Source organism: Sceloporus occidentalis, unplaced genomic scaffold (assembly GCF_023333645.1).
Source record: "Sceloporus occidentalis isolate IW3139 unplaced genomic scaffold, rSceOcc1.0.p SCAF_23, whole genome shotgun sequence".
NCBI lineage: Eukaryota > Metazoa > Chordata > Lepidosauria > Squamata > Phrynosomatidae > Sceloporus > Sceloporus occidentalis.
Window position 1 is genome coordinate 7,442,329 of NW_028317003.1, and position 72,089 is coordinate 7,514,417.

At 39.2% G+C, this 72,089-nt stretch overlaps 2 protein-coding genes across 2 annotated transcripts in view; one reads left to right on the forward strand and one right to left on the reverse strand.

Annotated features, from left to right (window-relative positions):
* LOC149300755 (5-azacytidine-induced protein 2-like) overlaps positions 1–12,116 on the forward strand; it is a 14,811-nt gene extending 2,695 nt beyond the window's left edge. Inside the window, exons 3-8 of the mRNA XM_089484790.1 lie at positions 484–583; positions 2,012–2,154; positions 3,962–4,023; positions 8,404–8,528; positions 9,777–10,063; positions 12,102–12,116. Coding sequence (XP_089340916.1) covers positions 484–583; positions 2,012–2,154; positions 3,962–4,023; positions 8,404–8,528; positions 9,777–10,063; positions 12,102–12,116 — 732 coding nt within the window. The remainder of the gene's footprint in view (positions 1–483; positions 584–2,011; positions 2,155–3,961; positions 4,024–8,403; positions 8,529–9,776; positions 10,064–12,101) is intronic.
* A 2,792-nt stretch (positions 12,117–14,908) lies between these two features.
* Positions 14,909–33,413, reverse strand: LOC149300756 (COX assembly mitochondrial protein homolog). Its single transcript, XM_089484940.1, has 4 exons — positions 33,395–33,413; positions 31,936–32,028; positions 15,614–15,704; positions 14,909–15,029 (listed from the first exon to the last, which is right to left on the reverse strand). The coding sequence occupies exons 1-4, from the start codon at positions 33,411–33,413 to the stop codon at positions 14,909–14,911; spliced, it is 324 nt and encodes a 107-aa protein (XP_089341066.1).
* Positions 33,414–72,089: the final 38,676 nt, after the last annotated feature.

The following is a 72,089-nucleotide window of genomic DNA, read 5'->3' on the forward strand; positions in this document are numbered from 1 at the left end:
CCATCTGCTTCAAGGCTCGATGTGTTGTGCGTTCAGAGATGGTATTCTGCATACCTTGGTTGTACCGAGTGGTTATTTGAGTTACTGTTGCCTTTCTGTCATCTCAAACCAGTCTGCCCATTCTCCTCTGACCTCAACAAGGCATTTTCATCCACACAACTTTCTCTTTTTCGGATCGTTCTCTGTAAACCCTAGAGATGGTTCTACGTGAAAATCCCAGTAGATCAGCAGTTTCTGAAAGACCAGCCTGTCTGTCATCAACAACAATGCCACATTCACTGTCACTTAAATCCCCTTTCTTCCCTATTCTGATGCTCGGTTTGAACTTCAGCAAGTTGTCTTGGCCTAAATGCATTAAGTTGCTGCCATGTGGCTGATTAGCTATTTGTGTTAAGCAATTGAACAGGTGTACCTAATAAAGTGGCCAGTTAGTGTATATCTGCATAAGTTGATTTGTTAATAATCAATGATTTTATTGTGCAGGAGAAGGAGAAACTTAAATCTACTAAAGCTCTGAATGACCAGCTGCAATCCAAAGAAGTAGAGTTGCTACAAGTGAAAACGGAGCTGGAAACCCATCAAGGTAAGTCTAGTCTCGGTCCCTTCTGGAAATCGGTAATTGGAAGCCATGACCTACATTTCAGATTCATGATGTTGTCCGACACTTGCTAAAGGAGGAAGCTGCATTATACATGAGATGTCCGGATTTAGGTTTCTGTTCAAGCTGTTATTATATTTATAGTTGGTGGCTGTGTCCTCTTGCTGTGCTGAAGCCTTAGTGGCCAACTGCATTATTGAATGGTCACACTGAAATATAAACAATTCAGGCTACCCTTTGCTTTCAGCAAGGACACAGGTTAATAGATGCTGTGGTGCTTTCTGTATTAAATCTGGACCCCCGCAACAGTGCTTTAACTCCACTGTAAGTACCAAAAAAAGGTTTTGAAGTATCTGTATAATAATCCGTGCCCCTGACAACCAGACAAGGAGTCATTTTTAAATGGTGGATTGTTTGCCGTTTCCAATGTGGTATCTACCATTACGAAAAAAAATTTGCAATGTCTTTTGGAGTAGCTAATAGACACTGGGCCACAGTTACAAAAGCTGATATGCTGTTATCATAGAAGTAATATGCGTATATATTTAAAAAACATGTAAAACAAATAAAATAAATGTAATATCCATAGTGCAGTGTTCCTTCTAAATCTTTCAAATGATATATAATTATATATACAATTTTATTCCCACCATGGATGTAAAAAAGTTTATTATTTGAGTATTTGAATTAAATGTTTTAATTTGGAAGCGCTTTTTTAAATGTATATTCCAGCAATATAATATTGGTGTTTTGCCGATGTGTACATTTATGATTAAGTGTGCTTGGTGTCATCATTCTGTACTTATTTACGTAAAATAAACTGATGACTCGTTTCGGCATTGGTTAATTTGATATCACCTTCTTGATGAGGGAGGTGGCAGCACATTTTATATGATGCCGCTATTGATGATGATGGGACGGCACTAATGAGCTTATCCTGCAAGAGTTGCTGAGCGGACCCTTCATAATTAAAGTTGACGAGATAACATTCAAGAAAACCCCACCTTAGCTGTGCATGATGCAGGGCCAGTTCAGCTGTTCTTCAAAGATAAGGGTTGTCCTTTTGATAATACATAGTGGAATCGGAGTTGAAAGTTTCCACACTTCTGCAAACTCATCGTGTATTGACCATAATCCTGTGGTTTTGATGAGGTGTGTCTGTAACACCTTCAGATCTCTCCACCGTAATGACAGTAAAGCTATAGTTTCGCTTAAGATTATGTTTTGTAAAGGGTTGATCTCTTCTGCAATGTCACGAGTATGAATACATTTAGTTTTACAGCTTAGGTATTTTTTTGGCTAGCAAATAAATTAAAAACCTGTTGTTTTTTTTTTAATTGTTCACTTCTGTTTGTTACACCAAAAGTAAAGTGTTGAATTGACTTTTTATTTTTTATTTTTTTTTTTTTACAGTGATGAAAAGCTTAAGCAAAACTCCTAGTGACTGGGAGATAGAAAAACTGAACAGCGAGTTGAAAATGCGGTCGCTGGAGCAAAAAGTCAAATTGCTCCAGGAAGAATCCAGGAACCTTAAAGCAGAACTTCAAAGGACAAAGGTAATTGTGCATGTTTGAGAAATGTGCAGTAAAAGCTCGATGTGCATAAAACCGTTTACGGTCCTCTCTGATTCAAGCAGATGCTCTTCATGGATGAATTCATTTTCAGTTGTGCAATTAGTCTCAGCAAACCCCTTTTATTGGCTGAGTTATACATATTATACTGCGATGGCAGTAGGTAAATGTAACAACTAGAGGAAGTGGTAGAGGCTAATAATGTAATACTAAACATGCATGGTATGGGCATGCGGCTGTCCTGGGTATAAGACAGAAGTGGGCCAACTAGGCTTTTGGTTTCTCTCTGTTGCCAAGATATATGCTTTTGTATTTACATACGGGTCTGATGGGAGAGTAATGTGACCCAGGGATGCTTGATTAAACAATAGCAGATTAGTTCCACTACTGACCATATTGTGGTGTTATGCATTAATCTATCATAAAAGCAGTCCAGTTGTAGCACAACTAACATCTCTCTGTATGACATGTTACCCCTAAAGAGTTTTGCATCGGTTGCACCACTATAGAAAAAAAAAAAGGTTAGTTTTCTGCCTTCTTAGCTGCTCTGTGTAGTCAGATCAAGCTTTGAAAATGAAAGGTCTCAACACTGCTATGGAATCTGCGGGTGCCATATAAATAAAATGTACTTATTACACTTATCTTTTATTTATATAGCGCCAACAATTTACGCAGCGCTTAATACAATACATAAATTCAAGGGGCCTGACAAGACGAGAATTGACAGACTAAGGCAAACCGATACATTAGGTGGAGAGAGCCCGGCTCGCAAGCTTACAATCTTGAGGGAATTGGGTGACAAACATAAGGCAGAGAGAAAGGCTGAGAGGTAGTGAGGTGGTTGTATCAGTGACAAGGAAGTTCTAGCAGCGAAGACGGTGCAGCTTCTCTGAAGAATTGGGTTTTGAGATGTTTCTCGAATGTCGGGAGGGAGGGTGAATGCTGAAGGTTCAGGGGAAGTAGATTCCAGAGATATGGGGCAGCCACATATTTATTATTATTATTATTGTTGTTTTATATAGCGCCATCAAATTCCGTAGCGCTGTACAATGGGTAGACAGGACATAACAAGTAGTATGTAACATAACAAATTGACTTACAGAGACAACAGGTGAGGAGGGCCCTGCTCAAACAAGCTTACAATCTCTAAATAGTGCAGATACCTCATACTCTAAATTGACAGAGAAGGGTTTTCACTATATTAATGTAAATGGTTTGTCATATTATTATAGGTGTCATTCATTTGCAGGGTTTCACAAACGAATTGTCTTTAGAGTCATGCGACCTTTTATTAAATGCAGAAGTGCGTGTATCACCTTTGACCACTAGATGGTGCCAAAGACAATCATATAACATGCTGCTTTAGCATACTCACGTAATATCCTAAAATAATCGTGCAACACGAGAACTGTGGTGTGTATAGTTTACCCTCAGCCTTTAAAGATATAATGGGCAATGAAAAGTTTATCAACTTTTTATAGTAGAAAAAAACCCTGTTATCTCTGCGCATAAATCACACAGGTTCCAGTTTATTGGTATAGAGATGGGCAGCGTTCGGTACTTAAGCTTCAGCAGCTGAATATGTTCCCATATATTCCCAATTCCTATATTCTCTTCCAGCTTTTTCTAACCATGCAGTAGCTTGAGTGCCAAAAAACGTATCTGGTATCTGTGTGCATATCTGCGCATGCACTCGAAAAAGATGTACGATTTCTCACTTGCTTATTTTGTGCAAGAAAAAAAAAATGGCACTTTTGGCTTATAAAATGTAAGTTTGCTTGTTATTTTGTAGGATGCAAATCTAGAGAAAACTCTGACTACCTATGGATGCAGCCAAGGCAATGAAACTGAAAGGTAAGTACAATTCTGATTTGCTAATCAGAGACAAATACATAGTTTGGGATCTTTTTTCTTAGTAAAGTGAGGGCATTAGCACAGATTCCCACCCTAGCTGATTCAGAGCTTGGAATGTTATGGGGAAAACATCCTTCTCTACTTTACCTGTCTGTTTTATATAATAATTGAACGTTTGCAAAATAAACAGCAACATAGATGCAAGCTGGCCATACATGTTTAAATTCCTTCTTCTTCAGAAAAAACAATCATTTCATTATGAATTATATGGGGCAAGCCAAGCTCTTCCTATGGCAGAGGGCCATTCTTAATGCGTGGTCAATTTGACAAACCCCAGAGACAGCATTTTAAATGCCAAAATGTATGTTTGAGCATTCTGTTTTTCCAGTGTCGATGCTGACCCTGCAGGAACCATAAGATAGTGTTGTACAAACCCTGCTGGGGTCTCTGATTATCCTCCTGTCATTGATCACACAAGGTGTGAAAAGGATAGATAAAATATAACTGGAAAATATCATAAAATTAAAATATAAATTATTTTCATAAAATTAACATCATAATTAAAACCTGTTAGGGGGACATCAAGTCATAATGATCAGATGGTCATTTGTACGGCTTCCTTTATTGAACGGTGTAAACTCTCAGTAAAGTACTATTATACCATTAACCAGTATTTTTCCTCTACGTGCATTTTAGCAGTTAAGCAATGACAATAACTCCACTGCACTTTTCCCTTGTATATAAGCCCCCTTTTCCCCCCCCTGAATCTGTATGGGTATATGAGTACCGCTTAGCAAACATTTCATTTAAGCTAGTATTTCCATAGAGAGAAGAGAGAATGTGTGGTTTTTGCTAAACAGACTGGAACCTTTTTTTTTTTTTTTTTTTTTTTTATAATGTGATTTGACATCAATAGATTACACGCTGTTTAAATTATCTAAGCCAGAACCTTACATGAACTCATGCAGCGCTCCTGGTTTTCTTATTTTTTTTAAAAGTTAAAGATTTGTAATGCGAGTAGAGCTGCTTTAGCACAGATATTCTTACTTCTTTTTTAATACACTGTGTGCTTTGTTGTTCATTTCCATATTCCATAAATTCCCGTATTACCCTGACAATATGGCAGCCTTTACTTTCAAATGCCCCTGTTGAGCTGTGTGTGTATTGCATTAAGGAAATAAACACAAAGTACTATCTGGATGGTACATAAATCCCATATATACCCATATAAATCAGGAGTCGCCATGTGTGGTGTGACCTGTTTGGTGGAGAGCAATACCCAGGCTTCCTTCCAACACATAAATCCATATTCAACTAGACTTAGTGAGTACAAATGTGATTAAGAAGTCCACAACACTTGACTCCTTCATCATAACAAGATCCGGCATAACCTGTAAAGGCATTCAATATAACCTACATAATATATTATGGCTATGGCGTAATAAGAAAGAAAACAAAAAAACTATATTTCACAAAACTGATTTCTCAGATTCACAAAACAGATTCAACCTCCCTGTCTTTTTTTTTTTTACTCTTCCTATTGGATATTATTGCATATATTACGTGTGCTGATTTTGTTGCTTATAGTATATATTAAAAAAAAACCAAACATATTTTTGCGATAAACAAAATGTACTTGCATAGCGTGCGTACGACAAACTATAGATCCACAATATCGTAAGCTCACAGAGGAGCCTTTTCTGAAGCATGCAATTTAACAAAAATTACAAAATATATATATATTTTTTTGAATTCATATTCTCGCTTCGTTAGTAAAACTATGTTGCACTCTTTTTTTCATCGGTTGCCCTTTTCTATTTGTTCTTTTAACATTGTGCTTACCAACTTAGGATAAATGATGTCCACTAGAGGGAGAACAAGGACTTCAAATTGTTCTTTTTTTTTTTTGTGAAGGTAGAAATAAATTAAGGGAGTCGATTAGACTGGCAAGAACTTTTATCCTTTGTATTTGACTGCAGTCTGCTTTAAAAATTAAATAAAATTGCTGAAACATTTGCTCACATCTCAACGCACGGGTGTAACCTACATAATTACACTCATGTAGGGCTATGCAGTAATCTAAAAAAGAAAATATAAAAAGTAAATGTTTACTTGTCCGTTTGGTATTTTTTGCTAATTTTCGGGAATGCCAGTTGCAATTTAAACGTATCGATTGGTTACATTTTTTTAAAGTGTTAATTCAACACGTTTTTTTTCTGCTATTTTATAGTTAGACAATATGCACCTGACCCAGTCTATTCTTATTGTCTGTTTGCCATCCTATTACAAATGTGTCACTTTTTAGTATTAACTTGTATATATAGGAGTGATGTAGTGTTATTATCTTTCATGTCGTAGTCCGTGCCTGAAGCTAAATCTCTTAATAGTCATCCCTAAGCGCCTAAGGCTTGCTAGGATTACTGGGAATTGTAACGTAACACGACCTGGATGTTGAAACCTGAATTAAATGATATAACTTGCAGTACAACACACTGGCTACTAGCTCCCTCCAGGTATTGCCTGTATGGATAATATACTATATAAATATACCGTATATTATATATTCGTTTCTCTGTGTGATCTGGGACTTCACTCAGATGTCTTATGCATTATGGCATCAGGATCACACTACTAAAATGTGTGTGTTAATTTTTCTGTTATCATTGTAGCATCAGGACAATACTTCTGAAATGTATTTTTTTCTTCTTTTTTTTTTTTTTTTTTTTTTTTTTAACAATTGTAGAATCATGATGACATTTCTCAATTCCCCCCCCCCCAATCGGTAACTTTGTTTTACTCAAATCTGAAATTTTGCATTCATTTTTTTGTTATTAATTGCCCAGTTTACCAATACTGTGATTTATATATAACAGTATGGAAGTGTTTTTACATTTTTTTATTTTTTTTTTGCCCATTTTAAGTTATATCCTGAATTTGTACATCCATTCCTGGATGATCTTTTTGAATGGAGGAAGTGTACTAATCAAAACATTTTTTTTTTTTTTTTAATTATATATATAATATATGTGTGTGTGTGTGTGTGTGTGTAAATATATATATATATATGTGTGTGTGTGTACTAACCCAGTGTTACTTAACCTGGTGTTAATATATAATTCATATGTCATAACCAATAAAAATATCAACAATACATCATATTTATATAGTCTGCAGTATAGCATTTCAAAGCTACAATCGACTTACAGGATCGAATAAGCAAATACGTATTTGAAAACACAAGATTATAATTTGATAGGGCAAACACTATAGAATACTTTTTATGATATATATATATATATATATATATATATATATATATATATATATATATATATATATAATATCTTGCTTGGAGTCTGTATGGTCCACTAATATTCATTCCATTTAGGGCTAATTTTTAGGTAAGCATTTCATGGTGATTTGTAACAAGTGCACTTGCATGCAGGGTTGAAGTTTTTTAAAACATAGCCGAGTTTTTAGGTTTCTGTTTTGTAGACATTTCTTACGCTGCATATAACAAAAGAAAACGAACGGTGATACCCGTGTACTTGCCGCAATCAGGCAAACAAATGCCTGGGCATTCCCTTTTACTAATTAGGCAAGTGTTTTATAGCTGTAGTTATCGCGTATTACGAGCAAGCATGAATACAACTAGTTTTTGTTTTTTTTTTATCCTTAAATGCGTCATCTTACAGTATGGAATATACTATTACAGATGTATTTAAACTAAGGCTCCTCTTATTTCAAAAGATGAATATTTCTAAGCATTTAGCAAGCTCAGATACCTAGGGACAGTCTACGTTTGCTAAGCGCGATAGCCCGTTGTACAGCAGAGTAGCGTGTCGGCGCACTAATGAAGGTAGTATTCGTTTTCCCTACAATTTATATAGTAACAAATTTGTATAATACTATTTTTATGAACAATTTGGTGATTGTTGTTCCCCTTATCTCTTCAACAGGCTGATACTTTTGTAGATATATATATATATATATATATATATATATATATATATATAAATAAAAAAAAAAATATATATAAATGCTACAATTTTAAAAATTCTGTTCTCTGATTTATTTGATCTGTGTATTGATGTTTCAGCAACTCACGGGTTTACATGCTGTGTCCTTAAATTGCTTAGGAGTATGTTGGGGCTTTTTAGTTAATTTATGTTAAAATCTAGCAAAAAGTATCAGTTCATTTTTACGTATCGACAAAAAATGAAACAAGGAAGTCTAATTGCTTTCTAAAACATGAAGCACAGGGTTGTTTTTTTTCTGTTTCTGCATTCCCTAAATTTGGAAAGAAAAAAAAAATCCGATGCCACTGGGCAGCACATTAAACCCTTTTTTTTTTGTCGTCTTGCTGTTCTTTATTTTCAGCGAGAGCAATGCACAGCAAGCATACTGGGAGCTGAAGAAGGAAATGTCTAATTTACATGTAGTGACTGAAGTACAAGCCGAGGTGCTAAGGAAGCTGAAAGGAACCATCGCAGCGGCCAGGAAAGGCAAGTCACGGTGGCTGCCGTAAAAAAGACTGCTCTAAACCTCAGATCCAAGCAAAAAGCCATTTAAAGAGCAAGCAGCTATCATATCTCATCAGAATCTCGCTGCTTGAAGCTGATACGCCTGAGTATATTAGAGCAGCAGCCTACACGCTTTCTGGTTTGGCTTCTGTCTCATACTGGTCAACTTCACACATAAAGGTGTTGCTGATGTGTATTTTCTGTATTGCTGTATTCTCTTCCCCTTGTGGCTTTTATTTTTCTCAGCCTGCTTAAGTGTACAAGGCAGAGGTGTTAACAGTTTATTTGTATTTGACCTTTTACCGTATATCTGCCTTGTATAGAAAAGAAAAAGAAAAAAACAAAAAACAATGCAATGCAGTCATTTCACTTACAAAAGGCTTACTTTCGTTATGGTCTTTTTCAAAATTATTTGTACCCTGGATAATCAGAGTCTCGTTTTCTTTTTAGATTTTCTCACAGCCAAAAAAGTTGCTCTTGCTATAACAAGGGCAGGATTTTTTTCTGTTAGGTTTTCTACTAAGTAGGTCATAATTTCCTTAGTAATAAATCTAAAAAAAACAAATCTAAGAAATATTTGCTTTAATTAAATTCACAGTACTTGGTTCACACAAGTGAAGATATATTTTATTAATCAAAATAATGACCTATTGGGTCGGTGTCTTAGCACAAAATGCTGTCCTGAGCTGTTTTGCTCTAGATAAATATTTTATATGATGACATATAGCTAATATATTTAATATGTTTATATCTAAACAAGAGTGACCATATAACATTCTAGACATTTCTAGTTTATTTCATATCTTAATAGTTTTACTTAATTGAAGTTGAATACCAACTGGGATCGGCCCAAGGTATTTTGCCTTATATTTTATGGTACTTGGTTTATGTAAAATACAATTCTATCATTGTTTCTTTTATTTGCTTTATTGACACTGAAGGTAGAAATTGATTTTAACTTTAAGAGACATACTCGTGTCTCCATTGAAAAATCAAAGTATTGTGTGTGTGTCATTTGATATCAAAGCAGTAATTCCAATTGACGATTATCAAGCATATCTGAGCACTAGTGATATCAATGACACATATTTTATGTTCAGCAAAAAATGATCTTAATCTTTAGAACAAAATGATTTGACCTTCCATGTTGGCTTTGTGTTAATGTATATACAAGAACATTCTGATGGCTTTCCCAATAAGACTCGTAGTAATTCCTTTTTATTTTTGCAGCTTCTGAAAGTGCACCTGTGCAGTGTCAGGAGGACTTGGTGAAAAACTGCAGTAAACTACATTTATCTGCCACTAATGTAAATTCAGAAAAAGTGCCTTTGGTTTTACCAAACAAACAGAGGCTTAGCAGTGTCCCCGCCATGCTTTATCCACCTGAAGACACGGACATTCGGCATGGAAAGACTGATGGCGCACAATGGGCCGATGAAAGATTGTTTGCTGTAGACGGAACAGACTGTGAAGACGACGATTTTTTCCCAAAGTCATCTCTCGAAGAGAACTCCTGGGTAATACCTAGCCCCCCAAAGCCCAGTGAAACATTGTTTTGGGAATCTAAAGGCTATTCCTCTACAAGCAATGTAGCGCATTATTATAATCACAACTATTCCTTTAATAGCTAAGAAAAATCACAAGTGAATTATCTAGACAAAATATTCAGGTGTAAATTATTGTCTGGTTACTATTTTTGGCTATGGTGACTACTTCAAAGATAAATACAACATATTTCCCATAACAATATGATATTACATCCTTATTATATATATATATATATATATATATATATATATATATATATATATATATATACTTTGCATTTTACAGATGTTAAATTGTTGAGGTTGGATGCCTAGTTTTGTTAATGTTGATTTGATTTTAGGAGCTTTTTCATTTCTGCATAGGAAATCGAGAAGGCTGGTTACAAAGTGTCTCATTTGATGGAATGAATCAAATTCTTTGTAAAGTCATTTTCAGATAGTAAGGGCTGAGTTGACTGTAGTTTCACCTGCCTTCATTCACTGTGCAGTATAGAAGGTCAAGTCTGCCCTACTTGGTGGAGATTCTGATAAGGTCTCTTATACCATCGTACTGTGGCAATTCTAAACAAAGCTCTGTTAGCTTCCTCCAGTGCTCGATGTGAGAATCTAATGAAGCCCTTTATACTTTGTAGTTATTGCTATAAGGTTATTTTTGGTGGTCATTTAATCTGTATTTTTCCTTTTGCATTATTAGTCATTGGGTCATTCTGAAACAAGTAACGGCTACCTTCAAGCAGAAAGAGGATTTTTGTGATTTGTTTTTCCTCTTACCATGCCATTCAGCTACCATGAACACATTTTAGACCAATGGTTGGATTGGATAGAACATTTCACAGTACATAATCTTTTTTTCTGTATAGCCAGCACGAATACAGGGGAGTATGAGCCACCGCATTCAAGCTTGCGCTATATACCTATTGGCTTGTACACCTACTGATCAGCAGTTCTGTAATGTGGAGAACATTTTGAGTATTATACTCAACATCTCACAACAGTTGTGGAGTTTAGTTTTCCAAAATTACCTGTAGAAAAGTCATAACTCAAAAGGGGGGCCACAGTGTGTGTAGCTAAGGACCACCTGAGATACTTTATGGTGCTGATAGTCATGGTTTCTTAAAAAGGCAACTATTATGACCCTTATAATAAATGTGCATTTACAATTTCTTTACTTCACGTGTCAATGTTTTAAAACGGGTTTAAAATGCAATGTTGCACCTGGGATGACTGATGATTTTAGGCGAAGACTGTTATGCAAAGTGATCGAATTAAGTATGAACAACCAGTGTGTGTTATGTTAATGTAGTACACACTGTTGTTTCTTTTAATGTTAGATGGAATTGCTAAAAAGTATTACTCTCTCAGGTTTTACTGGGAGAATATTTAAAGGGACTCTATCATGCGTATACGACTTTTATCACCATACCATCAAACCTGTCTGTATGCTGTGTAATTTTTTTCCACTCATCGAATGGCATTTATTAAATATGATTTCCACTTGCCTACTGTGGGGCACTCAACACATTCTTCTGTCTTTCTGCACCACCAATAATTTTAATGATGTAAAATCTGCTATTCCTATACCTCTGATTTGTGTTTTCACCATGGACTGTGACAAATGCCTTTTTTTTTTTTTTTTGGTTTGTTTTCTTTTCTGAAAATAGCTCCTTAAGCTTGAGGCACCTTTAATACTATACCCACTGACCAATCAGTGGAAAGTATGTCCCTTACATTGAGTGTATGTAAGCCTTCAACGTTCAAGCTCTCCTGAACATTTCCTATAGAACCTCAACTTTTAATATCCATAAAAAAACAAGGTTATTCGTGGCTGCAATTGTTCGCCTTTCCCCTGACAAAGCTTATGGCCAGTTATGGAAACACATGCAGCTTTCCCCCCCCCCCCCCCCCCCCCTTTTTTTGCAGATCTTAACGGGATTATAATCTACTTTTTTTTTTAGTCGCCCCTCCGCTCTCTTTGATCTTTTTTCTTGTTCTCTCTCTTGTGTTTTAGCTCAGCTTTTACTAGTAATGTCCAGGGTTGATTCTGTGTAACATCTTAGATGCTAAAATATTACCACTGAGCAGGGATTGGCAACAACATTAAACTGAAAGCAAATCTGTATTTTTAACCTTTTTTTAGTTGCCATTCAGGCATTTACACTGTTCTACCTAAAACATTTAGAATACTCTTATGGCATATCAATAAAGGTTACGTTTAAATTTAAAAAAATCTTGGGTTGTTAGCAATTGTTTGCCCTCCGCCTGTCCTATTTGTATATGCTGGTGTTAGTGTGACCACAGTATACTTTTTGGTATTGTCAATGTGAATCATCAAGCTAGACTTGAAATACTATCCCTGCTAATAATTTGGTGAATACCGATGACAATAAAAGTTTAACCATCACAAGCCGTGTTCCCAGTGGTAAAACATATGTAATGGTGGTTTAGTTCTGTTCAAACTTGATTGATGTGAAACATTAAGATTTATGTTGCAATCTAGGTGTTGCCTTACAATGTCTTTCACAAATGTGACAATATGTCAGGTGTTGCTAGGCTGAAATAGCTCATCTGCAAATCCTCAGTTACTCAGATGTGTGTTAAAATGGAGAAGACACGCTCTTGCGTTAGCCAACCCTTTGAAAGTCACCAGCACTGCTTCTTTTAACAATCCTTTGTCGCTCATTCAAATGGACCTTTCAAAATGTTACCACCTGTGCTTGTTAAGGGATCTGGAAAAGCCAAGCTTGTGTCCACTAAAGCAAAATTAAAATCTCCTGTAGCTGTGTGCCTTGCAGCAGAACACCTGGCACACTGTATTTGGGGGCATATACAAGTTTCCTCCAAGCACATATAGCTAAGTCTGCTACAGATAACATAAGGGTAGCACTAAAGGTTTCAAGTTTAATTTGACTATCACCCTCACAGCTTTTTACCATAACTATTAAAGCTACCTCTATTGTATTCTTCACGTGTGCCCATCATCGTAATTATTTTGGAGATTTTTAGTTTTAGTCCACCTTATGGAAGCTGTGATTAGAGGACCCTGCCACAGGTTTCCACTGATCAATTTACTATCCTATAGTTCTCTCCCTTCCTCTCATTCACTCGCCCTTACAAAGGCTGCCCAGCTCTAATAAAAACAGAAACCCAATAATAGGAAACAGATACGTTAAATAGGGTTTGTTTAATACATGCATATTACTTTTTCTAATCTGTAGGACTATAAAATGAATGGAGAAAAAATGCTTTAAGTGCAACATTTTTACTGGTTTTTAATGTTGATACCACGCATTGATCCCATTAAAGCACAATAAAATCTGTCCTGTTCCTACAAACCTATCCTTCTCTATTGATGAAACGTATTCACAAAGCACAGGATACAGTTATATTTACCCTTTATATTTTCATTGTCTCGCATCTACAGTCTGTAAATAATGGAATTGGTATCAGATGCTGAAGCTTATTGTGACCAATGAACACGGCAGACTCAAGGGAGAACAATTTCCAGCAAAAATAATAGAACAAAGCTGATATGAATAAAACAAATCCTACTCACTAGGCGTTAGCTGATAGAATCAACTACCTGTGTAATAACAAAGCAGGAGGAAGTATTTCTCTTGTGACTGCAAAAGATTCCTGTCCCTGTGATCGCAAATGTAGCATGCTTTATATTTCTTGTAATTAGTGAGCAAACCACAATAATAATAAAATCAGGAAATTCTGATATATGCACAATGTCTAATTCTCACAATATAATTACACAGGAACAAAAGGACAACTTGGCATATGTAATGATAGGTATATAGTGATGTATGTAGATTCCACCAGAACATTCTAAACTAACTATGTAGAATACTCCTTTAAACAGTTATTCTGAGTTCTTCATTTAAACCTACCTTCAATGAAGCTCATCTGGGCTGATTTATAAAGATTGTGGTATAATAAATCAAAACAGAATTAAGTTAGAAATACTGATTGATGAGATACATCATTACATCATTATTATGTACCTTTCAATCTACAGATCTACTTTTTGGGGCAAAAAAAGTCAGAAAACCGCTTTATCTATTGGTTTGCGTAAAGTCCTGTAAGGTTTTGAGGCTTTTCCTGGTTTTGTGCACACAACATATTTATAAATAACTCATTTTGTGCTACACATCTACATTTCATAATATCCCCTTGATTCTTTATAATATGTTATAATAACTATATAAAACTATATAGAAATGTATACATTGTAAGAGTCATCACATCTGAGATAAAGCCATAATGGAATCTAGCACCAGAAACTGAATTACTTGTTTTATTATTTGAAGCAAGTTCTATTTTTCAAGTTATTCGGATTTGTATCTTTCAGCTCTGACATCATAGAGAATCAACGTAGCCAGGAAATTTCATGCAAAATGTACTCAATTACCCATATAATCTACCTATGCAAAATAAGCAGATTTTATTTTCCTACAGTTGAGGAGATGACAGTCACAATTTTGTGCTTAAAGCAAATTAAGCCCGCATAAATTGTTAACCCCTTTGCACCCATAGTGATATTCTCTTTGATCTTTGCATCACAATTTATGTGATCAGATGAGGCAGTTCTTCAAGAATCACAGAAGTGCCATCGCGGGTCACCTGATTAGCTCCAATTAGCCAATCACAGTACTCATAATCACTCTATCTTTATGCTATGTTTTTTATACACAGTGTTACACTTTAACTGCAAGACAAATAAGGAAAGTGAATGCCAAACTGAAAAATACTCATTTTTATTCAAGATACTGTAAAGTCTCACAAACATATTACATATAATTTATCACAACACTACATGCTGGTTGGTACTTTCTGTTCCCGTTTCTTTGAAGGAATTCCTGTTTTTCTGAACTCTTCTCTCTCTTTTAAATATTCTTGTTTACATTCTTCATATAAAGCAGGATCGCTGTATCTTGGGGAAAAGGAAACAGGCAAAATATGAAACTGCAGAAATATATTCTTGACTCCTAGATTGGAAAGACCTAATCAACAGTTTTTAACCCTCTAGATTGTAATGTTGAAAGCAAGACCCCTTTCACATAATGTAACTGTCTTAATCTGTCAAATCTAGTCATACCCCTTGAATATATGTGTTCTAAGAAGCTCTTTGTAAATTGTTGGCGCTATATAAATAAAACAATTATAATAACCCTCCCAGTTTTAAAGTGTCTAAAGTAGAACCAAAAGCATTCTACATATTATACTAATGTAACATAACATATATGTGCTAATACAATTTCAAGGAAGTATTGTTTGCACTTTCACTAGTATCACCATCCAGTACTATATGCAGAGAAAGAAAAAAAAAAAGTGCATGGCCATATGAAACCATGAGAAATTGGACTTCTAATCATTCAATATTGTGCATAAACCATTGATTACAACTAGTTGGAAAACATCACTTTGTATTACATCTAATCACAGGTATGTGACATTGATTTGAACTTAATACACACACTTCATTGTATCAAGATCTTACACTGTATTAACACTTACTGTTTTGTAAGACATTCCTTCAATGCTCTATTTTCATCTCGACATTTCACCACCATCAGAAAACCAGCTTCTTGGCAACATTTTGTGAAAGCTGCAATAATAAAAGTCATATATAAAAGATTGTAAACAATATGGCAAAATCACATATAGGTGCTTACTGCACTGAAGAACAAAAACAAGGTTGACTCTTTCTGCCCCCTTAGTTAAGCCAGATTAAGTGGTTAACATATTTTATGTTCTTGATACCACCTTTATTATTTAATATGACAGGCCGGTTTAACCCTTTAGTGCTACAGGGTTGTGTACTTGCGTGTTGCTAAGTGTTCCAATATCTTGTATTCACACTATACGATCTTATTCCTGATATTTATAGTACATTTAATAAAATGCAGCATTCTTTAGTAAAGGTGGAAGATACATTTAAAGGTTTAATCCCCACCAAAAAAATGTATTAATAGTGTCTTGAAAATGTTAGTTTTCATAAGGTAATGTTTTTACATAACTACTTGTCACCTGTGTGCTCTAGCTCTGTTATCTCAGCCCAATCTACGGAACCCCCCCCCCCGAGCCAAGTTGGCCTATGTCAGAATACATCACTGCCTACCATAGCTCCCTACATGTGAAGATAAAGACTGTTTATTGTAACAATAGAAGACTCCGCGTTAAACTAATGTACGCAACACTGTATTCAATACAGATTTTTTTTTTGGGGGGGGGACTTTAATATACTCCATTCTACATGGAAGAACATGTTGATTTTATAGAATGTGAAATTGGTTTGCACATGACTAATGCTTCTAATACAATGTAATAGTTTTGTGATTAACAAATTAATCTTTGTTGTAAGCATTTTCTCGCTTACTGACCAAATCTGATCTTCAAGCTTTCAATTTCAATGGCCTCAAGCCACACTCTGTTTGTAAGGTCATTGTCACTTGTTTAGCACAAGGATTTAATTAGAATCTCTCTTTTCTTATCATATTACCATACTGTTATTGAGACCGACGTCATTAGTACATAAGACCAATTTTTTGGTTTGTATAATGAAAGAATTAAGTGGGTTGATGTTACCAGCATAGTATTTCAAAGAACAGATAGCAATGAGTTCAAGGCTAGGAGAATAGATATACAGGATCTGTAACACTAAAAACGTGGGCTGGTGCAATAAGAGTGAAAACAGGAAGCAATATTAACAGCAGGTCTGCAACAACGAATCGATAAAATCGATAATCGATTATGAAAATCGTTGTCAACGATTTTCATAATCGATTAGTTGAATCGATTTTTATCGATTTATAAAATTATGTTTTTCAGAGCAAACGCTCTGAAAAACTCCCGTCCTTCTATAATCCGATCTCAAACAGAGATCGGATTATAACTGTAGAATCCAGACCCCCCGCAAAGCTGCAGGAGACCTGGATCCTCTCTGCCACCCGGTGAGGGTCTGTGCAAAACGCGCAGACATCCTCCGCTTCTCCCCTTCCGCTTCTCCCCTCCACTTCCGCCGGGGCTTCTATTACTGAACCCGGCGTCATGTGACCTTCCGGTGCGGCTTCCATCATGGAAGCCCCAACGGAAGCGGAGGGGAGAAGCGGAGGGGAGAAGCGGCTGTCTGCGCGCATCACACAGACCCCTACCGGCTGCCGGAGAGGATCCAGGTCCCGCTGCAGCGCCTGCAGGGGATTTGGATTTAAGTGGGCGATGTGCGCAACCTCCGGTACTTCATCTCGCTGCCACTTCCACCTGCCCCACCAGGGGTTAATATATCAACAGAAGAAAAACAGGACAAGTAAGCAGCACTGGGTAAGTATTATCTTTATTTTTATGCTCATTTGCCCTGTGTTTCTTCTGTTGATATATTAACCCCTGGTGGGGCAGGTAGAATTTTTGCGGGATCTATTAATTATGTGCATTTGTGTTTTTTTTTTATGTCTATAATATTTGATTTATTGTCCATATATTTATATATATTTATATTGTATTGTGTATTTTTTTTGTCTATATTTAATAAATATAAATATAAAAAACAATTTTAGTGATGTCAGTTTTTCTTATATCGGGGGGGGCATAAGACATATCAGGGGGCACAGTGGCATAAAGGGGCTATAAGGCATATCAGGGGGGACAGTGGCATAAAGGGGCTATAAGGTGTATCAGGGGGGACAGTGGCATAAAGGGGCTATAAGGTGTATCAGGGGGGACAGTGGCATGAAGGCGCTATAAGGTGTATCGGGGGGACAGTGGCATGAAGGCGCTATAAGGTGTATCAGGGGGGACAGTGGCATGAAGGCGCTATAAGGTGTATCAGGGGGGACAGTGGCATAAAGGGGCTATAAGGCATATCAGGGGGGACAGTGGCATAAAGGGGCTATAAGGCATATCAGGGGGGACAGTGGCATAAAGGGGCTATAAGGCATATCAGGGGGGACAGTGGCATAAAGGGGCTATAAGGTGTATCAGGGGGGACAGTGGCATGAAGGCGCTATAAGGTGTATCAGGGGGGACAGTGGCATGAAGGCACTATAAGGCATATCAGGGGGCACAGTGGCATCTCAGTGGCATATAGGGGTAAAAGGCATATCGGGGCATGGTGGCATATCAAGGGTAAAGGTATATAGGGGGCTATAAGGCATATCAGGAGGGCACAGTGGCATATCGGGGCACTGTGGCATATATGGGGCTATAAGGCATATCAGGGGGCACAGTGGCATATTAGGGGACAAAGTGGCATATCAGTGGCATATAGGGGGCTATAAGGCATATCAGGAGGGGTATAATACATATCAGGGGACAGAGTGGCATATAGGAGGTATCCCCTTATACCTCCTATATGCCACTCTGTCCCCTGATATGCCTTATACCCCTCCTGATATGCATTTCTGGGACAGAGAGGCAAGCTGGGGGTGAGATGTGCATAACTGGGCAAAAATAGTTTACATGAATATTTACTAGTAAAGCTTTTTTTGGTATTTTTTGAGTTCTTGTTAAAATATAGCTTTAATTATTATGTCAGTAAAATAAGAAGGCGAATCGTGAAATGCCATTGTAAATTATACGTTTTTATTTAAAATAAACGAAAAATTTGCATTTTTTTTTTTACCCGATTAATCGATTAATCGAAAAAATTATCGGCCAACTAATCGATTATGAAAATAATCGTTAGTTGCAGCCCTAATTAACAGTGAAAAAAAAACAGAAGAAAGAGGGTGAACAGATCATAGAGAAGGAGAAAGTTGGAAACTGAAACAGGAGATTAGAGTAAGGATACATTAAAAGGTGAATATGAAGGAGGTTTTAGAGGTGAAGTAGATTTTTTTTGGAAAGGGGCAAGTGGAAGTAAAGAAAAGATGGAGCAGGGGTTGACAAATTTGGTTTAGATCTAGGAGCAAGCCAAAAAATGTAGAAGCCAACTTTTTTTTCTTCCGCATTAATTATTTTTATTTTCATTTATTACCCCCTGGTCTGCAGTTAAAGGATGTTTGTTAGGGCTATATGGCATAACACACACCATTCTTCAGTGCTGCACCACTTTGTACAGTACTACAGTTAACCCCTTCATGACAAGGGGTATTTTACACTACTCAACTTGTATGTTCAACCATTAATTTTACACACACTAACACCATGCACTAATGCACATTATATGCTCATATACACAGTCATGCTACTGCCATACAACACTTACACAACACCATACATGCTAACACCACATCCACACACTTGCTAACACTATGCACACATACACGCTAAATCTGGCACTACAATACAGTAGACACACTATCATATACACACACACACACTTCGACACAACGGTATATATACACATTTACATTCACTTGCCCCCCACCAATGGTGGAGACCTGCCACGCCGCTGCCTATCTTCAGCCATCATGAATGTGTCACTCTATGCTTTCCTGCAGGGCCGCGGGAATGTGCACTGCGTGACCCCGCTGGGCACCTCATTCCCCACAATAAAGTGTAAGGTGCTGGATAAACGATGGCAGCCCTGGTAAGAAAACTAAAGGAAAGGGATGTTGACTTAAAATACTAAAAGAGTGGAGGGGACAGATGTATAGTCTAAGGTTGAGATCTGGATGACCAATGCAACTGAATGTGTTTTATGAAATACAAATTAATTTCCATTCACGGATATGAAGACCAAAGCTTCTGTGTGCTTTTTGTCCTTCTCTTTAACACAAGGCTTTCATAATAATAAAAAAAAAATCTATTACAGCTCTGTAATTAGGATTTTTTTTTACCATCAAGCACTGATGGAGTTATGTGAATGGATCTACAGACTTCTTGTGATTATCAATTAATATTCAGCTACATTTGTCACACAGTCAGCAATGAACTCATCTATATTACTATAATGCTCAAATGGGTAATCAGCTCCTTGAGGTGTATCTCACAATTGTTACTAATTAGAAAAAAAACATATCTCACAGTATTCAGAATACCTTATGTTTGCTGATTTCAAAAGAAACATGAGCCTGGTTTTTGAAAAAATTATTGTTTGTCAGTGAGTACAACAAGCTGATGTTGGACTGTCCAAATCTAATTCTCGATCACATCTCAAAGCCCAAGTAATTCGCAAAAGTATTTTTTGCGTAGTCACCAATGTTCTAGTAGTCAGGACTGAAATACGCTTCCTAAAGCACACTTTCACATAAGCACACACCTTCCATCTGACACACAGAAGAACCCGCTCTTTCAATGCAAACATTCTGTAGTCCCTGAAACCTTAGGAAATCCAAGGCATTAATATTATAGTGCTTCATACTTGAGTGGGTTGAACATCACCCCACCTTGCTCTACTGATGTTCCAGCCCAGATACCTGAATATATGATTTGTGTTTCCTCAACATCTCTCCAGGGCACTAAAATATTTATGAGACCAGCCTTTTCTATAATATTATATCAGTTATCTTCCTTTACTTGGAATGCATTTGAGAACACTAAACTATAACAAATACACTTAAAGGGTCAACAATTAAAAGCCTCTGAAGTAATTGATATGAATCATAAAATCTTAAGAATCACAAGAAACAATAAAAGTCATTACATATCTCGCATTTATGCACACATGCCATGTTCTAGAGATATATATAGAGAGGCTCATGTTTTAGGCTAAGATAGTTGTGATATAAAGTTCCCCCTGATAAATGACTGCTGAGAAGACCTCAGAAAAAAAATAAAAAATAATTGCTTGTGAAGCCTGTGAATGCTGCTTTTATTTAGCAGAAGACATCAGGAGGTCCTTTTCACTTGTTAAGTCACCTGTGTGTGTGTGTGTGTATACACAGAGAAGAAAAATCATAGTCAGGTGATATAGGAGCTCTGAGGTGTATACATCAGGAATTACTGTGGTGAAATAAGTCCAGATTCCATCACAGATTATATATGATATATATATACACACACTGTACATACACATACATACGCTGATCAGCCATACCATTATGACCACTGAAAGGTGAAGTGAATAACACTATAATCTTGTTATCATGGCCCCTGTCAGTGGGTGAGATATATTAGGCAGCAAGTGAACATTTCGTCCGCAAAGTTGATGTGTTAGAAGCAGGAAAAATTTATCTCTAAAACTGAAGTAATTGTGGGGTGTTCCCAGTCTGCAGTGGTCATGGGTTACCAAGGTTCATTGATGCACTTGAAGGGCGAAGACTGTCCCGTGTGGTCAAATCCAACAAACAAGCTACTGTAGCTTAAATTGCTGAAAAAGTTAATGCTGGCCCTGATAGAAAGGTGTCGGAACACACAGTGCGTAGTTAGTTGCTTATGGGGCTGCCTAGCCACAGACCAGAGTGCCCATGCTGACCCCTGTCTACTGCCGAAAGCACCAATAGGCACATGAGCATAAGAACTGGACCAAGGAGCAATGGAAGAAGGTGGCCTGGTCTGATGAATGATGTTTTCTTTTACATCACGTGGGTGTGTGTGTGTGTCACTTACCTGGAGAACACATTGCACCAGGATGAACTATGGGAGAAGTCAAGTGGGTGGAGGTAGTATGATGCTTTGGGCAATATTCTGGTGGGAAATCTTGGGTCCTGCCATTCATGTGGATTACTTTGACATGTACCATCTACCTAAGTATTGTTGCAGACCATGTACACCATTTTATGGACGTTGTATTCCCTGATGGCATTGGCCTCTTTTAGCAGGATAATGCATCCTGCCACAAACAAAAATTAATCAGGAATGGTTTGAGGCACATAAATAAAGGTTAAAGGTGTTGACTTGGCATCCAAATTCCCCAGATCTCAATCTACTCGAGCCTCCGTGGGATGTGCTGGGCCAACAAGTCCGAACAAGGCCCCACCTCTCAATTTACAGGACTTAAAGGATCTGCTGCTAACATCTTCGTGCCAGATACCACAGCATACGTTCAGAGGTGTAGTGGAATCTACGCTTTGACGAGTCAGGTGGCAACAGGGGGACCTACACAAGATTAGGTGGTCATAATGTTATGGCTGACTGGTACATATACATACATACATACAGAGTTTGGAATCCTCAGCATTTATTTATAAATATCTAGGTTACAAAAATGAACAAAGAATCTTTTTTTTAATACCACACACATTATGTTGTCCATGTCCATATTGAATACATAATTCGAACATTCACAGTGTGGGTTGGAAAAAGTATGTGAACCGTTAATCACTTCAACAAAAGCTAATTGGAGTCAGACATTAGCAAACTTGGAATCCAATCAAATAAACAGGACGTGAACCATGCCTCACAAAAATAAATATTGTTTTTAAATGGATGTATGGCATAAAAAGGGCATGGCATACAACATGGAAACATCATCCTAAGTATGTTAGAGGGAGCATCATGATTTGGGGATGGTTTTTCTGCCTCTGGGCCTGGACAACATCCCATCACCGAGGGGACAATGAATTCCCAAGTTTATCAAGGTACCAAACAGGATGACATCAGGGTGACTGTCCACCAGCTAAAGCTCAGCAGAAGTTGAAGACTTCTTGTTGATGACAACGACCCTATACATTGAAGTAAATCTTCTATAGAATGGCGTAGAAAAAAAAGAAAATCCGCCTTTTGGAGTAACCCAGTAAGAGCCCAGACATTAACCGATTATAGAGATACTGTGGAATAACCTCAAGAGAGTCAATGACACCAGACATCCTAAGAATGCTATAAAATTATACAAATCTGCTGCTACTGGAAGCACTTTGAATGTTTAATAGTTGTGTTCAATAAAAACATGAACGATTATCCAAAGGGTTCATCTACATGTTCTTGCCACTGTATCTATAATTCTGTGTTACAATACATATAGTTAAAGAGAAACCTTTCAGAGGCGCAATCAGGCTTTTGTGAATAACTCAATTGTATATGTATTTGAAAACCAGTAAAATTGCTGGAGAAAGCTGCAATCAGGGCTGCCATCAGAGGGGTACAACTGTTACGATTTTAGGGGGGCTGGCTTTCCTGAGGGGCCTGTTCAGGTAGACAAAGTCTCCCTCTGTTTAAAAATACAAATGAAAAAACTCTGCATTGGGCCAATAATTAGAGTGGGCTGGAGGAGGAGTCCCACTAAGCTGAATGAGTCTCATTTCAACTCTCCTGATTGGTTGAGCGTTCAGAAGCCTTTCCTAATTGGCTGAGTTACTCTACACGAACTGTGTGCGTGATACGTGACTGTATGTGTAATATCTTGTGAATAACTGGTAAAGCTCAAACTGCTCATGCCTGGCAATGGAGACCGTTAATTGTTTGAGACAACTCATGTCAGGTAATGACTATTTGTATATCATAAATATATTATTAAATCAAAAGAACCTCTATGGGTAAGATCTTAAATCACAAGGCTGTATCAAAAAGTCCACCATATGCCAAGTCTCAGAATACTGGGTTGTGTTCGTCTATCTGAAGAATTTCACAAGCTGGACTTACAGCCCATTGTTTCCTCCTATGATTTCCTATGAGCTGCCTTTACTGTGTTTTTGTTGTTGCATTTAAGAAGGCATGGGAATAGTTATAACATCTTATTATAGCTGCCAGCAGGGACCCTGTGCCAATCACCCTTTACTTTTTATTTTTTATTGTATCACGAAGTGCTGCCGTATCACATAAACCACAAGTGTAGAATCTGTGCAGGATAATGACCCACACTTCCAGGTCACTGTGACACCAGGAGATGTGAGTGAAGTGAGAACGAGGAACATGGGTGAGAAAAAGCAGAATGAATAATTACTTTGCAGGTTATATGGTTAGTGTAATTGTACAAGGTCATCTAAGGGTTTATCCTAGTAGGGAGGTAAAAGTAACTCATAGTAAATCATTGTGATGCTCTTGTCCCTCTCAAAGTTAAAGAGCAATGCCCCTTGCTATTTTTTTTAACTACATTTAAAAAAGTTAACCGTGTCCCATGCTGTCTTGGAGTCTCAGACAACAAAATGATCTCTGTTACATGCTGTTACGCTCGGCAATCCTGAAACATCACCAGGGCTCCGACTTGTTAAAAACATATCTATAGACGCTGGCGCAACTTTGACGGCACTGCCCTGGCAGAAGCTTCAGAGCCTTTACAATTTTTCTACTTAAGAGCTGGCCCTACTGAGGTGTCATCTCACCATGTATATTATCACAACACTTAAGATATTGTGATCACACTCTTCAGATAAATGAAACTGTTTGCAATGAATAGGGAGGGCTAGTTTTATTTATTTATTTCTCTTTATGTTCGACACCTTGCAGTGATATGATTTGCAGGCGTTAAAACAAAGCTGGCTAAAGCGGGGAGCTGTGCCGAGCGCAATGCTTAATGCTGTATTGCTGCCGTGTACTATTCGAAGCAACACAAGTGTTAGGTTGGGAGATCGAGGTGTCTTAAATTCTGAATACTGCTTACTAGGGCTGGAGATTTAGGTTTTAGTCTGGTAACCACACCTGAAAAGATACTTCTGTAACACACATAACTAAGGCTACATGTATGTTGAATTTGAACAATAATGTAGAACATTTTACATCAAAAATTATGTTAGATATAGCAAAAAATAAAATTTCAGACATAAACTTAGAGAACGTCCTTTCACATAATGAGAGTCCCTCTCTGGTCTTCTGTCTTTTATATTGAGTACACACAACAAAGCAGGAAATCAGCGCACACCCATCAAATACTTTTTAAAAGCATATATCTAAGGCATAAATATTGGGGATTCCGTCACACTGCATAGCTATATATAGCCCGCCACTATGTCAAAGTACCCCAATTTTGGCAAGTCCTATCTAATTTAGCATGGCTCTATAGCTTATGAACGAAGCTGAATCAGTGGGACTGCACTGCCCTTTTACCCACTGAGACTCTCATGCCACATTATTAATGCCTCAGATAGGTGCTTTTAAATAGTATGTGCTGGGGGGGGGGCTTTATTAATGGTGTCCATTTAAATAACATGAGTCCCAATGGCAGTGCAGTCCCACTGATCCAGTTCCTTGGTAAGCAATATAGTATTTGCTGGGTGTGCTCTGATTTCTTGCATGTACATGTTGGTCACTTCAACAGCACACGGAATGGGAATGTGTAATATGTGCTCTCTTTTCTGTATATATTTTTTTCTTTTATAGTGCGTAACAAAACACTGGGTGATAAGTTATATTACAGCTTGGGTCTAGGTCTTTAGATATAATGTTTAGGAGTATCTTAGATGGCATCCTTGTGTATAATCAACTCAACTGTACCTAGAGTTCATAGAACCATTCAGTGGGAAGGGAATTAACCAATTTGGAACTGAGCCAGTCCCAGGCCTATCTCATTGAACAATGCATGGGATATATGCTGCATTTGCATTCTTTATATGAAAAGGTCAGCTCTGCCATGGGTCGCATTCCTATCCTTCCTGGGGAGCTGTGCCAAGCTCTTCCTGTATCTAAATATACCAAATATTTTCATGACATTGCTAACCTCTCTGTTTAGAATGATAACACAATCTGTAGGTGCACCCTGAGATCTTCAGTCAGGGTTAACAAATCAACGTATGCCTACAAGTCTTATGAAAGAGTATTGAGACGGGTCTCAGAAGCCTACTTCATGAGAAAGCTTGCATGCCTTTAATTTTGTGCTAGGTCAAGGTTCATTAGTTTTGTTGTGTCAGAACCTTGCCATGTGCAAGTGCTCAGAGAATCATTAGAGAGTGCATTTAATGAGCCACAAACATAAGAGGATGAGCATGAAAAATATCATTCCATGTTGGAATGTGTTGCTTAGAAGTGAAGTGCAGAAGCTACTTGGTATTTGAAGCGCAATGCAGAAGACAGTCAGGTCTAGATTGAGCATGGTTCAGTTGACATCACTGAATATCTAAAACCACCAACTCAATTAATTCTCACCTGATTAAGATCAGACTGATATTCAAACTAAATCAAGTCTCCAGTCAAGGAGAAATCAGTATTTCTGATTTTACTTTTAAATAAGCTATAAACAATGAAAAGCCCGCTACCTCAATATTCCACAAAGAGTGCTGTTTAAAAAAAAAATAAAAAAAATCTACATTTATAGTATACACAACACAGCTGATTAAAGAATTATTCTAATTTGAGCACCAGCATATAGGAGAATGGGATTAATTTAAATATTGAGAGTAAGAACAAAGTAATTAAATTCATGTTAAGCACAGAAAATAATAAATAGCTGCATAATTTTGTGGGTTTTCTAAAATATTACTCCTATAAACCAATAGTACTTCGGTACAGCATTTCCATGTCTCTAATTCAAGGTGTTTTTGACCCAATACTGCTCAGAACAAGTATTTTCTGAAAAATACTAAGTATTACTAAGTATCCTATGTTTCAAATTACTAGCTATTTTTTAGTAGCATAATAACTACGGCTATCTAAGTATTAAACTCAATCTTTTCTACCAGAGCATTTTGTCATCTCCTTTTATGTTGAAGACAGAAAGAAATGAACAGGGCCAGGAGGAGCGAGATTAAAAGACAAATGCACATTATTTTGAGTGGAATGATGTGGAAAAAAAGGGAATGCTACTTTCTCCCACCTACAAATAAAAGAACTGCTCCTGAGGCTGCAGAAATTTGTTGCCCTACCTCAAGCCACTGGGGAGGACTCATAGGTAAGTCAGAAAACTACCGATCCATTGATTCAATCCATGGATTTTATTAAGTAGATGAGTATCTTAAAATTGGGAGCTTCGCTTCATTTGTGGGCTTTATGTGGTTCAGAAAGAGTCAATACTTGACGTACCCTGGTAAGCGATAAGGGCTTTAGCTATACACAGGTGCCTTATTAACAATAATTAAAAGAAAACTTTGTAGTTTCCCAAAAGCAGTTTATGGGTGCCATTTTTCTGATTTTGGGGCATTTCGCAGTCAGCATCTCAGCTAAGGTCTTATTTGTATATTTTCTACTACTTCTATTGACACCAACGCACCAACTGATAGGACATATCTTTTTGCCAACGGAAGTCTTATTTAACTTTCTAGTATTCTACAGTAAGTGTCAGTATTGAGTCTGCATATATCATGATGATTAGAGTTCTCAGGGGGCTGTAGGTTGAAGTGAAATAATTATTGTGTAAAACATCAGACTGAGTAATTGTACTTTAACGAGGATTGCTTTTATGTCACTACTGGCTAGATGAGGTGGAAAATATACTGTTGAAACAGCAGGGGTCAAGTGTTAAAGGGCCCATGCTGTGACACTTAGATTTGCCAATACATGAAGTGGACACCATGGAATGCCATAACAGGTCAATGTGGAGTGGACATGTCCAATGATTTTCACAAGGATTTTTTTCAACCTGAACATTTAAACAATTATTGTTTGCTTTTGCGATTTACTAAAATTATAGTGGTATCCTTCAGAAATAATGATTACCTTAGTTTGTTAATACTTCAACATAAAAAAAAAGGAACTGGCTTTTTAATTTACCAAATATTTTATGGTTTATAGTTTGCATCCATATGCAATGAGACATTTAGAACTAACATTTTAGATTTGTATATACGCGTGTACAAAGAATTTCTACTATGTAGGCGTTTGCAAAAAAGTAAACCAAAATGCGAATTTTGAGATTTTTCAGTAGATATAAACACTGACGGTAGTGATATATTTTCAAGACTGGCTTTTTATCAAGAAGTCAGAATGCATGTTATATAGAGGGGGAAAAAAAAGATGTCAGCTTGCTGCAATTGATATTCATTAGGGTATTTTTTTACCTGAATAGGGAACATTTGGGCATTATGGTCTTTATCATAGCCCCAGCTGGTTATGGTTGAAGGTTAATGCTTTACTACATTCTGTTCAATTCTCCATCCTAATTAGTCCTCTAGATCTATAGCTGTGAACACCAAGTGTCCTTGCTCAAAAGAAACTAATTAATGCTAGCAAATTAGATCAACTCCAAAGATCCAACAGCCAAACGCTTAGTTAAATGCTCCTTGTTAATAGGAAGTCTCGCTGTCAATAACTGCTGTTGGTGGCTCTAATGAGGCTCGTTTCTTTCATTGAAAATGATTTTACTTCTTTTTGTCCACGTAAAAGCTGTTCTATTCCTAAAAAAAAAAAAAATACACACAACCAAAAGTAATGGTTGAGCTAGCTCTCTCTCTCTCTCTTAATTCTTCTGATAAACTGGGTTGAGATGACATTAGAATCAAACAGAATAAGAATTCACTCCCAAATTACATTTTACATGCTGTGATGTACATGTTCGTCCTAGCTGTGAGAGCACGATACACTTTTTCATGCATGTTCTTTGGCCTATTTTCCTTTAAAAAATTAATAGCATTACATAACACTTAACTGAAAGCATAATTGATTGCACTCTAATTTAATTTACATATAGGTGCAAGAAATTCCCTTGGTGCAAGAAGAGAGTTCTGCTTTAATGCAGTGCACATAAGGAGGAGGGCTCAGTGGATAAGATACGTCTACACAACAACATCAATGTCAGGCAATGTATAAAATCAGAATCCTTTCAACACAAGACAGGGGTTCTTGTGCCGAAAGGATCTTATAAAAGGTCAACAACTTAAAGGGACACTCCAGCCATCATATAAACTTTAATGCATATGATAGTTGCGTGGCCCCAGCTAAATGGCATGCTGGAGATATATCCAGCAAAAGACATCTCCCTGCACTGGATACACCCACCTCCACTGCTGGCTCGGTAAACGCTGTGTGCAGAAGTCAGACCCATGCGCGTGTGTGGAAAGTCCAACTAATTTCAATAGGAGCACTTTCCCATCACTGAAACCAGTGGCAAGAAACATCAGATTATGTAGGAGAAAAGCAGTTACTGCAACGGGACTGTAACTTCTAGGTAACAGCTTTATTTTATTTCTGTTAAGTACTTTAATATGCATTCTTCTGCAGCAGAAGTGTGAGATTATATGAAAGGGAAATAAAGAGTATGTACCAAGAACCCATGATCCTCCATTGTACCGATGCTTCCAATTCTATAAGGGTTGTTTTTTCCAGAGGAAGTTCAATGCAAGCCATCTGGTGCCTTCAGCGTTAGAATGCCAAGTATCTTACACTCTTACAAGGCAACAATGGCATGCTGAATGTCTTCTGAAGCAGTAAAATGAATACAGCCACACTGGTCCAAATGAAAGTTCAGTAGAAGATGCAAACTTACATTGGGCCAACACGGAAAAAGATGTAGAGTCACATTGGGACCCAAGATGTAGCTTCTTCATGTGAAGGAGAGGCAAAACGTATTAACTAGGTTTTTTTCTGAAATTGTAAATAGTCTTCAAACATTCCCAGCCAAAGTGCAGAGAACAAGCTTATAGACTGATCGGACATGGTATAGAATAGGCAGAGATCATAACCAGGGCAGTTTTAATAGGTCAATTAAGCATTCAGATTTAATGGACATGTAAGAAGTCCCACACAAAACAAGCACAAAATCGTGTAGGAGCTAAGATTGATAATAATGCATATGATAAGATAGTGACAAATATTTTACATCTTAAAAGATGCTAATTTGCAAACACTGGGGCCAAAGTAGACATTATGCTAAAGTCATTCTTATGTAGCCTCTTCAGTGTCTTTATTCTAATACTTCTGCAATAACACTAACCACTTATTGTAAACTTCCTTGCATAGGTGTTATGTCCCAATATTTAAGTTGTAATACTGCCATCTGCCACTACGGATGACTGACACTTGAGTAAATGGTACTTTTATTTTAAGTACTTGAATATGCATTCTTCTATAGAGGAGGTGTCAGTGACAGAAACCGTAACGTAATGGGGGAAAATATTTATCCAAATCCTGGGAACAGGAAATCTCCGGTTAACCTGCTATATTATTACCGGTCTTCAACTTTAAAAATTATTTATAGATTACAAATGCCTAAATACGTGTTGACATTGAAGAAAAACTACATGATTTTGAGTAACGTTACAATTATGGAAATGCATCTAATTCCCTGAACTCTCAAGCTACATACAAAACAAACACTACTTTATAATGATTACGGTAAGATGGCAATTTAAGTAACATTTATATCAAATATATATATGTACTGTGACAAAGTATAAAAAAGAAAAACAAAGAGCAGGTACTAAGGACCCATGATCCTCCATTGTACTAATGCCCCCAATTCTATGAGGGGTGTTTTTCCAGACCGATTAAGTTCAATGCAAGCCATCTGGTGCCTTCAGCGTTAGAATGCCAAGTATCTTACACTCCTACAAGGTAACAATGGCATGTCTAGTAATAGGCCATAACTATTCCTCCACCTTGATTAAATTATGTGTCATTTTGCTTTACCCTCAAGCAGTCAAAATGCTCCATGTAGAGTTTGCAAAAAGTGTCGTGCACCTTCGATTTGAGCTGTAACATGCCACTTTAAAATGTCCTACACTTCACTCACAGCCTCCCTAGAGGGACACCTAGGACCCCATTTGTGAAGAATTTCTGAAGAAGTCCATGTTACTGAAACCATGGTTGACACTGGCCAAGCTTTGCAGAAGTGAGGCCTGAAGTTATGTCATGATCCATCATTTCCACTAAATATCATTACATGCCCATGGGTGAAAAGGTAAGTGTAGAAACTATGTAGTTTAAAACAAATATGTCCAGCAGTGTATATGTCCATTTTCAAGGTAATCTGTTTTTATCTAGGTCTATATCCTATGTCCTCATTCTAACTGAGCTCTGAAGCGCAGTTACTGAGTATATCCTGTATTTAAAAAAGGGACATTAAACTTTGTTATCTAAAGCTTTTAAGACAAAAACATAATTACTTCCCGTATCAGTACGGTTGCAACAAGTGTCCATACACACTGTCGGATCCTCGCTTCTGACAGCATGCATGGTAAGTAAAACGGTTTTTTTTATTCAAATACTTATGCAAATCTAGCTTTTCATATAAGCATTTCTTTGCGCCATCCATATTTATGTGATTATGTCAAATGCTACATTGCGTGTGATGTACCGTATTTCCCCATGTATAAGACACACCTTTTTTTAGAAAAAATTGGGGTCTAAAAATTGGGTGCGTCTTATACAGTGGTGGTGTATTTTTTTTTTTAAACTAACTGCTGCTGCTTACCTTCATCCGCCGCGGCTGCACAGGAACCCGCGGGAACTGCTGCTTATCTTCATCCGCCGCGGCTGCACAGGAACCCGGTGGAGTCACGTCAATGCACATCGCATCCACATGACTCCGCTCAGCTCCTGTGCAGCCGCGTCAAGCAAGGCAGAGGGGAAACAGCGGCCCCCACGGAAGTCGGCGAGCGGCAGCAGAAGATCAGCAGTTCAGGTAAGGTTGGGGAGTAAATTGTATGTATGTATGTATGTTAGCATGGATCCGTGTCACAGGGAGGCTGAAAGTGATGTGCATGTACTGGCTGCCTGAGCATGATAGGAGTGTGATTGCTAACAGTTGCTAGCAGCCAACATCAATCACACTCATATCATGCCCAGGCAGCCAGTACAATAACTATGTAATATTTTATTTTTTTTTGGCCCCCAAAAATGGGGGTGCATCTTATACAAGGGAGCATCCTATACTTGGGGAAATACGGTAACCACTGCAGTCTTCCAGGCTCCATGAGGCTTCCATGTTGCAAGGGAAAGTCTCAAGAGCACCGGAGGTTCGCAGACAGGTCGGCATGCATTTAAAACGCAAAGATAATCAAATAATTATGGAGGGGGTAAGTTAAATATTTTCAAATATTGTCAAGGATGGTGATAGTTCCCCTAATGTTTTGAAAGACATCGTACACTATAACTGCCGCAGGTTATATATAACATAGATATCTTCAATTGCACAGGTATAGAACCAGCTACATCCTCACCATCTACTTTTTCAGAGCACAGTACTCGGGCCTTCTCCCGCATAATCTTGGGAATCAGCACATCTTTTTCAACATGCCGCAGAGAGGGTTCTTCTATTGGAAAGAAGATATTTTTAGTTAGCGCTTGACTGTACTGTATGAAGAAGCAAGACTATGTATTAAACATGTATGTCAATGCTAAAATAATCAACGAAAACAACAAAGGAGGAAAATAACCAATACTTATGGCTTTTTCATTACTAGCTCATTGTGCAAGAATCAATTCTCACCTTTTTTCACTGGTTGAAGTTATTAGGCACTATTATGGCTTTACGATGTTCTCATAATGTGCTAAAGCAGCAAGATACAAAATGCATGTTCTATAAACATCCAGTGGTTAATAAATACGGAGAAAATGGTATTCACAATTAAAGGGGGAAATATCATTCACAAATTAATAATAAAACCAAGATTGAAGCTTTCTTAATAATGGTCACTGTCGCATTTGTAGCGCAAAGAAAATAAAGAACTAATTTTACCGAAAGGCAATGAATTAATTAACCAACATTGAACAGTACCATTCTGACCACAGCAGCACATTACACGTGTATATGGTACAATGTGATTAAGACACAAAATTGCATATAAAGATTCACAAAACATCTAACCATTTTACAATTCAAACGTTCCAATATTCATATAGGATAACAAATGCACACTTAGATGATCACAACCAGGGAAGTTTTAACAGGTCAATCAGCATTCAGATTTAATCTACATGCAAGAAGTCCTACAAAAAAAAAAAAAAAAACAAGTACAAAACCATGTAGAAACTGAGACTGATAACAATGTCATCCTTATGTAGCTTCTTCAGCGTCTTTATTCTAATACTTCTGCAATAACACAAACCACTTAAACTTCCCTGCTTAGGGGTTATCTCTGAGTCCTTCCAATATTTAATTTGAGATGCTGCCATCTGCTGCCATGGAGGACTGGCACTTCAGTCAAGAGGAGCCAAGTTCCCTTTTGAAATTAGGAGTGATGGCAGCCAATCGCCTGTATGTTAGCTGTATGTCAATGAGGCTGTACATTGAATTGTGGATTTATTTTGAACATCTTCTGGGAAAGGAGGATGCCATCTTCCGAATATGTGAGAGTGGAATTGTCAATTCAATTTTTTTTTATTTGGATGCTGTTGTCTTGGTTGATGCTCTTGTGTTCCTTTGTTTTATTTCCATTAACTCCTTATGGCACCTTTATAATTTGAAGGAGCAACCACAAGATCAAGTATACGCTCCAGAAACAGTGCTTGAGCCAAATCTACATTTTCTCTTGTGCACTTTTACTGAAATCCTACACTATATAGCTTTACCAGTTTTTCTTTTTTTATATGAACCTACATTGGGAGTTGATTACTACGAAGACCACATAAGAAGCGTTGAGTACACTGCCCATCTAACATTGTTTTTTCCGCGCTTACCTGCTTTGCCAGAATCCATGGGAAAGAACGTAAACTAATCGCTATAATTATTGTGGTTAGGTGTCATCAGACACTACAGCCTGATCACTGTACCAGGAAACCGCCGGTATAAAGCATGCCTGTAACCTTCCTAGGGTCAGGACGCCCCTCCCCGGTACACGGACATGTACTTCCGGGGGAAGGCTATGTTTCGGGCGCCTCAGTCACACAGAGCAGATGTTGTCCGTGTGTTCTCTGGGTGGCGCTGTCCATAAAACCCTTTCAGGCACGGGCTGCGGGAGTCTTCCGTCATAGTGTGTGTGATGTTTTGGAATTTCCTAACGTTCCTGAATGAAAGGGAAACTATTTCGGTCTCTTTATTGTTATTATTATGTAAAGAGGGCGTGGCATGTTAGATAAACACGGCGAGGCTATGCAGTTATACAGAATAAGTAGTAAAATCATTGCTGATATTTCAGACGTGAGTTGTACTAAATCCACTGCCGGGAACATGTGCCTGTCATGTTATGTAGTCCTTTCACAACACTATCTGTCAGTCTGTCGACTCTGTCCCTCCAAACTGCCTACCTCTCAGCACAGGAGTGTGTCTGGTACCAAGGGGTGATCCTAGGGTTAGTAACCACCCCTGTAACAGAGGTCAGCGGTAGCTACATAAATACACACGCTTTTTTTTTTCCACCATACACTAACACGCACACTCATGCTAACACCATGTACTAACATAAACAAACGCTCAAACACTATATTCTAAAACACACTTATGCTAGCAACATACATTTACACTCGCACTGTTAACTCCATACACATACCCATGCACTAGTACTTACTCTAACACCATACAGGAATATATACGCATGCTAATCCCATAGAGTAACACAGAAACTCTAACAACATATACTCACACATGCCAATAACATACACTAATACCACCATATCCCTATACATACATATACACATATTCTCCAACACCATACAGCATTCATGCAGTGACTAATACTATACACACACATCTCCCTCAACTCCTTTTCCTTGGTGCAGTTGTCCAGCCACTCATTCCCAAACTCCTACCCCGACACACACTTATTCACTCTCCAGCTGAACTCCTTTCGAGGTTGGGTGGGCCTTCCTGTTACCAGCATCAAACAGAGCCGGCACTGATTACTTGGTGACAGCTAATGGCTCTCTCACAGCATGAGTTGTGCTGTGGAGAGAGCAATAAACACATATAACGCTACGTCTGTTACCAAAGCTGTTCCTGGATATACTAAGCTGAGTTTAATGCAAACCACAACATTGGACGTTTGACTTAGGCCCCACCCAGCGTGAGCAACAATTCCCACCGTGACAGGGCTGTTGTAAATATTAGCTGAAAATTTTTTGTACATCTTCTGTAGATCTTTAACCACTTAACGTCCATTGACGGGTCACTGATCTACGATCACTTTCTACACTTAAACAGTGTTGCTGTAATGCCTTGATGTCGAGGCATTCAGCAACACCGAGATCAGCATCCCCTCCTTCTGGGCATCAACATCCGCCATGAAGAAAACTATGACATAGTGGGTATAACAGAGACATGGTTGGATGATAGCTATGACTGGGCGGTTAACATACAGGGTTATAGTCTATTCAGGAAGGATAAAAAAAAAACGAAAAGGGGGAGGAGTTTGCCTTTATGTAAAGTCCAGCCTAAAGGCCACACTGCGGGAGAATATATGTGAGGGAAATGATAATGTGGAGTCATTATGGGTAGAAATATATGGAAAGAAAAATAATAAAATACTGATCGGGGTTTGCTATAAGCCACCAAATATAATGGAAGCAGCAGAAGATCAATTATTAAAGCAAATAAACAAGGCAGCAAATCACAATGAGGTGGTTATTATGGGGGACTTTAACTATCCCGACATAAACTGGGAAACAGAGACCTGTGAATCTCATAAAGGAAACCGGTTTCTGACTATAAGTAAGGATAATTATCTGTCCCAAATGGTACAGGACCCGACCAGAGGGGGCGCCCTACTGGACTTAATATTGACCAACAGACCTGACAGAGTAGCTAATGTGCAGGTCAGGGGGCATCTAGGAAATAGTGATCACAATATGATACATTATAACTTGTCCTTCAATATGGGAACTCTTAGAGGAGCCACAAGAACCATGAACTTTAGGAAGGCAAAGTTTGATCAACTAAGAGAAGCCCTTAACACTGTAAATTGGGAAAATGTCCTCAAAAACAAGAGTACAGACACTCAATGGGAGATTTTTAAGGATATCTTAAATTCTCAATGTGAAAGGTACATACCGTATGGGAATAAAAGAGTCAGGAACAAGAGAAAACCAATGTGGATAAATAAAAATGTAAAGGGGGTAATAAATGGCAAAAAAAGGCATTTAAGCTACTAAAACAGGAAGGCAGTGAGGAAGCACTAAAAAGCTATCGGGAAAAAAATAAAATATGTAAAAATCAGATAAAAGCAGCAAAAGTGGAGACAGAAAGACTCATTGCCAAAGAGAGTAAGACAAACCCCAAAATGTTCTTTAACTATATAAATAGTAAAAAGGTTAAAAATGAAAGCGTTGGCCCCTTAAAAAGTAATGAGGGAGAAGTTATAGACGGGGATCAGGAAAAAGCTAATCTATTAAATATATTCTTCTCTGCTGTATTCACAGAGGAAAATGAAATGCCAGGTAATATACAGCAGGATGAGATAACTGCCCCAGTACATGTCGCCTGTCTAACCCAGGAAGAAGTGCAGTGCCGCCTAAAAAAAATCAAAATAGACAAATCACCAGGTCCAGATGGCATTCACCCCCGCGTTCTAAGGGAGTTAAGTAATGTAATAGACAGACCCCTATTTCTAATATTCAAGGACTCTATAGTGACAGGGTCTGTTCCCCAGGACTGGCGCATAGCAAATGTTGTGCCAATATTCAAAAAGGGGACAAAAAGTGACCCGGGGAATTATAGGCCTGTTAGTTTACCTTCTGTTGTGTGTAAACTGTTTGAGGGTTTCCTAAGAGATGCTATTTTGGAGTATCTCAATGAAAATAAGTGTATGACTCCATATCAGCATGGGTTTACAAGGGATCGGTCCTGTCAAACTAACCTGATCAGCTTTTATGAGGAGGTGAGCTCAAGACTGGATCGGGGTGAATCGCTGGATGTCGTATATCTTGATTTTTCCAAAGCATTTGATACGGTGCCACATAAAAGGCTGGTACATAAAATGAGAATGCTTGGGCTGGGGGAGAATGTGTGTATGTGGGTAAGTAACTGGCTCAGTGATAGGAAACAGAGGGTGGTTATTAATGGTACATACTCTGAGTGGGTGACTGTTGCTAGTGGGGTACCACAGGGGTCAGTTTTGGGCCCTATTCTTTTTAATATATTTATTAATGACCTTGTAGAGGGATTGTATAGTAAAGTATCAATCTTTGCAGACGATACTAAGCTCTGTAACGTGGTTAACACAATAGAGGACAGTGCACGATTACAAATGGATCTGCATAGGTTGGAGGCTTGGGCTGGGATGTGGCAGATGAGGTTCAACACAGATAAATGTAAGGTTATGTACATGGGGAAGAAAAATCCAGGCTGGGAATATGTATTAAATGGGAAAACACTGGGGACGACTGACATGGAAAAGGACTTAGGAGTTTTAGTTAACAGTAAATTTATCTGTAGCAACCAGTGTCAGGTAGCTGCTGCTAAGGCAAATAAAATCATGGGGTGCATCAAAAGGGGCATAGATGCCCACGACAAGGAAATAATTCTACCACTGTACAAGTCACTAGTCAGACCACACATGGAATACTGTGTACAGTACTGGGCACCAGTGTACAAGAAAGATATAGTGGAGCTGGAGAGGGTTCAAAGACGGGCAACCAGAGTAATAAGGGGAATGGGAGGACTACAGTACCCAGAAAGATTATCAGAATTAGGGTTATTTAGTTTGGAAAAAAGACGGCTTAGGGGGGATTTAATAACTATGTATAAATATATAAGGGGACAGTACAGAGATCACTCCCAGGACCTATTTATACCCAGGACTGTATCTATAACAAGGGGACATCCTCTACGGTTGGAGGAAAGAAGGTTTCTACACCAGCACAGACGGGGGTTCTTTACAGTAAGAGCGGTGAGATTATGGAACTCTCTGCCAGAGGAAGTGGTTATGGCAAACTCAATAAAAGAGTTCAAAAGGAGCCTGGACGTGTTTCTTGAAAGCAATAATATTACAAGTTATGGATATTAGATTAATAGGGACAGAACGTTGATCCAGGGATTTATTCTGATTGCCATATTTGGAGTCGGGAAGGAATTTTCCCCCTGGTATGGGGCAATTGGCATCTGCTTCATAAGGGTTTTTTTGCCTTCCTCTGGATCAACACAGTAGGGACACAATATGTATATAGGTTGAACTTGATGGACTTTGGTCTTTTTTCAACCTTATGAACTATGTTACTATGTTACACTGTATGGCAGCGGACGCCCATTTTAAAAGTTTAGGAGGCGATCAACCATCACCTCAGTGGTGTCTACAGCTTTTGTATTTAGGGGGGGCACGTGGGGGGCCAGGGGCCAAAGTAGGGGGGCCAATTATAAAATGGTACATATACACTATATGTCCCTATCTACCCCCTCTCCCTCCCTATCTACCCCTTCTGACTCCCTATCTACCTCTTCTCACTATCTACCCCCTCCTCAATTTCTACCCTCTCCCCCCTTTGAAGTTCACTTACCTTGTAGAAGTCCAGCAGTGGGATTGCGAGGCCTCTGTCTCCCTGTTCTGCCGCGGTGTGCGCGGCTTCACTGCTATGAATATGAATATGACGTCATATACCCACGCTCAGCATGAAATGCCGGCACCGTGATCAAGGCAGAGGCCTCGCGGAGAAGAGTGAGAGGCGCCGAACGGTATCTGAAAATGTATTCCTTAGCGACCGTTCGGCGCCTCTCTCTCTCCTCTGCGTCCATTACAAAAAAAAGACGGCGTTTCCATTGGAGGGGCACAGCATGCTGTAGGGGGGGCCCCTGCCGACGCCACTGCATCACCTCCTAAACATCAATGGTGTTGCTGAAATGCCTTGTTGATGAGGTATTTAGCAACAACGAACGCTCACCCCAGGACGCGCTGTGACCGATCTGGAGCCCAGATATGATGTCCTATCCCAGTGCACTGCGTCTTAAAGCTATGCAGTACCTTTTAACCAAGTCTAGTGTAAATAGAAAAATAGATAAAAAGTGCAAACAAATATTCAGGCTTTGCACTCCAAGAATAAACAAAATAAATAATTATGACCTGATAACTTGTCATTGACATTTTAGGTCACTGATTATTGATCAATCTCACTAATCAATGTCAGTGGCCTAAACTTGTGATCTGATAGCGATATGTTTTTTACACTATATATTTAACCTAATAAAATGTGACCATTGATTAATGACCTTTTTGGTCACTAATTATTAATCAGTTTCACAATCAATAGCGAATAGCCTAATCTGATCTTCATACCTATAACTAAAACTATACAGTATTGTAATCTAACCCTAACATCTAGCCGTACCTATAACTACCCGCTAACAGGACCCTGACGTTACCCCTTAGGCTATCCCCTAACCTAACCCCCAAGTTATTTTCACTAAGGTTAGTTATTTGCATGCTAGTTGGTTATGAGACACTAAAACACATTTGAAAAATTAGCCTCATACCTAGAAAAGGAAAAACATCAAAAACAATATTTATAAAATGGTTTTAACAACAGAAAAGGAGAATTTAAATAAATAAATAAAGTTTTCCCGTTAGATTTGTAGTTGTGTCGGCCTACATAGAAATGTACCGGAGTAACTTTGAGGTCTTTGGGCTTTGTGCTTTCAGGGAATATATCGTTATGGTGTTATTTTGTTGTTTAGGAGTAGTTTTACCTCTAAAAAAGCATGAGGTGTGTCCGGTTCAGTTGTTAGAAAAAGTTTAAAGCTTTTTGCCCTCTCATGATTTAGGGGTGTCTTGTGACTGTTTAACACTCACATACCACACATATGTGGTATCTACATGTTCAGGAGAATAGGGAGATTATTTTTCTGTGTTTTGTTACAGATATCCCTGCAAGAAGCATCCATCCCTAAATGTGCCTGACATGTGAAAAGATAAAGACAAAAAAAAACAAAATCCCATTTTCCCATTAGATTTGTGTTTGTGGTGGGCCACATATAAAGGTAAGTACGGTGCTTTGAAATCCTTATGCAATTTCCCTTCAGAGAATATATAGTCTATGGGGAGCTTGTGTTTAGGTGTAGTTTCACCTCCAAAAGCATGAGGTGCACCTTCCTAGTTCAACTGTAAAAAAAAAAAACAGGTAACCCAATGTGAAGCATTTATCCCAAAATGTGCCTGGCATGTGAACAAGTAGAACAAAAACCTCAAACTCCTATGTTCCCATTACAATTGTGGTAAGTAAGATGTCTCCAAGGTCTGTGCTTTTAGAGAATATATAGTTGTATGAGGTAAAATTATTTGGGACCCTCTACTGTGTCCCAAATGAGACATAGACCCAGTAAAGAGATCTGTCAAAATTCCATAGTTGAAAACCGTAACGCTCCAATTTTAACCCGCAGTGCCAAAAAGACATGCCCTACCCATGCATGTATTCCTGTAATCGGGGAAGGGGTGTTGCTTATTAAAATAACACGTTGTTTCAGTAATTTCACATACTCAGGGAATGAATGTACTGAAGAACTGTGTATGTATAGAATGGGTTTGTTAAAAAAACTAATTTTTACTGCAATGTTTGGGACAGATTGGTGTTACAATGGTTAAAAGTGTTAAAATGCCCATAGTAAAATACTTTTGGGATGTCAACTTTCAAACTTTGTTTAACAGTTTTTCTTTTTTTCTGCCTGCTATTGGGGCCCAACTCCCAGGAAATCACATTTAAAAAAAACTCTTGTTTAGAAACAGTGATGTGCATCATTCATATTTAACCCTGTAACTGCCAAAATAAATGAACATACCAGCCATATGAGGTGTTTTCAAAAACAGTGCAAATACCTAAATTCCATTTGCACAGTTATTTTTCCCACAATTTTACATTTTTCTTTCATACTAAATGATGCTTTATATATATATATATATATATATATAATTATTATTTCAAAAGAAAGCCCTACTTGTCCTGGAAAAAAACAGTATATATATTTTGTTGGGGTGCACTAAATGAGTTAGTGGCTATCACAGTTGAATAATGATATAGCAGAAACACAAAAGTGCTCTGGTCAGGTAGCGCAAACATGTTAAAAAAAAAAAACAACCTTGGGCCTGAAGGGGTTAAAAGGGTATAAGAAGTTTTATAATTTTTGTTGAATAAATCATAACACAGTGTAATATGTAATGTATTGTTGTTCACAGGGCCGGGCCGACAATGGAGCCGAGTGGGGCAACCGCCCCTCTCTCTCTCCTCTGCGGCGAGTCTCCCTGTTCGGTCTCGGTGCTGGCTTGTAATGCTGAGTGCTGGAAGATTTCCGGCGCTCAGCATTACAAGCCGGCACCGAGACCGAACAGGGAGACTCGCCGCAGGACTGCTGAAAGGTAAGTACAAGGGGGGGGGGGGCGGGGGGAGAGGAAGGGTAGATAATGGGGGGGGCGGCAGGGACGGAGGGAGAGGAAGGGTAGATAAGGGGGGGGGCGGCATTTTAAAATTCGCCCCAGGCGGCATTTTGCCTTGGGCCGGCCCTGGTTGTTCATCTGAGGTTGCATTTACCTGATTTTTGGACCTGCTAAGGAACAAATGATTGTTATTATGTCCTGATATGTTAAACCATAGAATTCAAAGAGGGTGTACTTTCTTTTTCACATACTGTACACTGAGTCCAATTAAGAAAATTACATTGTAACCCTTTCACTACCATCTATATTGCGAAATTGCATCTATTGCATTGGACCCCATATAAATAATCACATATGAGAAAATTATTTGAATAAATATGTAAAAATATACATCAGCATATCATGTGCCAAATACATATATAAATAATGTATAGCTACTAAATTAAATAAGTTTATATATTAACATCCACAAGTACAGATATCCTGCAGGGTGGACTCATCTGGGAAAAAAACATAATATGTAAAAACAGTAATTCTTAATGCATAATAAAAACATACTTTGTTGAAAAATGTTGAATGAATCAAAATCTCGGTTCAGTCCAAATTGGCGTAATGTTTTAAGTGTGTGTAGAATCTCATTTTTCCTGACCTAATAAAATCTACCCTCCAATGTTTAGGGATCACTTAAATGCCTATAAAAGACCGATCCATTGGATAGCAATTACAATGACTTTTGAAATGAGCTGACACACACTATGTATTCCGCAGCCCTTTCTAATTTTCCTTAAACGCTCACTTAGTCATACATGTACAGGGCCAATCGTTTAACCAACATATTCTTTACGTATTATCTTCAAATAGTAAATGCCAATGCTTAGAAATTATTTTCTCTCTACAGACTAAAAAACGAGGCGGACATCACTATCCCTGTCATCTGATTTGATTTTCGCAAAAATAAAATAACAGTTATTTCATATGCTATTTTATTACATCATTTCTCCACTTATCAACAAATAAGAAAATGAGTGGATCTTAATAGAAAACAAAGTTCATAAAGATGTTACTCATACTTTTTAAGTACTGCATTCATTCCAGTGCTCCAGTCAAACATCCATATTGTCATTTGATTAACTAATCATCTGTTTTGTGAGGTGTGAATGTGTTTTTGCACTTTTAAGACAGTGTTAACTATGAAACTATAGATAGCAATAGAGATTAATTATCTGTTGCAGAAATCCCACACCTTTTGGATATCAAAAAGAAAGGGAGGTTATGGCTTTATACAGGTGTGACACTTGATTAAAAGGATTTTGTATTTGAATGGCACCTTTTAAAAATGTAAACTTGACATTACACCTTTGATATTTTTTCATTAAATATTTGATCCATATTCATAAAAGACTTACAATACTGTGGGATCCTTAAACCCCTTCAATCCCAGGCGTTTTTGGTACCTCAAGTCCAGGAGCAATTTAGCCATTTTTGCCATGTCGGTTCAGCGATTATTCTCTTTTCCTGTGAATAGTGTACCCATGTAAACTATATATTGTTTTTTTTTCAAGGAGAGATAGTGGTTTCTTTTGATACCATAGTTAGATGATTAGCTGAAAATTTAGAATGAGATATTTAGTAAAAACTAGTGAAAAAACTAATTTTTTTATAAATTTTCCCTCTGAATCCTCACAAAATTAAGTAAAGTGATGGAAAATCCCCTCCAAGTTTCTCAATTCTGGTGTCAGAAATACCTAATTTATATAGATTTTCCATACTTTCCCAGCACTTATGGGGAACATACTATAAAGTTTACATTATTTGTAGAAATTTTATTCTTATGTCTTAAGGGGTTTTATTTTTTTATTTAATTTTTTGTATTTTTTTTTAAATGGTTAAAGGTCCTCTTAGGGACCTCTTGAACATGTTATTAATGGCAGTGATGTCACAATGACATCACTTAGCTCACTTTATTGTTTTATTTTTAATTATTATTTATTGTATTATTTTAGTGATTTTTTTTATTTAAATCACTAACCATTTTTTTTCTCCGTTTCATTTTTCAGCATGGGAGGAGGGTGAGAAACATGGTTAGAAACATGGTTTCTCACTCTCCTCCCTGCGATTCCCCCTGCACCGATCACACTGTGATCTCCCCACGGACTTGCATAGAGATCACATTGTCTGTGTCTCATCGGAGCGATCAGATATCGCCAAAACGCGCGATCAGCGTTTAAACATTTTCCTGCCAGAAACTGTTACATCAGATCAGGCTTCTGCTGTCAGGAGAGAGTCCAGGCAAGAAGGGCAGGACGTACCGGTATGTCCATAGGGGATTCTTGGGATGTGTTTTTTGGACGTACCGGTACGTCCATAGGGGACTGAAGGGGTTAATATGAGTATTTGTTTTGCTTTATTTCTCAACACATACAGTGGATTTAAAAAGTCTACACACCCCTGTTAAAATGCCAGGTTCTTCTGATGTTAAAGAATAAGACAAAGATAAATCATGTCAGAACTTTTCCCACCTTCGATGTGACCTGTAATATGAACAATTCAATTGCAAAACAAGCTGAAATCTTTATGGGGGAGAAAAAACAAACAAAAAAACCTCACAATAAACTGGTTGAATAAGTGTGCACGCTCTCTTATAACTGGGGCTGTGTTCATGTTAAATAGAAGTCATTACACACCTGCCATCATTTAAAGTGACTCTGATTAATCACAAATAAAGTTCAGCTGTTAGTAGGATTTACCTGACATTTGCTTAGTTGCATCTCAGAGCAAACGCCATGGTCCGCAGAGAGCTTCCAAAGCATCAGAGGGATCTCATTGTTCAAAGATATCAGACAGGAGAAGGGTACAAAAGAATTTCCAAAGCATTAGATATACCATGGGACACAGTGAAGACAGTCATCATCAAGTGGAGACAATATGTCACAATAGAGACATTACCAAGAACTGGATGTCCCTCTAGAAATGATAAAAAGACGAGAAGAAAACTGGTCATGGAGGCTTACAAGAGGCCTACTGCAACATTAACCCCTTCGTGACAAATGCTGATTTTACTTTTTGTACCCTTCGTGACAATGGCTGTTTTAACATTTCTGCGCTACTCGTGTTTAGCTGTAATTTTCTTCTTTCCCGTTTACTGAACCCACACACATTAGATATTGTTTTTTTCAGGACAAGAAAGGCTTTCTTTAGATGACATTGTTTTGATTGTATCATATTATTTACTATTAAAAAAAGTATAAAATATGGTGAAAAATTTAGAAAAAAATGACTTTTAGTTGAAAAATCTTTTACTCATCTATAAAAGGTAATAAAAAAAACCTGCTAAATAGATTCTACTATTTGTCCTGAGTTTAGAAATACCCAATGTTTTTATGTTTTTTTGCTTTTTTCTACACATTATGGGGCAATATGTACAGGTAGTGTTTTGCTATTTCAAAGCCATTTTTTCCAAATCTGGTAATTCTTCCCCCCATGTGCCATTTCGGGTATATTTGAAGCCGGCCCACGCAATTTACCCTATCAAGTAATATATTTTTGAAAACTAGACAGCCCAGGGTATTCCAAATGCTAGTATTTTAATCCTTTCCAAGCACTAATTCTACCATCAGCCTTTAGCAAACTTTATGGTAGTAATTTTTTTTGCATTTATTTTTTCACACACATTTTACTTCAGGTATGTATAAACAGGTTCTGGTATATGTCACTATCATAAAACACCCCAATATGTGTTTAGCAACATCTCCTGAGTACAGCGATACCTCACATGAATGATTTTGCCTGGCTGTTTGGGGGCAAAAGGGACACATTTGGGGCATGCGCATTTTTCAATTTTGAACTTTGGCATTTGGGGATCCACTGCCCATGCCCTATTTGGCACATCTTTGAGCCAGCCCATTTCAGTGTGCCCAATAAAGCCATATATTTTTGAAAACTAGACACCCCAGGGTATTTCAAATGCTAGTATTTTAAGTCTTTCCATGCACCATATCTACCACCAGTCTTTGTCAAACTTTGTGGTAGTCATTTTTTTCCATTTCTTTTGTCACACACATTTTACTTCAGGTATGAATTAAAAGGTTCTGGTATATCTCACTATCACAAAACACCCCAATATATGTTCAGCAACATCCCCTAAGTACAGCGATACCTCACATGAATGATTTTGCCTGGCTGTTTGGGGGCAAAAGGGCCACATTTGGGGCATGCGCATTTTTCAATGTTGAACTTTGGCATTTGGGGATCCACTGCCCATGCCCTATTTGGTACATCTTTGAGCCGGGCCATTTCAGTGTGCCCAACAAAACCATATATTTTTGAAAACTAGACACCCCAGGGTATTTTAAATGCTGGTATTTTAACTCTTTACATGCACACATTTTACCACCAGAATTTTTTCAAAGTCTGCAGTAGGATTCTTTTGTGTGTATTTTTCCCCCACACACCTATATTATGTATGAATTTACAGCTCCTGGTATATGCCGCGGTCACACGACACCCCAATATGTGTTCAGCAACATCTCCTGAGTACAGTGATACCCCAAATGCATGGGTTTGTCATTTTTGGGGGGAACTAAAAGGCCACATTTGCTACGTGTGCATTTTTCTAATTGGAAATTAGATGTGTGGCCATCCTTCCCCCTGTGTTAATTGGGACATTGTTGAACCCGGCCAATTCATTTTACCCCATCAAATCATAAATTTTTTAAAAGTAGACACCCCATGGGAATTTAATATGCCAGTATTTTAACTCTTTTCATGCGAGAATTGTTTTAAGCTAATATGCTAATTTTAGGACTTGCTCACAAAAATATATTTTTTATATATATATTTTATTTTTTTTTGCCTTTTTTAAAAAAAAATGTTTAACATTTTTTTTCAACTTGAAGGTTCCCCTGATAGTGACATCAGTGGGAAATTATTTTTACATTTTACTGTTTTTTTACTATTTTTTTCTAATTATTATTAATTTTATTTTATTTTTTAATTTCTTTTTACTAATCACACTGTGATTAGAAAGCTGGGCTCCATTGACTTGCATGGTTGAATGCAGTACCTGTATTCAACCTGCAAGTGGAGCCAGAGTTCTCTAGAGGGTCTAGCGACCATCTAGCGAACTTTTTCATCTTTATTGTTTTATTTCCCGGAGCTCTCCGGAGCGGTCACAGTCCATCCCGAGGTAAGTCGAGGCATTCCAGCGACACCATTTAAGTTGATCGCCTCCTAAACGCTTTTAAAATGGGCGTCCGCCGCCATACAATGTATGGCAGATGTTGACGCCCCGGGGAGGGGCCAGAAATGGCCCCTTAGTGCCGATCGTGGCGTTGCTGAATGCCTCGAGGTCGTTTGGGTGCAGAAAGCGAAAGTAGATCGCTTTCTGCACCCGTTTAAAGGCGTGCCGGTCCTGGCACGTCAATTGTCGTAAACGACATGTTTTTCCGTGACGTGCCCGGACCGGCAATTGTCATCAAGGGGTTAAAGGAACTGCAGGAATGTCTGGCAAGTACTGGCTGTGTGCTGCATGTGACAACAATCTCCCGTATTCTTCATATAAATGGGCTATGGGGTAGGGTGGCAAGACGGAAGCCTTTTCTTACAAAGAAAAACATCCAAGCCCGGCTGAAGTTTGCAAAAACAAACATCCACCAAAAGCACGTGGGAAAATGTGTTATGGTCTGATGAAACCAAGGTTGAACTTTTTGGCCATATTTCCAAAGGGTATGTTTGGCGCAAGAACACAAATACCCACAGTGAAGCATGGTGGTGGCAGCATCATGCTTTGGGCTGTTTTTTTTCAGCTGGAACCGGGGCCTTAGGGTGGAGGGAATTATGAACAGTTCCAAATACCAGGCAATTTTGGCACAAAACTTTCATGCGTCCGTTAAGAAGATGAAGAGGAAGTTCACCTTTCAGCACAACAACAACCCAAAGCACACATCCAAATCCACAAAAGCATTACTTCACCAGAAGAAGATTAACGTTTTGGAATGGCCCAGTCCTGAACCCAATTGAACATCTGTGAGGTGATCTGAAGAGGGCTGTGCACAGGAGATCTCCTCGCAATCTGTCAGATTTGGAGCGCTTTTGCAAAGAAGAGTGGGCAAATATTGCCACGTCAAGATGTGCCATGCTAGTAGACTCCTACCCAAAAAGAATGATTGCTATAATAAAATCAAAAGGTGCTTCAACAAAGTATTAGTTTAAGGGTGTGTACACTTATGCAACAAGGTTATTGTGAGTTTTTTTTGTCCTCCCCTCAAAGATTTCAGTTTGTTTTGCAATTGAATTGTTCACATTAAAGGTGGAAAAAGTTCTGACATGATTTATCTTTGTCTCATTCTTTAACATCGAAAGAACCTGATATATATATATATATATATATATATATATATATATATATATATATATATATATATATATATACTCACATAGTTTTCACATTTAAATTTTTTTTATATGCAGTTATTATTTTGAAAACTTAATATTTTCCTAATTTAGGTACATACATTCACTTCTTAGATCTCCTTATTGCAATCATCCCACACCTTTTAGATATGAAAAAGAAAGGTAGGTTATATCATTTTTGTGATACATTGAATGAATGGATCCCATCATAGAAGTTTACTCATCTATGCTAGTCAAGGCACGTGTTTATCATGTTTGGTGTAATTAAATGTAATCAAATGAGCAAAACTGAACATATCCATAGGCCGTTTCTGTGCTTGGTCTTAAATATCTGTCCCTCATTTATTCTTATTTATACAGCTTTAGTTACCCATGAAGCCAGTGGCGTCTCCAGGTTTCATATTTAGGGGGGGCACATGGGGGGCCAGGGACCAAAGTAGGGGGGCCAATTATAAAACGGTACATATACACTATATATATATATATACACACACACACGTTAGACGTGCATTTTTAACTACATAATATGCACTTATCTCTTTGAAGTAAAGACTGTGATTAAAATATGATTTCAAAATAACAGCTAAAGTGACAGTTATTTTTCATTCTTTAATATTAGCCCCTGCTGACAATATATATAAATATTAGACCCTGCTTCCGATATATATTAATATTAACCCCTGCTGCGGATATATATTAATATTAGCCCCTGCTGTGGATACATACTGATATTATACCCTGCTGCCGATATACATAGAAATTATACCCTGCTGCCAACATATATTAATATTAGCCCCTACTGCCGATATATAGTATTAGTCCCTGCAGCCAATATATATAAATATTAGCCCCTGCAGCCAATATTTATTGATAATAGGCCCTGCAGACAATATATATTAATATTAGCCCCTGCTGCTGATATATATAAACATTAGTCCCAGCTTCCGATATATATTAATATTAGCCCCTGCAGCCAATATATATTAATATTAGACCCTGCTGCCAATATATTTGCCACACTGACTGCAGATCAGGGGAAGACAGTGAGAGTCAGTGCAGTGTTCCCTCCTTCTGACTGCACCGTTACATTGAGAGGTCCTCTCCCCTGTAATCATCCCCAGAGTCCCCTCATTCACTAAACCATAGCGCTCTTTTACTTACACCCTGTAGTTCAGGTATAGATCAAATAAACAACACATGGAAACAGCACATGCAACTGAATGAGATTAAAAAAAAACTTGTATTTGCAGGTATACATAAATAATGTATGGAAACATAGCATTGCAGGTATAAACCAACAGAACACACAAACCCAGCATTGCAGGTATATATCAACTGGAAATCACATGTACACTCAGCACTGAAGGTTTAGATCAAATAATCAACACATGGAAACAGCACTCCAGGTATTGATCAACTGAATAAGACATGCAAATCCTATATTTGCAGGTAAACATTAATAATGTATGGCAATATAGCCGATACAGATGAACAGAATGACACAAAACCCAGCTTTGCAGATATAAATCAATTGGAAATTACATATAAACTCTGCATTAAAGGTATAGATAAACCCCCCTAAATTACAGGCATAGATCACTGGTCACACACCCCAAAGCCAGCCCTGGTGTCCACACTGCCCATATAGAACCTGACCAGCACCTAAGTTACACATTATGTCAACTTTGTCCCCAAACAGCTGAACGTACGCCGTTTTTGTCCCATAAAGACCTCTCCCTCCCAATCTATCCTATCTACCCCCTCTCCCTCCCAATCTATCCTATCTACCCCCTCTCCCTCCCAATCTATCCTATCTACCCCCTCTCCCTCCCAATCTATCCTATCTACCACATCTCCCTCCCTATCTACCACATCTGCCTCTCTATCTACCACATCTGCCTCCCAATCTATCCTATGTACCCCCCTCTCCCTCCCAATCAATCCTAACTATCCCCTCTCCCTCCCAATGTATCCCATCCACCCCCATCTCCCTCCCAATCTACCCCCTCTCCCTCCCAATCTATCCTTATCTACCCCTTCTCACTTCCTATCTACCTCTTCTCTCTAACCCCCTCCTAACTTTCTAACCCCCCCTTTGAAGTTCACTTACCTTGGGCTTGTCCAGCGGTGAGATCGCGAGGTCTCTGTATCCCTGGTTCTGCCGGCTTCACTGCTGGGCGCCGGATATGACGACATATACCGGCGCTCGGCTTGAAATGCCGGCACTGCGAACCAGGAAGAGGCCTCGCGGTCGCGGAGAAGAGTGAGAGGCGCCGAACGGTTGCTGAGAACTTATTCCTCAGCAACCGCTCGGCGCCTCTCACTCTCTCCTCCGGGTCTATTAAAAAAAAAAAAAAAAGAGGGCGTTTCAATTGGGGGGGCACACCGGGGGGCACAGCATGATGTAGGGGGGGCCATGGCCCCCTCTGGCCCCCCCCTGCCGACGCCACTGCATGAAGCTACTGCTGACATCTTTTTTTTGTGTTTTAAACCACTAATTCCTTTGACATAACAAATCAATTGATATCTTATTTAGGTCCATTTTTGATAGCCCCTTTTTGATACAGAAGAAAATATCCTGAACTTAACCTTTGTAGAAAAAGTGTATCATGTTTTTTTTTGCAATAACAACTCAAAGATGACTTAATCTGTTACTGTAATTAAAAAATATATTGTTACAGTGTTTTTAGAAAGATAATTAAGAATGTCCTCTCATTTCATATAGTGTAGCTGGTAAAGGTATTAGAAAACATAGGCTTGAGCCAATGCAGGATTTTCACTTTGTAAAAACACCATCTTTTTGACGAAAGGCTCTGGTTTACTTCATTTTATTTCAATGCGGTTTTCTGTGTTCCAAAATTAAACCTGACACCTTGATAGAAACCTGAGAAGAACAGAATATCAGAACAGAGGAAGAGACTCTTCCTGCCACATTTGATATGATCTAAACACTTTTTGTGAAGTTTTTTGCTCTCGTTTCAGTTTTTTAACCTTTAACTCTTATAAAAGCAGTAAAATTAATATAAATGATACCAAACAGAACACACATGAAGTCATTTACTTAAACTATATAAAAATCGTTTTTCCCCTATGCTCAAATTTTTTACTTGTGGGATTACCAAACATATTTCCAACCAAATGTCTTCTGCACAAGATAACCAACAATCCTACACATATTTTCCTTAATGTATTTATTTCAATATTATAATAATATCAATCCCACAATATACTGCGATGTAGAGCAAGTATGATTTCTACTGGAAGGCCATGAAGATGGACAATTTCTCTGACAAAGATAGGGACCAATTCAGAAGCAGATGGTAGCTGGGGCAAAGTAAGGTTGCTGTGAACTGGTGCTCTAGACTGGGACTTCAGGATATGATTGAACAATGGTGACAACAACTGGGTAGTAGCAGAGGCAATGATCTGTGAGGGAGGGATGATGCTTTTAGAAGTGGCCTTTCAATTTGTGTCAGCGAAGAATTGTTTAGCTAAGGCATCGGCTTTTAATTTGTTTGACCCCCTCACAATATGAAATAACAAAATTAAATCAAGAAACATCATCCAGCAAGATTGTCTTGGATTTAGTCTCTAAACTTTGCTGAGATATTCTAAATTCCTATGATCCGTAAGGTGACAGAATTCCTTGCCCCTTCCAACAGATGATGCCATTCCTGAAGAACCAAAATGATTCCCAGTAGTAGGGAGTGTGATTTTCGTAACAAAATGTATGCTCACAGATAAAGTTTGCTTTTAAATTACTTCCACTCAGACAAGACTGCCCCCACTTCAATCTCAGAGGCATCAACCTCTACTATGAAGGGTTTAGAGACATCAAGACACTTCAGCTGACTAAGGCTTGGACTGCTTCTTTAGACCAGTGCTTACCTTTTGCAGTCATGGCAGTGATGGGAGCCACAATCTCGGAAAGTTCTATAATAATTGGCAAAACCAAGTGTTTCAGGGGTTTTAGAGCTTGGGGTTGAGACCATTTTGAACTAGCAGATCATTTCTTTGGTTCCATTTCAAACCCAAAATTATATTCTAGCTGGTCAGCTCATTCCACACTGCTGCCAGTTAAGGGTTGTACTTTGATTACGGATGCAAGCACGTACTACTGTCTTTTTGTATTTGCATTTTTTGTACTTCCTGTGATCTCTTATGTGAATGTGTTATGTTCTGTCAGTCCCGCTGCGTCGGGACTTATGTTCCTGTTCCTTGCTTGTGATGTCAATTCTGCTGGTCAGCTCATTCCACACTGCTGCCAGTCGAGGGTTGTACTTTGAGTACGGATGCAAACACGTGCTACTGTCGTTTCGTTTTGTATTTGCATTTTTTTTTTTACTTCCAGTGATCTCTTATGTGAATGTATTACATTCTGCCAGTCCCGCGGCGTCGGGACTTACATTTTCCTTCCCCTTCTTTCTTTTGGTGTATTGTTCTTTCCCCCACCTCCTGCTATAATTGTAAAAACCCAATAAAAATATATTACCAAAAAAAAAATTATATTCTAGGAAAAAATAAAAACCCGGAATTGCAAATTGGCATATTTGCAGTATGGCATACAAGCGATTTTTGATAAAGGTGTTGCAGGATGATACAAATGTGTCTCTGGGGTGAGAATCAAAATATCATCCAAGTAGACAATCACAAATTGCAAGACAATATCACTGATAATTTCCTGTAATACAGCAGGCGCGTTAAATAGTCCAAAGGGCATCACCGTGTATTTGTAATGCCCCATACATGTATGACAGTCCAGGTTGGTGAAAACCCTGGAGCCACGAAGTCGATTAAGTAACTTTGGTGTGAGTGAGTGATTTTTATTTTTGAGAGTGATTTTTTTGAAATGAAGAAGAAGCCTACTCCCGTTGAGGATGTAATTTTATGAATAAATCCCCTCTGAAACTCAGGAGGCTGTTCTTTGGCTTGCTTTTTGTCAAACACATCTCGATATTCTTTACATGGACTGGGCAACCAGGAAGATTTAATGGAGGAAGTAGACTTAGACTTGAGTAATGCTTGCTATAGGCAGTGTAAACCACATAAATCGCCCCAAGATTTGATATCCCCCGGCTACCAAGTGATTGAGGGATTGTGCAACTGCGACTTGAGGTCCAACAAGAAAGGGCACCTAGGAGAAAAAAAAATGAAGTGAAACATCATAGATTCTTGGTGTAGAAGTCCTACAATGAGGAGTAGAGGAGAGGTTTGCTGAGTAATGATAGCTGGGTATAATGAGTGCCCACAAATAGCAGAGAAAGCAATAGGTGGAAACGCATCAGAGAGGGGATCTTTATACTTGCAGAGAAATGATGAACCTATGAGCATGGCAGATGTAGAGACTTTGATATTGTTCTATTCGACAGAAACAGGAACAAGGAAATGTTCTCTACAGGTATGGGGCAGCATTATGCTCACCCAGAGAAAGCCCCCTTACTTGGCCAGGGTGCGAAAGTTTTCCTCCTTATTTGGAAATGATCTGGCAATATGACCCTTTTGGCTCCGGGTTCTTCTGTGGGTCTTTTCTTCTAACGATAAGGTGGTAACCCCCAACTGCATGGGTTCTTCAGACTAAGGAACAGGTGTTGCTGTGAGTCGAGGGAATATACTCTTCCGAACCTTTTGGTCTTCTGCATCTATCATTCTTTTAAGCAACTGTCTAGTCTGAGAGCCATAAGAATTCAATAGGGTGGTCTCTGATGGATAGTTAATCTTTGAAACGTTCAGATGGACCATCATAGCAGGCCTCAGTGACAGCTTCACTGGACCAGTTAATAGTTTAGAACTCAATGGTATACAGTACTCTGCAACTGATGGCAAGAGGGCAGTGGTGGCATTTCCAGGCACATCAAACAAAAACTATTGTAAACAAGAAGAATACTCCCACAGAGGAGAGGCCCACGCCTAGACTTTCCAGTCGGAAGGGAGATTAGCCTTTCTGAAGGAAACTTTTGAGTTTGAAGTGGATCAAACACTGACTTAGGAACCCCCAACATATCGATTAGGCACTGGGAGCTTCAACAATTACGGAGAAGGGGCAACGTCTGCTGAAGTGGTCCCTAAAACAGCAGATGCAGCCCGGGCAGAGGTGCCTTGAGGTATGCTGGGACCAGGATCAGATCTTGATAGCAAAACCTGGATGACATGAGAAAGCTGGTAAATCTTGTCCTGCATATTGTTGAAGAGCGCCTCATGGGCCCCAACATCTGGCTTTGAGCGGAGACAGCTTTGCTAAACTCAGATGTCCACAGTCCACAACCGCCACTGCTAGAGATTTTGCCACTCGCAAGATAGCGGGCGCGTCCTTTAAAAAAATTAACAAGTTTCCAAGAGGGTCTCTCTAGACCCTCCTGAGAACTTTGGTTCCCCTTGGAGGTTGAATACAGGTACTGCATTCAACCAGTACCTGTAGGTAAACTTAATATATTAATTTAGTTAGATTAAATGTTGTGATGCTGACAGTTTCCATTTAAGGAGGATACACTGTGCCATACCTGAGATTATTTATTTTACAGTCTTGTACTTAGAACAAAACAAAAAAAAAAGAACTTTTCAAAAGATGTTTGAAAACCATCACTCCGTAAGAATACACAACATGCTTGTGCTATAACATTACCACAACTGTAGACTCAGGTTACCGATCATCATGACAATGTAAAAAAAAATTACAGCATTCCACCCCATTTGCTGTTCCTTATGCTGTCATTTTGAACTGTTAATTGCGAAAACAAGGTAAGAATTTTTCAGATATCTGATTTGATGTTCTGTGACAGTGTAGAAGAGGTTGAAACGTCAGTAAGTGCAAGAAGTTGCTCTGGTATTTTAAATTAGATTGTATGCAGAATTCAGATCTCTTCACGCCTCTCTAAAGGTGCTGAAACATTGCTACACCTACAACAAAGAAAGTGTGAAAGTGTTTCATTTACTCTACAATATTTTGCTAATCAGATTGCATCTGAATCATTTAGGAGAAAGGAAAATCTTGACTAATAAATTGTCATACAGCCTTAGTGGGTTATTGGCTGTGCACCAGGGGTCACATAAGATGGGTGCGATACTTCCAGAAACGATTATTGATACATGTTATAGACGACAAGTTAAAGCAGGTTAAGCTGCACTTTCACATCTCACCATTTCATGTCACTTAAAGGGAAACTTTTTTTCATTTTTTTGTCTCCGCATGGAAATCTATTGACTATTTGTGCTTTTAATTGAGATAAACAAGCAACAACAGCTAAATAAACTGGTGAGCCTTACTAAACGTAAATAAAGCATTCATTTGTAATAGAACTACAGATTTTGGCAGTCGTTAAGAACCAAAAGACCAGGCTTACATCTCATGTATCTATATGCACTAAGGCAATTACCATGGCATCAAAAGGGAGCTGTTGTAGTCACAACATTTAGAATACTTAAGTGTGTTTATTAATACTACATCTAGCTTGTGGATTTTATTTGTCAGTCAGTGTAATTGTTTTAAATATATTTAGTTTAAGAGTTTATCGTATCAACATTATGTCCTGTGGTTCTCTCCATTCTCCTCACCCACCCTTACCAAAGCTACCTGGATCTCTTGGGATGTGGACCATGTTTCTCTCTGTTTGTGTGGATTTTATTTCTTGAACACAGTTGCTGTTTTCTACTGAATTGGGCTCCTGCAAATCAAATAATTACCCCCCATGTTTTCAATTCCATGGCTAAAGCATAAAGTGCTAGTGTGCCCATTATGCTCTCCAAATATTTGGCCTTTATACTTCTGTAGAAACAATGTTCACCAATGAATGCAAGGAAGGGGTCTCTTTTAAGGTGATTCCAATGCTACTATAAGGGAAAAAGTAATAAAATTGAGTCATAACTCTCCTATTTGTTATGGTTATTCAGCTGTATAATGTAGTGGCTGCTAAACTCGTCAGATAGGGAATACTCATTTTATTCAGGTCCTCACAAATCTTAGTCCAGATGAGACTGTTTTTACAGATAAGAGATCTCAAAAAGTGGCAACTTATTTCAGGATAGGGCTGATCTAAATGATTGCATCGTGCCCCTGTCATCCAGATCTTGAATGAGCCCTACCATTTTCTGGGTAAAATGGTTTGGTGGCTCAACTAAAGCTTGCTTACCAGTGAAACCCGCAAAAGTTCCCATCTCAACTAATTTCAGTATTTACTACTTTAGTGTCCTAGGCTGCGATAGGAGGCAAAATCATGTCTGCCTCTTGAAAAAGCTTTCAATGGAAAATTACCTTAATTAATTAGTCAAATTACATGATTTAGAGCATCAAAACAAACTGCATCCCAGTTAGTTTATACTTAAGGATTTAAAGCAAAATAATTATATGCTTTTTGCATGTAAATTACAACAAATTAAACGGGAGATTTTTTTAAACTTAAAATTTATTGTTTTAGCATGGTTACATATATTTTAATCATTTACAGTATCAAGTGTCACATATGATAACAATGTTGGGATGACATCACAACATGCGACAGCAAGTTACCAATCAGTGAGCATAACGGTAAATATAAAGATGCTAAACTTCTGTGTATCAAGCAATTAAAATACTTCTCTCCAGGAATTTATGAGCTTAGGACAGCTTCCCCATATGTGATCCTTTAAGGGTGACCAGAATGGCCATGCTTTCCAGGACACACATGATTTCTACATATTGCTGACCAGCCTAGATGAAATGCCCCTGTAATGTCCTGGAAAACATATTTGATGGTGTTACCCTAGTTTCATTGTACCTAGAACGCACATCTTCTCCAACACATTGGGGGCGAGCTTGGATACATCCTATGGGGTCTGGATGGTACTAGGTACCAACGGTAGAGAACCTTCCTCGCTGTTTCAAAATGAGACACATTCTTGGATACCCCTTGCATCTTATTAAGAGCTTTAAACCAAGATTTTGTAGCAAATGTCGTCCCCAGTTCCTTCTCCTATTGTCTCATAAAGGTGACTTTACTCACAGAGGTAGCATTCTGAAGGAGTGACTAACATATAGATGTTGTGGTAGGTACAGATGGGCGTTTGGAACAGAGGCGCGTTACTTATTTGAAGCCTTAGATGTTTTTAGACCTTGGTGGATGGCTTCCACTAGTGGTTTCATTGCTATGGCAAAGAGCACAGGAGAGAGGAGGTACCCCTGTCTTGTTAAGTTATTAATTTTGCCTGAAATTATAGGTACATGGGTTGTTGTATATAATAAAAATAACCTGGATAAAGGTCTCTGTAATAACAAAGGCTTGGAGGGTCTTCTTCAAATAGCCCCAATGAGGCTAACATCTTGTAGCCAGTAATTTAATGTTTAAGCTTTTGCAGCATAAATGTAGTAATTTGGACCTGTAGTCTGTGTATCTCATTCTGTGTATTTCATTCTGTTATGTGTCTTGCTACCAAGTTGTCTTGTTGGTGGGTATTTAGGTCTGCAAGAGCTAATGTTCTCTCTTTTTTCCAGCATGACTCAATTCTAATGAGGTGTCCTCTTGTAACTGCTTTCTGCGCTAGCCACAAGGTAGTAGGTGAGACCTCTGAGTATTGTTGATGCGAAAATATGTAGTTAGCTCCTCTGAATCTTTGCACACATACTGATGTTCTGAAGTAACCTTTTGTTGAGTCTCTACCAGTGTCATCGGGAAGGATTCCTCTCTATTAATCTAGGTTGGGGCATGGTCCGACCATGAAATGCTGCCTATCCCCATTTCTTCTATTCCTTTAATGTGGACCTATCCATTAAGATTAAATCAATCCTAGAAAAGTGACAATTAACTGATAAGTAGAGGGGATGTGTACATCTCCAGGAGTCAAAAAGGCAGTGTTGGTGTAGTACATTTTGGAAACGTTTTTCTTGGAAGAGCAAATATTTCAAATACATGGCGGATGTTTTAACTGACTAGTACACTTACTTATACAATATTAAAAATGGTCCTGCTGCTTATCAGCCTACTCGTCATTATATTCCTGGTGCATTAATATGGGCTATCAGGGGCACTGTTTTACCATTTACCATTAAGAGGAGACCTATGTGGGTCAGTTTATCTGGTGTTGTGAAGTCCCTTCTCTTCTGTTGTCACCAATGCTAAATTCTGCCTAGGAATTTTTTTTACCTCCCAAGTACATTATTTTATATTTATTTATGTTAAACTGCAGTTTCCACGCTCTCGACCGTTCTTCTAATGTAATTCACCATTTGAGTTATTCCTGAAAAATTCTAACCGTTTGCAGGCCTTTGTATCATCTGCAAAAAGACATATCATACCATTAAGACCTTCTGTAATATTACTAATAGAAACATTAAAAAGTACAGGTCCCGATACTGATCCCTGAGGTACATCACTAGTGATAAGTCCTTCCTCTAAATATAAACCATGAACTACAACTCAACCATTACCTTATCCATTCAACTATTCGGGCATCTACACCCAAGGGCTACAATGTATTTATAAGTTGTTTATATTGGGACAGTGTTTAGTGCCTTACTAAAATCTATACAGGTTATATCATTAGCTCCTCCCTGGTCTATTTTTTTAGTTACCCAGTCAAAAAAATAAATAAAGTTAGCTTGACAAGATCTTCCTGTAGTAAATCTGTGCCTTTTATGATCATACAAACTATTTGCTTCCAGATGTTTAACAATTTTATCCTTTAGCGTGATTCCCAACTACTGATGTAAAGTTTACTGGTCTGTAGTTGGCTCTGTAGAGTCTTCCCTACTAACTTTTTTGTGCAGTGGTACTACGGTTCTTCCAACTATGTAACATTCTGTTGAGGTGTGGCATTAAGTTTTTAAATAAGTTCCCTGGATGTACTCTATAACATTGGCTACCTCACTTTCTACATTAGAAGTTTTGATTCCAAACCTTTTACTTGCCCTCTGGAAACAACATGACCTTATTAATGTGGGTCATCTTTTTGGAAACGTTTAGCGACCTTCCATGTCTTTCATACCTAATAAAATTTACCACATTTAAAAATGTACAGGTTACACACTTTTGATCACATCATGACTGCTAAGTTACCCTTTATATTATCATGGGAACAACAGGTTTAAAAGTCCTTCCCAATAAAACTTGTCAGGAGGTCAGTATATTATTTTACTGCACCAGTCACACAGAATTGGGAAAAAAACATATTTTGCAGATGGACACCATCCTGCCTCAAATTGTTGAAACCTTTTAATCATAAAGGTGCAGTCCCGCATATTTAATGGCAGAACCTGAATATTAAACCCCTTTTGGACCACAGCAATTATCCCTGAAACAACTCTACTACATAATTCTAGACAAAGGGAACCTATAGTACATTTTTTATCACAACCTAATTGGCTATTCCCCATAAATGAAACTCTATAATCTCTAGAAAATCATAGAGAAAGAATTGTGATTCTTCCCACCAGTTTTATATATATATATATATGACGATACAGCCTTATTTAATAACTGTCCATATGTCCAACAAATTGTACGAAATTTGGAAATACAGTATGATGGTCTACCTGGTGTGATATTTGCTTTTGATAAACTTTATTTCTTTGTAACCTCATGAACAAGATTCTAATTTATATAAGGCTGTGTTTGTTTTTTTGGTCCTTTTGCTGTTTGATGGGTTTATTTTTCCCATTGTAAGGACTACTGTATGGATAATAGTTTAACTAGTTTAAATAGTTTTCTCTCAAAATGGGACCATCAAAAAAATACATTTAAGGGGGCGTGGCCTGACAGCGTACAAGATGGACGCATAAGTCCTGAGCTCCGGCACCTCGGGCCCCGAAATACGCTTCGGATACGCTTCGGATCACTCACTATGGGCAAGCATTCTAAGGCTCCCAACACCCCGAAACCATCGGGCTCCAAACAGAAAGGATCTCTCACCTCTGTCCGCTCCTTTTTCCAGTCCTCCTCGGATCAGGATTCTCGGGACTCTTTTCAAAGGCCGCCATCTCCCACGCTGAGTGCGGCGAGCGACTTGGCTGACAAAACTCTCCTGGCGACTGGTCAGACTCCTACCGGTGCACGTTCCTGGAAGGAGAAGATAGATTCACTGCCTACCAAGGCAGATATCGCGGATATTGTCGACAAAGCCACGCAAGGAATTCGGTCTAGCCTCTCGGACATTCAGGCGGATATCCGCCATATTGGAGACCGCGTGGCGGTGTTGGAAGACGATCAACCGCGGATCCACAATGCTGTGGATTCCTTGACCACTCAGCTCAGGCTCCTGACTCATTTGGTGACCCACTTGTCACGCAAGCTCGAGGACCTGGACAACCGGGGTCGCCGGAATAATGTTCGGATTCGTGGCCTACCGGAATCAGTGGTGCATGCAGATCTTTCCGCCACTTTACAGTCGATCTTCAACAAGGCCCTGAACAGGCCCCCGGACGAAATTATTCGTTTTGACCGCGCTCACAGGGCTCTACGTCAGAGGCCCCCAGACAACTTACCTCCACGCGACGTTATATGTTGTTTTCAGGACTATCTCCTTAAAGAGGAGGTCATGCGGGCGTTCCGGGATCGCGCATCTTTCACCTGGGACTCTCATGCAATCTCGGTCTACCAAGACCTTTCACCGGTTACATTACAGAACAGACGCCTGTTGCAGCCGATTACACATGCCCTTCGTGAGGCGCACATCCCTTACCAGTGGGGATTTCCCTTCGCCTTGATCGTCCGCAGGGGTTCGGATACCCATATTATCCGACAACACAGTGATGTGCCTGGATTCATTGAGGCCTTGGGCCTGCCGCGCTGCAAGGTTGTCGACTGGGAACACACTTTCACACCTCCTCTGAGCCTTTTGGATCCTACCAGGGTATGGTCGCCTCGACCACAGAGGCCCAAACGTCAGAGGAAGCACACTGATCCTCTGGAGTGATGACACCTTCGACGCCTCGATGCTCCACGCCGCCTTGCATGGATTCTTCAGCCTTCACAGCTCTGCTACCCCTGATTTTCCCGAACCCGCTCGGCGACATTGAGGTGGACTTTGACGCCTGGACGCCTCTCTTTTCGTCTTTGTGGACTCCGGCTTCCATTGCGTGTAGGACTACTCTCGCTCTGGACTTTCTCACTACGGCCAGGTGAAGGTATTTTGTTTTACTTTGCTTTATTTTTCAGTATTGGGCATGTCGCCCGTGGCTTCAAACGTTGCCATTATATGTTTATACCCGTGCTTATCATACACTTTTCACTCCAGAGGTATGCCTTATATCTGATTTTACGCTTGCACCACTTTTTGACCTGCCGCTATAGTATGTCGGCTCACTTTGCTCTGCTCACACACACGTCTTACATCCTCACTACACTCGTATGTTCCCTGCTGTAGCGTTCGAGTAGGCGGCTTCGTACCGCTTTCTACCTCTCGGTCTTTTAGTTCAGGGATCTCGGGTTTGGTCCTGTTTTATTTCACCCTTATGTTCTCCCCCTGATTTTTCTTTTATTTGCCTCCGCTTCTCATGCGGTACCCCTGCTTACGGGGGACGTGCCATGGGGGATGTTGTTGGAGTTATGTCTCCCCTCTATAGAGGGCGCTTTGCGGCCCTGTAGTGATAGTACTCCTGGGGCCTGAGGTTCCTCCGGGCTCATTATATTATATTTTATTATCCCATTTTTTTTCTGTTTTGGATTTCTTTACATCGCGCACACATTTTCACGGAAGTTTTTAGGTAACTTCCTCTCTACACACACACCCCGGAGCTCTCCTACCTCCCTCCTGTTTGGGGAGTGGTATAGGTCCCATTGCTCATTACCTGATGCCTTGGCATCCAGGGTCCTCTGTACTCCCATCTGAGTTTGCCGAGACCTTTCGGTTTGTGTTTTTCGTTGACTGTTGTTTTTGTTTTTTGTTGTTACCTACCTGCTGCTGCCTTGATGTCGGCCCTTCCGTTCTCACCCTCTAGATGATACCTGATATCGTAAAGTTTACCTCTCTTAATGTGAGGGGTCTGAATAAGCCCCAGAAGAGGTCTCAGTTGCTTCATATCTTAAGCTCCTTCAAGATCCACGTCGCGTTTCTTCAGGAGACGCATTTTAAATTGCCGAAAGAATTTAAACTTACCAACCACCTCTACTCGCAATAATTTTTCTCTAGTTCTCCTGATTCCAAAACCAAGGGTGTGGCAATAGTTATTCACAAATCGATACCTTTCCAACTGTTGGAGGTCTGGAGGGACCCAGAGGGTAGAGCTCTTTTCCTCAAAGGGTTTCTATTCAATCAAAAGGTTACGCTCGCAAATGTATATGCCCCCAATCATGGTCAGCCTCATTTCCTCAGTCGCCTGTTATCTAGGCTTGGTGATTTTCAGGAGGGCCTTACTATTTTCGGTGGCGATCTGAATATGACTTTGGACCCTCAGAGGGACTCCTCCGCTCGACGCTCCCATATTCCATTCGCCCACATCAAGAAGGTTAGACGGGCGCTGCATCTTGCCCAATTGGTTGACGTCTGGAGGGCCCAACACCCGACAGTCCGTGATTATACCTTTTACTCTTCACCGCATGACCGTTACTCTAGAATTGACGTGTTTTTTCTGTCCCACCATCACCTATTGCAATTGCACTCCTCCAGTATAGGTGTCCAATCGCTCAGCGATCATGCACCTATTCATTTCTCCCTCAAGATGTCACATTCCCGACCCAGACAATGGAACTGGCACCTTAACAATAATCTCCTTGACAATCCCGCCGCCCTTTCCGACCTTTCGGACCATTTGAGACACTATTTTGCGGATAATATCTCCGACGATATTCCCTTCCCAACTGCCTGGGAAGCCCATAAGACCGTAATTAGGGGGCACCTAATTTGATTAGGTTCTACCATTAAAAAATTGAAGATGGCGACGATGTTGTCGCTTACTACACAACTTTACCGCTTGGAGCAATCCCATAAGGCTTCCTTGGATCCTTCTATCTTGCCGCAGTTGCAAACTCTGCAGTCCCAATTAGCCTCCCTATTAGACGAACGCACCAAACGCTCCTTCCTGCTAGCTAGGAAGACATTTTACGAACTAGGGGACAAACCGGGTAAGCTTCTTGCCAGGGCTCTTCGGGCCCGTAAATCTGCCGTTTACATCCCTAAAATCAGGAATCATGCTGGCTCCCTTGTACATGACACCCCTGGTATATGTACTATATACCATAGTACCATATGTACTATATAAATATATACTTATTATTCACGCTTTTTCCCAGTCCTCGGGCCGTATTTGGCGGCATTATTTAATTCCTTTGCTAAGGGTCACATCCCCGATCCACAGACAAATTTGGCGCACATAACTGTTATTCCCAAGCCGGGCAGGGATGTAGAGCATTGTTCCAACTACCGCCCTATATCGCTGATTAACACGGACCTTAAGCTCCTTGCTAAGGTTATGGCTCTCCGACTACAAGGTCACATTCCATCCTTGATCCACGGGGATCAAGTTCGCTTTGTTCCTGGGAGGGAGCCCAGGGATAACACCATTAGGGTTTTGAATTTATTGGCGTATGCCCACGGCCGTCGCCTTCCTTACACCCTTGTCTCCCTAGATGCTGAAAAGGCGTTTGATAGGGTGGCCTGGCCCTTTCTGTTCCAGACGCTGAAGTCTGTAGGCATGGAGGGCAACTTCCTTAACCAGATACGGGCATTGTATTCGAACCCGTCTGCCCAAATAAAAATTAACGGTACCCTTTCCGAGAGACTCCTCATCGCTAATGGTACGAGGCAGGGGTGTCCCCTCTTTCCGCTTTTGTTTCTGTTGGTGATGGAGCCCCTTGCGAATGCTATACCGAGCAATGCTCAGATTACTGGGCTTACTTTGGGTGGTCATACTCATAAGCTTGCCATATACGCAGACGACATGCTGTGTCTACTCACAGACCCTGAAAATTCCCTCCCGCAGATCGTTCGAGAATTAGACTCCTTTAACGCCCTTTCCAATTATAAAATTAATCTTCAGAAGTCAGAGATACTGGAGATTAACATTCCCCCTTCCCTTCGATCTACTCTAACTGGCGCATTCCCCTTCAAATGGACTGATACGGCCATCAAATACTTGGGGATATGTCTCCCAGCCGATCTTTCGCAGCTTGCGCATTTGAATTACGATGCTCTGCTCTCGTCGGTTATAGCGGACCTTCGTAGGTAGTCCTCCCCCAACATTTCGTGGTTTGGTCGTATTGGGGTACTGAAGATGTCCATCTTACCCAAGTTTTTATATCTTTTACAATGTTTGCCGATCTTTCTTCCCAGATAGTATTTTAAGTCCTGCCACAGAGCTTTTTTGAAATTCATTTGGAACGATCGTCACCCGCATTTATCATTTACCCACCTTACCAGGCATAAGACTAGGGGGGGTTTGGGCGTACCTAACATTGAATGGTATTGGGTGGCCTCTCATATGCGTAGAGTCGTGGAGTGGTCCATCTGCCCCCCGAAGCTGTGGGTGCCATTGGAGGACTCCTTTTTTGTGCATGATATAGCGGCTGTCCCTTGGTTGCCAGACCGTTATCGTAGCCTGACGACACGCACTCACCCTACCATCCCTGCTACACTGCGGGTCTTGAAAAGGTTGGCCTCGCGCAGCCTGTTGACTACGATCCCCGGCCCTCTACTTTCTCTCTCTCACTACCCTGACTTGGACCCTGCGATCCGTCGGAGGCTGTTGAGTTTCCTTGAGACCATGCACCTGAGGCATTTGAGGCTCTGTCACATCATGCAGGGCTCCACGTTTCGGCCCTTGATAGATCTTCTCCGCCAAACTCCCCCATGTTTTCCTTTAACATTTTTATATCACCAACTTAAACACTTTGTCAATTCCCTTCTGCCTGACGCCCAATTGACAAGGGACCTGACTAGTTTTGAACACCTATGCGTTCTGTCTGCAGAACCGGCCCACCTCTTATCCAGACTCTACGTGCTGCTGCTGGAGACGCACTGTAGCTCTAAGCCCTATTACCTTAGTTTATGGGAAGGGGATCTGGGCCTCCAGTTTACTGACTCGGATTGGGATAAGATCTTATCCCTTACACACAAGGGTGTTATCTCTAGTAGGGCGCAGGAGTGCTCTTTTAAATTGTTATCAAGGTCGTACAGGGTTCCGTTGGCGTTGCATCACTACTTCCCGCATGTATCTCCACTCTGTTGGAGATGTGGCCTCGCTGATGGGTCTTACCTGCATCTTTGGTGGGAGTGCCATGATGTCCGCCCCTTTTGAGATGTGGTTATCGCAGTGATACGAGAGGTTTCGGACCCTGACTTTGAGGCCTCTCCTGGTGCCATCTTGCTACACCACTCCTGTTCCTCGTATGCGGTATACAAACGCTCCCTCATTATTCATATGATCCAGGCCGCTAAATCTGTTATACCTCGGTTTTGGAGGACTCGTGGTCCCCCATCGGTTGCGGCATGGTTGTCGCAGATGAACTTCATCACCCATATGGAGGACCTGGTAGCTACTTCCATGGGTCGTGAATATAAAAATGGTCTCAAGTGGCTACCCTGGGCAATGTTCATGTCCTCACCACTCCTCATAGACCTATGCCTCGCTCGCGCGCCCGGGGCTTCCCAGGCCTCCTAAGCTTTCCGTCCCGATTCCCTTTTCATATCGTTTACCTTGTCACCTCTCTCTGGTACTTTGGTTCACAAGGGTTTTTTCATCCCGGGTCTCATCTCGGCTAATGACACCCGTGTAGCAGCAATTTTTCATTTTATCTTTGTTTATGTTGTATGTTTATTTTTGGGTTCCGTACATGCGTCTCCGGTGCAAACAAGAGCAGCAGACTCTAAAATGGCTGCTGGTTACAAAGGAGTGGGTTCTTAAATGATTGTTGGTTTTGTGTGAGTGTGTTTATATCTGCCAATCAGGACTTAATTCTGTTATAGTTAATGGAAAATGTAATGTATCATTTAGTCTGTGTACATGACTATATAAACATACTCTAATGGAACCAGCGGCCATTTTAAAATCCACTGCCATTGGGTATGGAGAGAATTTCTTTTTGGTTCTTCTTATGGTGGGTTTTACTTTTTGTGTTTTTTTTTCCTTTTTTTATATTTCATCTTTCGGAGGATCCTTTCCATGGGCCAGGGAAGAGGGAAAAACAGAATCTTTTGCAATACAAGTTATCTGGTGTTATACATCATTGGGCACTTAAATGGTTAAAATCCATTACTGACATTTAGTGTTGTTGAGAAGAAGTTTCATTCAAATAAGTAATATGGACTTCGAGCTGGGAGCACACAGGCTCTGTGCATCTGCTGTGTGCAGCTGCCATGTTTAATAATAAAATGAGTCACACAGAGGAGAGGGTTATAATGCTTCAGCGGACCTTATTCATCTCTTCTTAATTTTGGTGGCCCCACCATTTTCATAAACACTGGCTGCACTCCCGAAAGCCATTGAGAATACAATGCAATGCTTTTTTCCAAAATAATGCTCAAGACATTTAGACAATAAATATAATCATTCATATTAAATAATGCAGACTTGAGCAAAAGAGATTAGAAGTTTATTAACTTAATGTCATTTGTATTATTTAATATAGGTTATTTTCTTATATTTTTTATTAATACTAATGTACATTTTTCAATTTTAGCAATATAACAAATTCGCACGCAAATAAGGGTGTGATAAATTGATGAAACAACATATGTCAATGAAAGAAAAAGGCTAAAATGCACTACTCTATATAACAAGACTACAATAGACTATCTAGTTTGTTTTTAAACACACCTGTTTAACGTTATTTCATATAAAATACAACACAGTTTAACTGGCAGATAATCTAACTACAAGCCTCAATAAGTCCCTGCCTTAGAGTATTAGCAAAAAATTATTATTCCAATTTTTTCTTAATTGCTTGATTAACAAACCTTATTGTATGAAAAAATGTATTTCTCAGAACCAAAGGTCGGATAATATGTGCCATGGCAGTGTAAGTACTAATAGGGACACTGGTATGTTTTATATATACACATTGTTGTGCAAGAACATCCAGAGCTTTTTTGAGTGGTGAGCAATTGAGATGTATTGTAGACTGACAGTCAGAATTCAGAATCTTGCTGTCATCATAGTTTACTTTTTAAACTAGCTTTAGTAGTCAGCAAGTTAGTTTTTATCTTTGCTAATTAGACTAAATACTTCATTTGTGCCCTCCAGAAATATAGTTAATTTCTTTCCCATTCCGCTTCTATCCACTCTATAACATATTCACTGCTGACCACAGCTACCAAGTGTGTATACTATGTATAATATTTAATTATTTCTGTGTTTATCAAAGATTATAGTATACACAGATGATGATTATTCAAAAACATGTTTAATGACTTTTAACCAGCCATATACTGATGCTGGTGAGCCTACGATTTGTGAAGGAGGATGTTTTGTTGAAGCTTTCTATGGACTTAAAGAGCAATTAAACTTTTAAAAATATATTTGGTTTACTCTAATAATGGTGAAGGAGAACATGTCTAGTTCCTCTCTGCCAATGTTAGTCAGAGCAGGGCAGGCCCAGACTGGTGGGCTTCCTATTTACCATAATTGCCACTCATGCAGCCAATCTAATTCTTTAGCTATAGTCTAAGCTGTAGAATGCAGTTGCGTGTATGCAGTGGGCAACTTCACAGAGGAAATTAATCAGTTTATAGCTTCCCCATTTCATCATGGAATGACTCCCTGCAGGAGCAGTGTATGACAAGAGGTGACCAGATTACAGCTAAACCCTAACTGTACTTACATACACTACTGTGCATTCTGTTTTATAATACAGATTTTTCCACTGCACATTTAATGTCTACAAATGAAAATAATTTACATAATAAATTGTTCTATTATATGTTTCTGTAATTCAAAACAAACATTTACTGCTAGTGGCACGTTTTCTTGTGCCTGCACCTTTATGCAGTTGTTGACCCACTAGTTATTTTGTCTAAGAATAATGGGTTATTTTCGAAGTCCCTAAACATACTTGTCATTCAAGTGTTTGGGATAAGGTCTGTCAAACTACAATCTAGACAAAAGCAGGCACTTATCTGTACATTAGTGCCATTTTGTGTAACACCTGAATGACAGCACTAAGTGTTTATATGGAATAAGTGTCTTTCCCCTTTGGTAATACAATATGGTTTTAGCATTCTGTTCTGTACTGTTTCTGTTTCTTCTGGGATAGAACAGAGCAGCCTGGAATTCCCAAAGATTTTAAAACCTTGGAGTGTCATTCTTTGTATTCATTCATCTAGTAGTCCATTTGGACTGGATTCACACGATAATGCATTTAGTTTACTCTTCCCTAGACCTTGCCATACTAGCATTGGTTGTTGGGGAATATGTTTTGTTCCCTTTGTGTGATGCTAACATATACTGACTTATCATGTAAAAATAAAAGATGAAAAATCCCAAATTAATGCAGCACAGATTTTAAAAGTTTGAAAAATACTTGTTTGCATTCAGGGTAACTTTTCCAAGTACAAAGTACATATTAATAATAAAAATAATACTGCTACTTCTTTAGACACTTAAAATGTATTAAATATATATATACTCATTAAAGGGGAACTGTTATCCCATTATTTTAATAATAATTATTAAATTAACTTATTAACCATTATAGTTTTTATATAATGCAATGTTTTGACTGCTATTATATATAAATATATACACTACCATTAAAAAATTTGCTGTCACTTAGGAATGTCCTTGTTTTTTAAAGAAATGCAAATTTTGTCAATTAAAATAACACCAAATGGATTACACCAAACACGTGGATAACACCAAAATACATTACAGACAATGGTATTGATGTACTATTACTATTGTAGCTGGAAACAGCTGGTTTTTAGTGGAATAACTTCATAGACGTACAGAGGCCCATCAGCAACCATCACTCCAGTGTTCCAATGGCATGCTGTGTTAGCGAATCCAAGCTTAAGTTTAAAGATCATTAGAAAACCCTTTTGCAATTATGTTAGCACAGTTAGAAACTTCCTTGTTTTCCATGAAAACGGCTAAATGACCCCAAACTTTTGAATGGTAGTATATATATAGGTAGGTGTGATGAAAACTAACTGCAGATGTACAGAAAATTGGTCATGATTCGTCACCACATGTAGCCCCCGCCATTAAAAGCCATTTTTGTGTCATTACAAGTCGTTTTACCTCTCGTTGATGAGGTAAAGTGGGAGGGACTGTGTGTAGGAGGGTACATATCAACCACTGATAGGTTGAAGTAGCCAAAAAAAGTGGGATGATTGATTGGCCCAACAACCTGTGGGAGTTTTTCCTCTTTTTTCACTCTGGCCAATCAGCATTTACAAGTGTGATGATGCCATTTAACTTGTCAGTAGTAGCAGTTACAGACTGATGAGAGTTGGTGTCAGGACTCGGGTGACCAGGTCAGGTAGGAGCCCATGTGCAGGGGATGCTTGGGGTTCGGTCTGTAACCCACGGTGCATGATTATGCAAACAAAGACACCACAAGCAGAAATCCAGGTAATGTAGTGTATTTTATGTATATAACAGGACCAGCAAACAAGGGTAATACAGTCTAAGCAAGAAACCGGACATATGGCAAAATAAATACCGGTAATAAGTCTTTTGGCAGGGAGCCCGCTTGGAAGGGCACGACAGGCAGAGAGCCCGCTTGGAAGGGCACGAAAGGCAGAGAGCCCGCTTGGAAGGGCACGAAAGGCAGAGAGCCCGCTTGGAAGGGCACGAAAGCCACGGAGCCCACTTGGTCAGGACACAAAGCAGGGAATCCACTTGATCAGGACACAAAGCAGGTAACCAGGAACAGTACAGGTGCAGAGCCACAGCAGAAAGGTCCACAGACTTCAATACAAAGGCCCTGACTGAAGGGCAGGGCAGGTTCATAAAGGCAGGGTACTCCAGGTAACAAGGCCCAGCTGCATGTATTGACTAGGGCTCAACCCAGGTAACAAGGCATACCTGATCCCAGTAATTAAGTTCTGAGTGCTCCAGAGGGCGGAGGGTGGCCACTAGTGGTAGCAGATTTCTTTACCACAGGTATGAAAAAGCCATGGTTCAGGCAGCAAAAAAGTGGTTCCTGACAGTTGGAGTGTGAGACAGTGACAGCTTAGCAGAGGCTAAGGTTGATGCTCATTGCTCACCCACTATACTGCAGGTTTTAGTGCAAAAAATGTACTGTTGTGGGGTGGATCCGAGAATAATACTGTAGCGTATTACAGGGACTGCAGCGGACATAGAGTAGAGTTTAGTTGATTAAGACAGTTGTCCATTTATGCTACCAGCCAAACCTAGTTATTTGTAATGAGGTTATATTATTCTTCATTGATAAATAAATATTGGTGACAATAGGCCTCTCGTTTGTGGCCCAGCAGTTGCTTTCATGCCCACACACTAGTGTTCATAGCCTATCATCTGCCAGTGTCTGCCTGCCCAGGACCAGTGCCCTACTACTAATCCTGCTGCATCTCTTTGACTTTCCTTACTGTGGGGGAAATGTTTTGGTTTTTTTTTTTAATTCTATAATGAAAGGTGAGTCCACAAGGTGTCAAGGACTTTCTCCTTTGGGAACACCTCCCCCTTCTGAATGTCGTTTCAAATCAAAAAAGGCCCCAGTGCTGCTCGGCCCAGAAAAAATGTGTTACTCGAAAACGAACGTGCCAAAAACTAAAGAAAAAGTTTGTTTGAAATGATTTTGCCTGCCGTGCACAAGTCTAATGCTTTCAAACATTGACATGTTAATACTTTATTTTCATCATTGAACAAAAATGCAAAGTGAGTGAACATAAGAAAAGTCTCAATCAAATCTATATTTGGTGTGACCACCCTTTTGCTGGCAATGATTTAAATTGTCCAGTCTGATGAACAAGTGCTTAAAACCTCAGCAGAGATACTGCTCAGTTTACTGTTCATCGTTCTTTCTTTATAACTTGAATGAAACGATGCAAATAAAATAAGGCATTTATACATACGGCAAGCATAAGGATCTGAGCGACTTTGACAAGGGCCAAATTGTGATGGCTAGACGACAGAGGGTCAGAGAATCTCCTATGGGCAGTTTCCGGTCTGCAGTGGTCAGTCCAAAGTAGAGGTCCAAGGAAGGAAAAACGGTGAACCGGCGACAAGGTCATGGGCGGCCAAGGTTCATTGATGCACGTCGGAGGGAAAGCTGGCCATGTGTGGTCAAACCCAACAGAGGAGATACTGTAGCTCAAACTGCTAAAAAAGTTAATGATGGTTCTGATAGAAAAGTGTCAGAACACACGGTGTATCGCACTTTGTTGCGTATTGGGTTTGGTAGCCTCAGACCATTCAGGGTGCCCATGCTGACCCCTGTCCGCCTACAATGGGCACGTGAGCATAGGAACTGGACCACGGAGCAGTAGAAGCAAGTGGTCTGGTCTGATGAATCACATTTTCTTCTACATCACATGGATTGCCGAGTGCGTGTCCGTTGCTAACCTGGAGAACACATGGCACCAGGACGCATCCATGGAGGCCCCACCTTGGAATTTACAGGACTTAAAGGATCTGCTGCTAACATCTGTGTGCCAGATACCACAGCACACCTTCAGAGAGAGCAACAGCTCTATAAAGAAAATATATATTTTATTTTTTTTTACTTTGAGCAGGGGTCATTAATCACTGGCCAACTCTTTGGTTTCCCCTTCTTTTTTTATATAATGGCATACTTCAAGAAGAACAAAATAGCAATTATGTTTTATATTGTTTTATTGGCAGGATACTCATGTTGCATTTTGACTCTTTACCTCTTGAAGGTTGATGGGTTGGGAACAGATAGAAATATGTGGGGGCCAGGATTAGAAGAAGACATTAGCAAAAGAGAGAGCAAAAACATGTGGCTTGACACTTGAAGGTTTCTGGCTAGGGTATTGAGCAGAAACAGGAAAGGTCAGCAGAATAGAGATTTGGAAAAGTCCAAATGAGCATGGTGGGGAGTGAAAGGTTACAGGTTAGTCACTTATGTTGGTGCTTTCTATAGGTTGATTTGTTGAAGTGTACTACATAACGAAAGAGAGCACAGGGGCAAGTGGGAAGGCAGAATTGTGGGATGATGGAGGGATGTGTTGCAGGCTTTATGAGAGTTGTGGTAGTGAGTGTTAGAGTGGACAGGGAGAGGAAACAAGGCAGATAGGGTTATCCAGCATAGATATGGGTTAATGGGAAATAGAAAATACATATAGAGAAAACGGAAAAAATAGATTAAAAGAGAGATCATAGACCAGTCTGTATACTTTTCTATAGAGATGTGATAATTTGCTTGGGGTTCAGTTGCTAGGTTGCTATGGGAAGATGGAAGAATGTGCGCAAGCTTAAACTCAATATTTGACCATATTTACATAACTATCAATCAATGATTTCTGCAAACCAAAAGGTACTCATTTTGTCACTTGGTCAGGTAACTGGTTATACCAACTCATTTTGGACATGCGTGTGAAAATAAATAATTGCATGCTTTTGGCATGGCATCCACTTTCAACATCATTTAACCCCTTGATGACAATTGCCGGTCCGGGCACATCACGGAAAAACATGTCGTTAACAACAAATGACGTGCCAGGACCGTCATTTGTTAAAACGGGTAAAAAAAATCGATCCGTGATCAATTTTTTTTACCCAAACGGCGTTGCTGTAATGCCTCGACCTCGAGGCATTCAGCAACGCCACGATCGGCATCAGGGGCCATGTCTGGCCC

Excerpts from the sequence above, each read along its gene's own strand:
- LOC149300756 (XM_089484940.1), bottom strand. Across the intron at positions 15,705-31,935 it reads GTGCTCTGAAAAAGTAGATG|CTTTCACAAAATGTTGCCAA; the intron begins GTGAGGATGTAG and ends TTATTATTGCAG. Across the intron at positions 15,030-15,613 it reads AAGGAATGTCTTACAAAACA|ATACAGCGATCCTGCTTTAT; the intron begins GTAAGTGTTAAT and ends CTTTTCCCCAAG.